The sequence below is a fragment of the Leucoraja erinacea genome, chromosome 1, assembly GCF_028641065.1.
Source record: "Leucoraja erinacea ecotype New England chromosome 1, Leri_hhj_1, whole genome shotgun sequence".
NCBI classification, from domain to species: Eukaryota; Metazoa; Chordata; class Chondrichthyes; order Rajiformes; family Rajidae; genus Leucoraja; species Leucoraja erinaceus.
Window position 1 is genome coordinate 16474897 of NC_073377.1, and position 72089 is coordinate 16546985.

Consider the following 72089-nt stretch of genomic DNA (forward strand, 5'->3'; position numbering starts at 1 on the left):
TTGGCGGAGATGCAGGTGAACCTCTGTCGCACCTGGAACGACTGCTTGGGTCCTTGAATGGAGTCGAGGGGGGAGGTGAAGGGACAAGTGTTGCATCTCTTGCGGTTGCAACGGAAAGTGCCCAGGGAGGGGGTGGTACGGGAGGGAAGGGAAGAATTGACAAGGGAGTTACGGAGGGAGCGGTCTTTGCGGAAGGCAGACATGGGGGGAGATGGGAAGATGTGGCGAGTGGTGGGGTCACGTTGGTGGTGGCGAAACTGATGGAGGATAACTTGTTGTATGTGACGGCCCAATTTTGTTAGCCCTTGCTGTTTCCTCCCCTTCCTCAGCCCTCGGGTTCCTCCTCCTCCTTTTTCCTTTCTTCTCCCCGTCATCAGTCTGAAGAAGGGTTTCAGCCCAAAACGGTGCCTATTTCCTTCGCTCCAGAGATGCTGCTGCACCCGCTGAGTTTCTCCAGCATTTTTGTGTACCTAAAATTCTGAAGGGGTTGGTCAGGCTAGATGCAGGGAAAATGTTCCTGATGTTGGGGGAATTTAGAACCAAGGGTCACAGTTTAAGAATAAGCAGTGGGCCACTTAGGACTGAGATGAGGAAAAACCTTTTCACACAGTTGTGAATCTGTGGAATTCTCTGCCACAGAATGCAATGGAGGCCAATTCACTGGATGTTTTCAAGAGAGAGATTTAGCTCTGAGGGCTAACGAAATCAAGGGATATGGGGAAAAAGCAGGAACGGGGTACTGATTTTGGAAGATCAGCCATGATCGCATTGAATGGTGGTGCTGGGTTGGGGCTGAATGGCCTACTCCTGCACCTATTTTGTGTTTCTCTGTTTCTTTGATGTTCACTTCTGATTAGAATCTGAAGAAGGATCATGACCCGAAACATCACCCATTCTTTTTTTCCAGAGATGTTGACTGACCCACTGAGTTGACTGATCCAGCAATTTGTGTCTACCTTTGGTATATACCAGCAACTGCAGTTCTTTGCTACACATTTTGTTTGCTCCACTGCGAAATCTCCTCAAGGTATGCCTACTTTGAAGAAGTTCTCCTCCTCTCTCCGAGTCTGAAGAAGGGTCCCTAGTCGAAATGTCACCCATCCTTGATGCTGCCTGACCTGCTGAGTTACTCCAGCACATTGTTGGCGCAGCGGTAGAGTTGCTGCGTTACAGCACTTACTGCACCGAAGATCCGGGTTTGATCCCGACTGCGGGTGGTGTCTGTATGTAGTCTGTACGTTCTCCCCGTGACCGGCGTGGGTTTTCGCCAAGATTTACGGTTCCCTCCCACACTCCAAAGACGTACAGGTTTGTAAGTTCGTTGGCTTGGTATAAGTGTAAATCATTCCTAGTATGTGTATGGTAGTGTTAATGTGCGGGGATCACTGGTCAGCGCGACCTCGGTGGGCCGAAGAGCCTGTTTCCGCGCTGTATCTTGAAACTAAACGGAAATAAACTTTGTGTCTATCTTTGAAATTTACTTAGTCGGCTCAGTTGTCATCTACATGCCTAACACCAGAAATGCAGCCTCCACAACTAGACAGTGGAAACAATGTGATAATGTTCACAATGTCTCCTTGAGAAATTATATTATTCTCACTCACTTGTTGAAGCTCCTCAGCAGAATGGAAAAAGAGCATTCCAGATAGTGTTGAGATGTCCAATAGTCGACAGCATACACAGGCTCAGCATAAATGACTAATTGAGTGCATCATCTCCACAAACTGCTCACATGGCTCTCCATTCAAATACCACACGTGACAGAATCTGTCAGTCCTACACTGGGCCCCATCAACCACCTCAAAACACACTGAACTGGCATCAAACTATGTCTCTCTCAGTTCTAAGGGACTACTTCAATGGAACTCAAAAAAGGGAATTAAACTTTTGAGGCATTTAATAGGCAAATCAAAAAAACATGTAATGTCAAGCTTTAAAGTGCAATACAAGGATATTTGTTTACTTTAGTTTCGTTTAGTTTATTGTCAGGTGGACCGAGGTGCAGTGGAAAGCTTTTTGTTGTGTGCTAACCAGTTAGTGGAAAGGCTGGTCGACAAAAATGCTGGAGAAACTCAGCGGGTGTGGCAGCATCTATGGAGGGAAGGAAATAGGCAACATTTCGGGCTGAAACCCTTCTTCAGGCTGATGTGTGGACGAGGGGGCGGGAAGAAGAAAGGAAGAGGAGGAGCCAGAGGGGAGGGGAGGGGAAGGGGAGGAGACAGTAGGGACTACCTGAAATTAGAGAAGTCAATGTTCATACCGCTGGGGTGCAAACTGCCCAAGCAAAATATGAGGTGCTGCTCCTCCAATTTCCGGTGGTGTACATGATTACAATTGGGTCATCCACAGTGTCCAGATACAGGATAAAGGGAACGTAGTCATATAATAAAAAAATAGTATAGCACAAGAACATGTCCTTCGGCCCACAATGTCTGTGCCAAACATGATCCTGGGCCTCCTCCATGGCCAGAGTGAGTCCCACCGCAAATTGGAGGACCAGCACCTCATATTTCGCTTGGGTAGTTTACACCCCCGCGGGATGGACATCGACTTCTACAATTTCAGGTAATCCTTGCTTTCTCCCTCCTTCCCCTCCCCTTCCTAGCTCTCCCATGTCTCCGCCTCTTCCTTTCTTTTTCCCGCCCCCCCCCCCCCCTGACATCAGTCTGAAGAAGAGTCTCGACCCAAAACGTCGCCTATTCCTTCGCTCCATAGATGCTGCCTCACCCGCTGAGTTGCTCCAGCTTTTTTGTCTACCTTCGATTTTTCCAGCATCTGCAGTTTTTTCTTAAACATGATTCCAAGGCTATCACTTACCTATCTGCACATAGCCCATATCCCTTCAATCCCTTCATATCCATACGCCTATCCAAAAGTCTTTCAAATGAATGTATCTGCTTCAACCACCATCTCCAGCAGCACTTTCCAGGCACTCACCACCGATTGTGTATAAAACTTGCCCCACACAAATTCCCTTTAAACTTTGCCTCTCTTAACTTAAAGCTATGCCCTCTAGGATTTGATTTTTCCATCCTGCGAAAACGATTCTGACTGTCTACCCTATCTATAAGGTAATAAGGTGAGTGATGAGAGTAGAATTTGGCCATTCGGCCCATCAAGTCTACTCAGCCATTCAATCATGGCTGATCTATCTCTCCCTCCTAACTCCATTCTCCTGCCTTCTCCCCATAACCCCTGACACCCGTACTAATCAAGAATGCCTCTCATAATTTAACTTGTGGAGTATATTGAGTAGAGATAAGGAACTGCGCATGCTGGTTTTCATAAGAAGACACAAAATGCTGCCTTTGCGGATCAGACAACATTTGTGGAGACCACACATCCCTATCATTTCAGGTCAGGACCCTTCTTCAGATTCGTAAATTTTGTCCAGTTTGCTAATTGCTAACACAATTTAAAAATTTCAGATGCTGGACATTTGAAATAAAAACAAAAGATACTTTGAAGGTTAAGCTGCATCTGTGGAGAGAGAAACACTATTATTATTTTATATTGATAACCTTTCAAATGATGAATGAGGCGGGGAGAAGAATGTTAGGGCGGGAAATCCAGAACATTCAGACCAAGGCTTCATAAAGTCTATTCAGCAATGATGGAATGACTAAAATCAAGAGCGTTCAAGAGCTGTAAGATGGACAAGATGTAGAAACAAAGAATTGCAGATGTTGGTTCACACACATAACGACAAAGTATTGGAGTAACTCAGCAGGACAGGTAGCATTACTGGAGAACATGGATAGGTGATGTTTCAGATCAAGACACTTCTTCAGACTGAAAAAGGGTCTCAACCCGAAACATCAACTCTCCATGTTCTCCAGAGATGCTGTCGGACCTGCTGTGTTATTCCAGCACTATCCTTAGCTGGAGAGCATGCAAATTTGAGCAGGGATCTGAAAAGTTTAGAGATGTAGTATGGAAATTGGCCTTTTGGCCCGTTGCTTCCATGCTGGCCACCGCTCACCAGTTCACGCTAGTTCTATGTTGTTCCACTTTTACATCCACTCCCTACATGTTAGTGGCATTTACTTTTTAACAGAGGCCAATTAACCTACAGGCCTTGCATGTGTTTTGGATGTGGGAGGAGCACCTGAGCACCGGGGTAAACCTACGTGGCCACAGGGAGAGCGAGGTCAGGATTGAACCCGGGTCTCTGGCTGTGAGCAGTGGCGGGGGCAGAGGCGGGGCGGGGGCGGGGCGGGGCGGGGGCAGAGGCGGGGGGGCGGGGCGGGGGTGGGGGGGGCAGAGGCGGGGGTGGGGGGGCGAGAGGCGGCGGTAGCTGGGACAGTGGCAGCGGCGACCAGAACTCGGAGCTGGGGCGGCGGCAGCGGCGGCCTGGCCCGCGCTGTTTTTATACTCGCAGCTCCAGGTAACCCCTCCTCACTCCAACGGCTCCCCGGGCCTCTTAATTTTATTTAAAAAATTTATTCAACAATTTTTTTGCGCCCCTAAAAATTTAGCGCCCGGGGCAACCGCCCCACTGGCCCCCCCCCCCATGCTATGCCACTGGCTGGGAGGCAGCAATTCTAACAGTATATGAACCACTGTACCACCCCAAAACATAAAGATAAGTTGGTTTCAGAGCAAAAATCAATCAGAATATAAACAAGATGGACACAAAATGCTGGAGTAACTCAGTGGGACGAGCAGCATCTCTAGAGAGGAATGGGAGACATTTTGGGTCGATATCCTTCTTCGTCTGCCTGTCCCGCTGAGTAACTCCAGTATTTTGTGTTTATCTTCGGTGTAAACCACCATCTGTAGTTCCTGCCTTCACAGAATATAAACAAGTATGAATTGAAACAGAATGTCAGGCGTGGAGTAAAAATAGCTTTTTGATCCAGAAGCATTTATTTTTGCCTTTTCATCATGGATGAATTCCTCTCCTACTGCCCATAAATAGAAGTCAAAATGCAGTGTGATCCTTTCACACCAGGCAAAAACATGCTTGGACAATCATGTACAAAAGCATGAGAAGAACAGATCGGGTAGATACACAGAGTCTCGTACCCAGAGTAGGGGAATCGAGGACCAGAGGACATAGGTTCAAGGTGAAGGGGGAAAGATGTAATAGGAATCTAAGGGGTAACTTTTTCCACACAAATGGTGGTGGGTGTATGGAACAAGCTGCCAGAGGAGGTAGTTGAGGCTGGGACTATCCCATCGTTTAAGAAACAGTTACAGGTACATGGATAGGACAGGTTTGGAGGGATATGGACCAAGCGCAAGCAAATGGGACTAGTGTAGCTAAGGCATGTAGTGTGAGCAAGTTGGGCCGAAGGACCTGTTTCCACACTGTATCACTCTATGACTAAGCAGCCATGTGTAAGTAACAAAGATCATCTGATTGAGGCATATGAAGCGCTCAGCAGCAAATATACAGTAAAGGACTATACATTTTTGCATGGGAGTGACAATAAAGTCAGGCTCGCCAGATTAAGAGGTGATAATCCTTTTATTTTACAAGAAAGGAGGACAGACAGCATGACACCTCCTAGGTGGAGTCACGTGGAAGTGAGGTGGCTCATCTAACACATTTGAAGAGGTGAAATCGACTAAAGCATGAGAGGGAACAGAGCTTGGTGGATACACAGAGTCTCGTACCCAGAGTAGGGGAATCGAGGACCAGAGGACATAGGTTCAAGGTGAAGGGGGAAAGATGTAATAGGAATCTAAGGGGTAACTTTTTCCACACAAATGGTGGTGGGTGTATGGAACAAGCTGCCAGAGGAGGTAGTTGAGGCTGGGACTATCCCATCGTTTAAGAAACAGTTACAGGTACATGGATAGGACAGGTTTGGAGGGATATGGACCAAGCGCAAGCAAATGGGACTAGTGTAGCTAAGGCATGTAGTGTGAGCAAGTTGGGCCGAAGGACCTGTTTCCACACTGTATCACTCTATGACTAAGCAGCCATGTGTAAGTAACAAAGATCATCTGATTGAGGCATATGAAGCGCTCAGCAGCAAATATACAGTAAAGGACTATACATTTTTGCATGGGAGTGACAATAAAGTCAGGCTCGCCAGATTAAGAGGTGATAATCCTTTTATTTTACAAGAAAGGAGGACAGACAGCATGACACCTCCTAGGTGGAGTCACGTGGAAGTGAGGTGGCTCATCTAACACATTTGAAGAGGTGAAATGCAAGGAGGGACTAATGCAAAACGGGGAAGTATGAGCTTGGTGGTTGTATGTTAACATGGAGAGAGGATTAGTTCAACGATAGAAAACTGCAAAAATAGGATAATTTGGGGGTTGGCAGACAAATGAACAGCCATACAAATTAATGTTTCAGTTCCCCCTATTACTGAATTGGATGATGCGCCCAAATTTAATGTATCTTTTTTCTGACAATGCAAGGGAAATGTGACACAGATGCAAAGAATCAGTAAAGGATAACTCCATGGGCACGGTGAAAGATGGAGTAGAATGTGGGGAAATTCTCAGATCATTCACTTTGGGAAGAAAAATAATAAACCAATAAATGATGAGTAACTGGCATAGATACAACTTCAGGAATTGTGGGTATGGTCTCAACAGGTCAACAGCAGATGCTATCTCACTGGCTCTCCACTCTATCCTGGACCATAAAATGAGCATTTTATTGGGATGCATCATAGCTTGCTTTGGGAACAGCTCCATCCAAGACCGCAGCAATTGCAGATAATTGTGGACACAGCCTGGAAATCACACAAACCAAACTCCCTTCCATTGACTCCATTTATACATTACAGCTGAAGGGCCTGTTTCCGCACTGTATCTCTAAGCTAAACTAAACTAGACTTGGCAAGATTTTATTTGCTTCATCGCTCCTTACCAGTTGATCTTGATTTCTGCTGCCTCTGGTGGTGGCACGGGGCCTATCCTTCTCATTTGAGATTTTACTTCGGAGTCACGTGAGTGACTACGTGAAGACCCCATCCAGCACGCATGCGCGACATAGCGTCTCACGCAGTGCAACAGCGACGAGTACAGGCGCTCCCGCAACAAGTTAAAAAACGGGACCTCCAGGTAAGTAACTTACTCTGAGGTCGTGTTTTTTCGAAACCCTTGTTCAGGTTTATTCACCACAGGATCATGAACAAGGGAAAACAAGCAAGGAAGGTCGTACCCCGTTCGACTCCGATGCAACAGGAGGGTTCCATCAGTCGGGGACGACCTGCGGCACCTGGACCGCACACGCTGCGGTCCACAGTCACCGACAGCAATTCCGAGCCGAGCCCAGCGCCGCTAGCACAGCTCGAACAACAGCAGCGGGCTGGGGGTAAGGCAAAACGGAATTCGGACCGGCCGGTTTACTCAGACGAGTCTGGTGCGGAAGACTCACCGCCCGAGAGCGGCAAAGGTGGTCGTTTGAGCCGAATGGAAAGGCTCATGGAGCAAATGCTCCAGCGAGACTTGCTCCGGGAGATGGGGCAAGCTCACCAAGGGAGCACAGGCATTCCCGCCCCAGTGCACTACCACGCACTGGCCATCGCATCTCCCTCAGCAGAGGGGAGCGTTGGTGACCAGGACTGGGCTGGTCAAGAACAGTGGTCACTGGCTGAAGATACCGGGAGTATGCTTGGGGTACAGAAACAGGAAGAGCTGCTGGGCGTGGTGAACCGCTACGCGGCAACACCGCGAGCGGGACGGCCGTTACAGCCTAAACTGGCGGCCAGCATTGACTACAGGTCCTTTAAACCACTGCAAGAACAGGTAGTCAATGAGGCGTTGGGCCTCTACACGCCTCCTGAAAACTGCATTTCGCTCAATGTACCTGCCGTCAATAGTCAAATCTGGGGGTACATTGGGCAGGGTATCAGAACCCAAGAATTAAAACTGCAGAAAATATTGAAGCTCTTGACGTCGGCTATCACCTCCTATGCTCGTTCCGTGGACGGGGTAGACATGACAACTAACCAACAAGATACCCTGTCTCTACTGTGCAACTGTCTCTACTGCGCAACAGTACGAGATTAACAACCTCTGTAAGGAAGCAATAAGACCTGCCCTCAATCCTAAATTTGCAGGATTGTGTAGATCACCGGCCTCAGAACCACAGATCCTGCTATTTGGCAAGGACTTGCCCAAGCAAGTCAAAGACCTGGACGAGGAATCCAAAGCATTTGGCCTCATGAGGGCAGGACCCGGAACGAGCAGAACCACACAACCCAGACGGCAGTACCCCATCGCATCCACCAGTTGGTGTCAACTTCATGGGACTGGTGAAAGCTCGGGGCCCGCACACCATCCCCAAAGTCTTTTTTAGGACAGGACCCCAGAGCGGGCCCCATGGAAAATGCACCACCCCCCAACAGCACCACCCCGACAGACAAGGAACCAGAAACAGAAGAAATGAATACACCACCAATAACAATGGAGGTAGGTGGGTCTGGTTCCTACCAGTATATAAAAGGTGGGGGGATTGTGCTAACAGGAGGGAGACTACACCTGTTTATGCAAGCATGGAGGACGCCATCCACAACTATGGACTATCTGGGATTCACAATTAACTCAGTCCACATGTCTGTAACGTTGCCAAAAGAGAAATCAGCAGAATTGGCACAAACATGTAACAAATTAATGGTTAACAATCGACCAACCATCCGATTAGTGGCAAGAGTAATTGGGAAATTGGTAGCAGCATTTCCAGTTACCCAGCTTGGACCTTTGCATTATCAAAACTTACAAAGAGCAAAGGTGCAAGCGTTAAAACAACATGCATGTCACTTTGACTGAACCATGAAATTGCCCATTGAAGCAATATCAGAGTTACAATGGTGGATAGAGAACATTTGGCATAGTTCCAGTCCCATCATTATCAATAACCCAATGTTAACAATACAAACAGATGCCAGTACTCAAGGCTGGGGAGCAACAGGTGGTAGGTGGACTAATCTAGAATCAGCACTACTACAGACACTGGGCATAAGCTATTTGGAAATGTTGGGTGTGTTCTATGGTTTAAAAGCATATTGTACAAATATGCACCATTTGCATGTTTGTTTGCAAATTGATAATACCACAGTGGTGGCTTATATTAACCATATGGGCGGGATAAAATCGATATCATGTGATAATTTGGTCAACACAATCTGGCAATGGTGTGTCGACAAACATATTTGGCTATCAGCAACTTACCTACCAGCTAAGCTAAATACAGTGGCAGACACCAGGTCACGCAAGTTTAATGATAACACCGAATGGATGTTAAACCCCAAAGTATTTGCTGAAATTACAAAGCAATATGGCACACAGGATATCGATCTCGTTGCATCCCGACTGAATCACCAGGTACCAATGTATGTCGCTTGGGAACCAGACCCTGATGCAGCGGCGATGGATGCATTAACGCTGGACTGAGGGAACTATCTTTTCTATGCCTATCCCCCCTTCTTCCTCATCAGTCGGGTACTACGCAAAGTACAGATGGACTCTGCTTCAGGCATTTTGGTAGTACCCAGCTGGCCTACACAGCCATGGTTCCCAGTGGTCCTTGACAGGGTCGTTGAAACACCAATGACCATTCCCAGCGGACCAGATCTACTGATTCACCCTGTATCAGGCGAAAGTCACCCATGCCATGACAGAATAAACCTACTGGGTTGCAGATTCTAAAAAAGACCTTTGCTGGACCTGGGATTGTTAAACAGGACCATGGACACGATGACAGCGTCTCACCGACTTTCCACCAAGAAACAATACCTCTCGAGTATAAGAAAATCGGAAACATACTGCTCGAGAACAGGGACAACCTACTCATCAACCACCATAACGCATGTACTGGAGTTCCTGGCCAGCCTTCACCATGATGAAGGTCTGAGCTATAGCGCTATCAATTGTGCTAGAAGTGCACTGTCAGCCTACCTAAGACAGGCACCAGGACAACAGGCCATAGGGTCTCATCCGCTGGTGATCAAATTAATGAGAGGGATCTTCAATTCAAACCCCCCTAGACCTAGGTACACCAAGATCTGGGATGTCAGTGTTGTCCTGACATACCTAAGGGGATGGTCACCAGCCAGATCCCTCACTCTGGAACAGCTAACCCTGAAAACGGCCGTGCTGATGGCGTTAGTCTCAGCACAAAGGGTCCAGTCCTTTTACTTACTCAGACTGGACAATATGGTCATAACACCAGACCAAATAACATTCACCATTCAGGAGCTGGTAAAACAGAGCAGACCAGGAACTTCAGGTTTTATTATGGAATTCCGGGCGTACCCACCTGACCCCCGTTTATGTGTCATGACTCACCTGCTGCTATACATCAACACAACCAAAGATTCCCGAGGGAGAGAAAAAGCACTATGGGTCAGCCACAAAAAACCACATGGTCGGGTGTCGAGTCAAACCATCTCTAGACGGCTCAAACAGGTACTGGGAGCTGCTGGAGTGGATACTGATATTTACACATCTCACTCCACCAGGGCAGCATCCACGTCGGCGGCTAAAAGAATGGACGTGCCATTAGACCACATCCTGGCAACAGCGGGGTGGTCCATGGAAAGAACTTTTCAAACGTTCTACAACAAGCCACTAGCAGAACCTGTTTTATTTGCAGAGAGAATTTTAGACTCTGCAAATATATAATTTAAGTCCAGGGGAGCATTATTTTCTTTGTTATTGTTTTCAAATAAATACCATTATTGTTTTATAAACAGATTCATGTTTGATTACGATAACATACTTCCTCCCTTGGATGACTTCGGCAGCGAGTGAAATTACACGGTTTGAAATCACAGCTTTAAAATCTTCACGTAGTCACTCACGTGACTCCGAAGTAAAATAGTAAGATTAAACGAGAACTTACCAGTTTGAAGTTTGATCTTTATTTTATGAGAAGTTACGATGAGGGATTACGTGCCCTCCGCTCCCACCCTCAATTGTAGAGATCAACTGGTAACTTAGTTCTCCTTATCTTTACTATGTTTATTTCAATTATTGTGTTGTTTCTGTTTCTGATTCCACACCACTGCTTTGAAGTATGTCGCGCATGCGTGCTGGACGGGGTCTTCACGTAATCCCTCATCGTAACTCCTCATAAAATAAAGATCAAACTTCAAACTGGTAAGTTCTCATTTAATCTTACTATTGTCACTCATGTGCAATTGGGCCTGGACTGCAATTCAGCTTCCAAGAGCTGAAAGGCTAGAAAAATATTTATTGCTGGCAAAGGTCTTTTATATTGATTGCACAAATGTGTTGGTTGGAGGCTCAAGAGACTGCAGATGCTGGGATCAGTAGCTAAAGTAAGAAGACCTGCTGGAGGAGCTCAGTGGACCAGGCAGCACCTATAGAGGGAGATGGTTAGTCAATGATTTAGGTAGTGACTCTTCATAGGGACGAGATTAGATGAAGCATCTCGACCCAAAATCATCTTCTTCCACGATGCAGCCGAAACATAGAAACATAGAAACATAGAAAATAGGTACAGGAGTAGGCCATTCGGCCCTTCGAGCCTGCACCGCCATTCAATATGATCATGGCTGATCATCCAACTCAGTATCCTGTACCTGCCTTCTCTCCATACCCCCTCATCCCTTTAGCCACAAGGGCCACATATAACTCCCTCTTAAATATAGCCAATGAACTGGCCTCGACTACCTTCTGTGGCAGAGAATTCCAGAGATTCACCACTCTCTGTGTGAAAAATGTTTTTCTCATCTCAGTCCTAAAAGATTTCCCCCTTATCCTTAAACTGTGACCCCTTGTTCTGGACTTCCCCAACATCGGGAACAATCTTCCTGCATCTAGCCTGTCCAACCCCTTAAGAATTTTGTAAGTTTCTATAAGAACCTACTGAGTTCCCCCAGCTGCTCTCCTTTTTTGTGTTGGTTGCATGCTGATGAGATCTATGTAAACTGGATGATCTGAATGGATTTTGCTTTGCTCAGTGATTAAATCACACTGTGTTAGCGTAGCAAGGATTGGGTTTAATGAAAAGCATGCGCACTCACTAATGATACCTCCCATTAAAATAAAATTTAAACCTTTTAAACCTTGGTGGGTCTTTTCGCTCTGGTCTGGTCATTTTCTGCAGTTTTGAGTGATGCCAATGCAGAAATGAAAGTGGATAAGATTATTAAATGTTGTTTACAGAAAGGACAAGCATAGATTAAGCCATTAATAGGATTTTTTTTCATTGTGAAAATGGGAATTATTCAGCTCTGCCAGTCGCTTCATTGCTGTAATTACAGCCTAAAGTAACTTGGACAATCTGTCAGCTCCAATATGCCGTATCTAAGTGCTGCTAAACTCAGATAAAAATCGTCTTAATTGGAACAACATAAAATTGCTGTCAGCTTCTTGAGGTCAACCCACACAACCCGTGGGATACTTCTTATAAATATGTAGTAATTAACGCCTGAGAATGCAGTCTTAAACAACAAAAAATATGATCAAATGTTAAAATTACAGCATGTCATAAATTTGTGTCAATTACATATTGTCGCAAAGACCAAATTATATTCAAAGCTTCTTATCAGAAAGCTTTTTCCCTCTGTTAAGGGCAAACTATTATTTATTTACTTGAAAAAGATCAGATTTCACATAATTTGCATTCTGAGTAAAATATAAATTCCTCTTAGAATTGCAAGAAGTCTTTTGCGTTGGAAATAAAGGCATGGCCATATTTGTGGTGTCACAAAATAAAGTAAATGAGAGGCACAAATGTCTTCTTTATTTGTTCCTTGCCCCAACAGGAATCTTGCTTCGTGTGTCTCCAAGCTTGCATCCATGCTCTGCGGAGGAAAGTTGATCGAGTTGGTTCCTCACGCACGCGTCTCAACGAATGGACATTTCTGGAGTTGGAATTGTTTCAATGTATCAGAACTGAACAAGGAGGAGGACACAAATGCAGGCTCAGACACAGGGCAGATCAGTCTTCAGAGTTTAATCGGTCCAAGTCGGTACATGGGTAAGCAAAACAGAGGCAACAGTACAATCAAGTATCATACACGACGAACTGGCAATGAGCACTAAAACACAAAGGGCTTAAATACAGACTAGCAGTGGATAACGAGACACAGGTGAAACACATCAGGGCGGGGCCAATAATCACATGAGGGTAAACGACCTGATAGGAAATGGGACCTGAAACAAGAGGAGATGCGAAACACCAAAATAAAACAAGAATGCACACTCTAATACTAAAAAACAATAAGAAACAGAAACTAGATCAAACCCGAGACCTGACACAATGAGGAAGTTGAAATACATTGTTTTGTATCCATGCCAGGCATGAGTGTTTCAAAGCCTTTTCATCACCGGTGCAGGCCTCGTACTTGCTGTGCAGCAACTGGTGCTCTTCATGGCCTTGAATACCTTACATTACGGGTTCGGGATCTCCAACCCCTTGGTATGACCCAGTATATACTGTTCATTTATAACTTAAGTGCACATAGACAAGTGACGGTCTTGGCATCATTCTCGGCACAGATATTTCGTGCCAAAGGGCCTTGTGCTTGACCTGTACGGATCTATGCTCTATGTTCTTAATGCAGAGGTTGATAATTCTTGTAAGTAACCACAGTTATTGTAAATTATAATAGTGAACTGCATTGATAATGCTAAGAGTCAATTGCTAACTTCCTAAAGCTCCAGACGTATATGGCTCTGCTTTCACACTGCCTGGAATCCAGACTTACACTCTGACTCCCTGTATAATCTGGGGTACAGGACATTCTTGTCCTGTTGACACCTTTGAAGCCATAAAATAACTCATTTTGACCTTCCCTTTCTGTATTCCTTCCAAATCTTTCAACTCTCCCATTACCATTTTCAGTCTGTCTGTTGCACCCTGGCTCCACCCCACACCGGGCTGATGTTAGCCATTCCATTGGAGACACAAGAAACTGCAGATGCTGGAATCTTGAGCCAAAAACCAAGTGCTGGAGGAAGTCAGCTGGTCAGGCAGCATCTGTGGAGGGAATGGACAGGTGACATTTCGGATTGGGACCGTTCTTCAGACTCAAGAACTCAAGTCTGAAGACGGGTCCTGACCTGAAACATCACCTGTCCATTCCCTCTACAGATGTTGCCTGACTCATTGAATTCCTCCAGCAATTTGTGTTTCTGTTTTGGGACAGAATGATTCTATTCCTGCTGAAACATGCATCAGAGTGTACTCAGAATTGTGATACTGTCAGAATCATAAAGTCTTGCAGCACAGAATCAAGCCCTTGACTCAACAATTTTAGACTGTCCTACCTTCTCTTTACTTTAGACTTTACTTTAGACTTTAGAGATACAGCGTGGAAAAAGGCCCTTCCGTCCACTGAGTCTGTGCCGACCAACGATCACCTCATACCCTAGCACCAGCCTCCACCGTAGGGTTAATTTTACCAAAGCCAATTAACCTGCAAACCTGTATGTCTTTGTAATGTGTGGGTCAACTGGAGCACGTGGAGAAAACTCATCTGGTCACAGGGAGAACGTACAAAATCTGTACAGACAGCACCAGTCGTCAGGATCAAAGCCGGGTCCTTGGTGCTGTAAGGCAGCAACTCTACCGCTGAACCACAGTGCTGCCCCCAAATCGTCTCCTTGCAAGAACTCGTATTTAACTGCCTGGCTTTTGTTTTGAAACCAAACTTTGTATTCATCATGGACTTGATTGTCACCAAATTCTACCAGATTTATTACCACCTGCATATTGGTCACACCACCATGGAACATAGACCAGAGAACAGTACAGCACACGACAAGGCCCTTTGGCCCACAATATCTGTCTCATACGTGATGCAGAGACCAACACATCTGCCTGCACATGATCCATATCCCCCCCCCCATTCCCTGCATCTTCATGTGCCTATCCAAAGATCTCTTAATTTCCATGATTGTGTCAGTGGTGAGTGCATGGAGTGTGCTGCCTCCATTAAAACCAACGGCAGCTTGTTCCAGGCTCTCACCACCCTCTGTGGAAAAAAAATGCCCTGCACATCTCCTTTAAACTTTGCCTCTCTCATGTTCTCCAGTATACATTGTGTATGCAAGCAAAGAATCTCACTGTGCCTAGTCGCATGTGACAATAAAGTATTCCTTCTTATTTGATATTCTCATCTTGGGAAAAAGGTTCTGACTACCCTATCTATGCCTCTCATGATTGTATTTAATTCTATCACTAATAATAATAATAATAATAATAATAATAATATCTTTTATTGTCATTGCTCATAAGCGCAACAAGATTTGGTATGCAGCTTCCAACCGATGTCATAACATAAATAACTAATAACATTTAGATTTAGATACCCCGAGAACATGGATTGAAAAAAAAACAGTAAAACAGTCAAAACACTTCAACAGACTAAAGTGCAGATGTGTCTGTGCGACGTGACCATCCGAGGGAGACAGTCCAGGATGGTCTGCGTCTGCACTCAACCTTTGTTGTTCCAGAGAAAACAATCTAAGCTTTTCCCTGTACCTCGGTACACGTGACAATAAGCTAAACTGAAACATTCTGTTAAGCCTCCTCCAAAACCCACTCCAAATGCCTGCACATCTTTCCTGCATTGGGGTGACGAGAATTGCAGACAAAACTCTAAATGCAGCTTAACCAAAGTTCCATAAAGTTGCATCATGGCCACTCTTGTGTTGCCAGAAGAAAACAAAGCTTGGCAGCTTGCACTACCAGATTCAGGAATAGCTCCTTCCCCACGGGTATCAGGCTTCTGAACAGCCCTTCCATAAACTAGGGTACTGTCCGATTCACCACTATCCCATTGTGGACATTGTGTAAGGAACTGAGGTGCTACAATGCGTAGAACTATATTCTGCCCTCTGTATCCTCCCCTTTGCTCTATCTATTTTACTTGAGTTTGATTTGATTGCATTTATGTACAGTATTACTGATCAGATTTTTTAGCATGAAAAACAAAGCTTTTCATTGTACCTCGGCACATGTGATAATGATAAACCTGAACTTAAACCTAAACTTAATGTGCTCCTCAAGTCAAGCAATTCACCTAACCTCAGCACCCACCAAGACGGTAGATGTCCACCTAGTAGGGCCATCTGGCAGGAGCAGTTTGCTCAATTCCAAACATACCATAGGCACCAATGCAAGGTTGCAGGCTTGTCTATCAGAAAATATCAGAATTATCAGAAAAATAATTTCACTGTTCAGAAGTCTGATACCCATGGGGAAGAAGCTGTTCCTGAGTCTGGAGAAAATCCAAAACAAAACTGCAGGCTGTCGGGTGGTATCTGTGGAGAGCGACTGATGATTCAATGTTTCTTCTCTGAATCAGATGCAAAATAAATTTTGCAGAAAGATGTATACATTTATGTTATATTTATTTTTTTCAAGCTGCAACATGATCTTAAATGCTCTTCCCACAAAATGGCTAAATTAAATTGCTAAGTATATCTGTTTAAACATTTAAGAACAATTACAAAAGTGATAGACTTTAAGTGTGGACAATTGACAATTCAGTGAACCATACCCATTATTTCTCACTTGGATAAGCTTTCTATCTTCTAACCCTTGTCGGGTAATACAAATAACATGATCCTCAGTGACCATATACAGTATATGTAATGGGAAATTACAAATTGAGCCATCCATTGATCCAGTAAGTATCCATAATGGTTACGAGGGCAATCAAAAGTTGCCACAGCCTGGAGCAATTTAACACTGTGTGAGAATCACTGGTCCAAACAGATGCCCTATCATACAAACGTGCAGTAGGTTTTATCTGAATGGTGGCCGATTATTATCTGAATGGTGGGCGATTAAGAAAAGGGGAGAGGCAACGAGACCTGGGTGTCATGGTACACCAGTCATTGAAAGTAGGCATGCAGGTGCAGCAGGCAGTGAAGAAAGCGAATGGTATGTTAGCATTCATAGCAAAAGGATTTGAGTATAGGAGCAGGGAGGTTCTACTGCAGTTGTACAGGGCCTTGGTGAGACCACACCTGGAGTATTGCGTACAGTTTTGGTCTTCTAATCTGAGGCAAGACATTCTTGCCATAGAGGGAGTACAGAGAAGGTTCACCAGACTGATTCCTGGGATGTCAGGACTTCCATATGAAGTCCAGAACAAGGGGTCACCGTTTATTGATAAAGGGGAAATTGTTTAGGACCGAGAGGAGACAATCATTTTTCACACAGAGGGTGGTGAATATGTGCAATTCTCTGCCACAGAAGGTAGTTGAGGCCAGTTCATTGGCTATATTTAAGAGGGAGTTAGATGTGGCCCTTGTGGCTAAAGGGATCAGGGGGTATGGAGAGAAGGCAGGTACAGGATACTGAGTTGGATGATCAGCCATGATCATTTTGAATGACGGTGCAGGCTCGAAGGGCCGAATGGCCTACTCCTGCACCTATTTTCTATGTTTCTATGTTCTCCCTGTGACAACGTGGGTTTTCGCCGATGCTCCGGTTTCCTCCCACATTACATAGGCGTGCAGGTTTGTAGGATAGAACGAGTGTACGAGATGATCGCTGGTGGGCTGTAGGGCCTGTTTCCACGCTGTATCTCTGAATTAAAAGCAAGGCGTCCATACAGTGCATAGAACAGCAGCTGATAACATTACAGTTACTCACCAAGTAAAAAGGTGCAGTGAAGCCAGAAGCTTAATTCAAAAGCCCAAGGGATGGGCTATTTCTGTCAAGGCCTTTGCATTTTTGTTTATATTAAATGTTGATCAGTTTCTTCAGTTAGTTTAGATACATGATTGGGAAATCCTTTTGTTCAGCTCACAGAATGCGACAAATTAATGTGTTTTTAAAATGCCCGGGGACATTGAGGCAAATTGTCACATTTCCAAAATTATTGTTGTGCCTGATGAATTTTTAAAAAGTCTGTTTATTACAAATAATGATGTCTAATTTAAACACCTCCTGCTGGTTATGAATACTGTTTAATTGGTTACTTCTGTTTACTGCATCTGGGGACTTGAGAAGGAACTACAGTGCTTGATCCAAATTAATCCAAAATAAATCAATATTATTGATGGATATGGACATTTACATCAGAAATGTCAACAGATCTATATATGTGCCTGTATGTGACCCAGGTACCAGTGCCTAACAATGTCGGGTGAAATATTGTGAGAGTCTAACAAGAACATTGAAAAATAGTACTAGGGTGAAAAATCACACTTAAAGCGATTGCCATACATGTGCTATGGATTTTGTTGGCAATCACAGATTTATTGTCCATTCCTAAATAGCTTGAACTTGCTGGCTCGTGGCTCACCTCAAAAGCTATGTAAGAGTTGCCAACACACTGTGTCTTTTTGTCTTTTCATTTCCGGCCTTTGTCCAACCATCTGCCAATTGATAATCCCTCTCAAATATATCCACAAAAAGCTGGAGTAACTCAGCCTGACAGGCAGCATCTCTGGAGAGAAGGAATGGGTGGTGTTTCCTCCCTTCTCTCCAGAGATGCTGCCTGTCCCGCTGAGTTAAGGGCCTGTCCCACTTTCACCACCTAATTCACGACCTTTTTTACTCGTGCACATTTCTCATCATGCATTTTTCAAAAACGCCCCGACCTACTTGATGCCACAAGTACCTATGACTAGCATCACAGCCTGCTACGACCTACCTACGACCTCCTACGACCTCGTGACGACCATGCTGCGAGTATGAGTCAAGGGCAAACTCGGCAGAGGTCGTGAATTAGGTCGTGAAAATGGGACACACCCTTTACTCCAGCCTTTTGTGTCTATCTTCGGTTTAAACCAGCATCTGCAGTCCCTTCCCTACACAAATATACCCACGATTCTTTAAACTGACAAATTTAGAGAAACAGGCCCTTCTGCCCACTGAGTCCACACTGACCAGTGATCGCCTTGTATATTAGCACTATCCTACCCACTAGGGCCAATTTACAATTTTTTACCAAAATCAATTAACCTACAAACTTGTACGTCTTTGGAGTGTGTGAGGAAACTGGATCACACTGACAAAACCCACGCACGTCACAGGGAGAACATACAAACTCCATACAGACAGCCACTGTAGTCAGGACTGAATCTGGGTCTCTGGCGATGCAAGGCAGTAATATCACTCTGCCACTGTGCCGCCCCAAGGCTTTGTCCTTCCCCCACCTCCCTTCCACCTTTCTTCCCCCCCCAACCAAAATCAGTCTGAAGAAGGGAGTTCCAACATAAAACGTCACCTATCCGTGTTCTCCAGAGATGCTGCCTGATCCTCTGAGTTACTCCAGCACTTTATGTCTTTTTGTTACAGTATGACCCAGCCTGTATCGATTCACAATATAAGTGCCACAGAGAGCTGCCCTCCTGCCGCAGAAACATCCCTTTGTATCAACATCGGCCAACAGTGCAATAATTCTTCCTGAAATGTTCCCTCTCTGCACAAGGAAAACTGTTTATACAGAGCAACTGCAGGGAGTAAATTGAAAATCCATTTGTTGAACAAGTACCTTTCAGTTAAAAAAATTGAGGCACAATAATATGACATAGACGCTAATGATGTATTTTACCAAGTGTCATCCATCTTCAAAGAGGTCAGTGAAAAATGGCATTGTACCACCTCAGGTGACGGGGAGAGAAGCGGAAAAAAATGGTCCCTATCCCTGAATGACATGCAGCGTGTGTGACATCACATGAATGCCATAATTGGGAAGCAGTAGATCGAGCGGCTCTTTTGATGTGTCAATAAACAAGTTCAAGGTGACATGTCGGATCAATACTGCACGACAAGAATCAACCGACAAATTTACTGCAAAGTAATTGGGTGCAAAATGACTCAACTCAACCTTCATGCTGCAGAAAATCAAACAAACAGCATCCTGGAGGCGCTGGTTTGTACATGTCGTGCATTCCTTAAGATAGTCGCCACGTTTCTAATAGCAGCCGGTATTATTTTCCCCTCTCACTGACGTTTGGTGGAATACAGTATATATCACAATCTATTCTAGTACAAACAAGCTGACAGTAACACTTTTACTTCGACTGACAATGCCACTTTGACAAAATTGTTCAACGATGAAATGCTGACATTTGGAATAATACATGGGAGCAATTATCACAAAATAATCTGATTGAATTCATTATAACACAATGCTGTTTATTGGCATCGGAACTCTGAGATGAGATTATTTTCAATGCAATTACTTAAATTTAAACTGCAGTAATTCAGAAATAACATTATTTTCTAGAGGTTCAGTGCAGAGTTTACATATAAATTCACAAACTGCCATGACTCGGATATATATTGCTGCTCCTTCATTACTAAAGATGCGTCTAAATCCAGAAATTGCCTATCCAGAAGCATTGCAAGAACACATTTACCCCATGGACTAGGGTGGTTTAGATTTATTAATATCACATTGTACCATGTGAAAAACATTGTGTTGCACGATATCCAATCAGATCAGATAATACTGTACATAAATACAATCATGTCACTCTCACGCAGAGGAGAAAGACTGAAGGGGAAGATACAGATTGCAGAATATAGTTATCAACATTGCAACTTTCAATAGACAAAGGCCCAATGTCTACAATGGGGTAGAGGTGAATCAGACAATTCCTTAGCTAATGGAAGAACTGTTCAGAAGCAGAATAACAGAGGGGAAGAAGCTGTTCCTGAGTCTCCCGGTGGGTTTTCCAAGCTTCCTAACCATTTGCCCAATGGGTGCAGTGAGGAGTAATGATTGGGGTGGGATAAGCCTTGGATTATGTTATAAGTTCATAAGGAATAGGAGTAGAATTAGGCCATTTGGCCCATCAAGTCTATTCTGCCATTCAATCATGGCTGATCTATCTCTCCCTCCTAACCCCATTCTCCTGCCTTCTCCCCATAACCTCTGACACCTGTACTAACCAAGAATCTATCTATCTCTGCCTTAAAAATATCCACTGACTTGGCCTCCACAGTGTTCAGTGGAAAAGAATTCCACAGATTCACCACCATATAACCATATAACCATATAACAATTACAGCACGGCTGTATAACAATTACAGCCTCTGACTAAAGAAATTTCTCCTCGTCTCCTTCCTAAAAGAATGTCCGTTAAATCTGAGGTTACGACCTCTAGTCCTAGACTCTCCCGCTAGTGGAAACATCCTCTCCACATCCACTCTATCCAAGCCTTTCACTATTCTGATTGTTTCAATGAGGTCCCCCCTCATTCTTCTAAACTCCAGCAGGTACGGCCCAGTGCCGACAAATGCTCATCGAAGGTTAACCTACTCATTCCTGGGATCATTCTTGTAAACCTCCTCTGGACCCTCTCCAGAGCCAGCACATCCTTCCTCAGATATGGTGTCCATAATTGCTCACAATATTCCAAATGCGGCCTTACCAGTGCCTTATAGAGCCTCAGCATTACATCCCTGTTTTTGTATACAAGCCCTCTTGAAATAAATGCGAGCATTGAGTTTGCTTTACACCGATTCGACTTGCATATTAACCTTTTGGGAATCCTGCACCAGCACTCCCAAGTCCCTTTGCACCTCCGATTTCTGGATTCTCACTCCATTTAGAAAATAGTCTACCATATAACCATATAACAATTACAGCACGGAAACAGGCCATCTTGGCCCTACAGGTCCGTGCCGAACAACTTTTTTTTTCCCTTAGTCCCACCTGCCTGCACTCATACCATAACCCTCCATTCCCTTCTCATCCATATGCCTATCCAATTTATTTTTAAATGATACCAACGAACCTGCCTCCACCACTTCCACTGGAAGCTCATTCCGCAGCGCTACCACTCTCCGAGTAAAGAAGTTCCCCCTCATGTTACCCCTAAACTTCTGTCCCTTAATTCTGAATTCATGTCCTCTTGTTTGAATCTTCTCTATTCTCAAAGGGAAAAGCTTGTCCACATCAACTCTGTCTATCCCTCTCATCATTTTAAAGACCTCTATCAAGTCCCCCCTTAACCTTCTGCGCTCCAGAGAATAAAGCCCTAACTTGTTCAACCTATCTCTGTAACTTAGTTGTAATCTGTAATCTACGTCTATATTTCCACCACCAAATGCATGACTCCACATTTTGCTACACTATATTCCATCTGCCACTTCGCTGCCCACTCTCCCAACCTGTCCAAGTCCTTCTGCAGAGTCCCTGCTTTCTCTACACTACCTGTTCCTCCACCTATTTTCATATCATCCTCAAACCTGGCCACAAAGCCTTCAATCCCCTCGTCCAAACCATTAATAAACAACGTGATGAGTAGTGGCCCCAGCACCGATCCCTGCAGAACTCCACTAGTCACTGGCAGCCAACCAGAAAAAGCCCCCTTTATTGCCACTCTTTGTCTTCTGCCATCCAGCCAACCTGCTATCCATGCTAGTATCTGCCCTTTTATACTGTGGGCTTTTAACTTCCGAAGCAGCCCAACATGTGGCACCTTTTCAAAGGCTTTCTGAAAATCTAAGTGAACAACATCTACCGACTCTCCTTTGTCTGACCTGCTATTTACTTCTTCAAAGAATTCCAGCAAATTTGTCAAGCAAGACCTCCCCTTCACAAAGCCATGCTGACTTTGGCCTATTTTATTGTGAACTTCTAAGTACTCCGTAACCTCATCCTTTATAATAGATTCTAAAATCTTACCAACCACCGAAGTCAGACGAACCAGCCTACAGTTCCCACTATTCTGCCTTGCTCCCTTTTTGTAATGTTGCCAATTTTCCAATCATCTGGGACCTGACTAGTGATTCCTGAAATATCACTATTAATGCCTCCACAATCTCTAAAGCCACCTCTTTCAGAACCCTAGGGTGTAGTCCATCTTGTCCAGTGTCGTATCCACCTTCAGTCCTTTCAGCTTCCCAAGCACCTTCTCCCTAGTAATAGCCACTCCACTAACTTCCACCCCCTAACTCTCTTGAATTTCAAGCACGTTGCTGGTGTCTTCCACTGTGAAGACTGATGCAAAGACGTTATTCAACTCCTAGAAACATAGAAAATAGGTGCAGGAGTAGGCCATTCGGCCCTTCGAGCCTGCACCACCATTCAATATGATCATGGCTGATCATCCAACTCAGTATCCTGTACCTGCCTTCTCTCCATACCCCCTTTAGCCACAAGGGCCACATCTAACTCCCTCTTAAATATAGCCAATGAACTGGCCTCAACTACCTTCTGTGGCAGAGAGTTCCACAGATTCACCACTCTCTGTGTAAAAAAATGATCTTCTCATCTCGGTCCTGAAAGACTTCCCTCTTATTCTTAAACTGTGACCCCTAGTTCTGGACGTTATTCAACTCCTCTGCCATTTCTTTATTCCCCATTATCACTTCTCATCTACTCTTGCCTCTTTCTTGTTCTTTATATAACTGAAGAAACTCTTGCTATCTTCTTTTATATTATTGGCTAGCTTCCCTTCATGGTTCATCTTTTCTCCCCGTATTGCCTTTTTAGTTATCTTCTGTTGTTCTTTAAAAGCTTCCCAATCCTCTGGCTTCCCACTAATCATTGCTATGTTATACGTCTTCTCTTTAAGTTTTACATTGTCATTGACTGCTTTTCTGAGGCAGCATGAAGTATGGATGGAATCAATGATAGGAAGTCTGGTCTATGTGATGGACTGGGCTACATTTACAACTCTCAGCAATTTCTTGTGGTCTTGGGCAGAGCTCTTCCCAAACCAAGCTGTGATTCAGCACAACAGTATGCTTTCTGTGGTGCATGTGTAGAAGTTTGTAGGAGTCATTGGAGACATGCCAAAGTTCTGCAGTCGCCTGAGGAAGTAGAGGGATTGCTGTGCCTCTTGGCTGTTGATTAAATATGGTCGGTCCACAACATCATTTAATATGGTTGGTCCACACCAAATCAGTGGTATCCCACTTCTGACACCATGTAAAAAGCCTTGATTGCTACACAAAATCTTTTACTAATAGTTTATTATAAGCACTACTTACATACTATGCACTAGGTGTCCGCGGTCATCACTGGAGCTAGAGAGCGAGCTGGAGGTGGGGACACTGCAATTATACAAGAGACAATGGGGAGTGGTTAGTAGTGGTGAGGTCACTATGTTAAAGGAACATGCACTGATCTACAGTAACTAGCTCCTTCATCTTGTGACATTGAGGGAGAGGTTGTTACCCTTACACCCTGTTACTAAGTTCTCTACCTCCTACCTGTACTCTGTCTCATTATGGTTTGCGATCCAGTCCATCAGTGGTGTCATGTGACAATTTGCAAAGGGAATTCGAGCTGAATTTGGCTGCACAGCTGTGAGTGTACAAGGCCCGCGGTAGGGGGCTGAGAACGCATCATTGTAGGGCACTAGTTTGTAGAATTATTGTGGAGGACGTGTTGTCACCTATCGTCGCTGATTATGGTCTGTGGGCAAGAAGGTCGAGGATCCATTGGCATTCACGGGTGCTGATTCCTTGGTCTAGGAGTTTGGGAATAAGTATGAATGGGTTATGGCGTTGAAAGCAAAGCTATGGGCGATAAATAGGAGTCTAATAAGGAGTTCTTTTGTAGGTGTTCCAGAGATGTGTTCAGGGCCAGGGTGATGGTATCTGCTGTAAGCCTGTTGCAACAGTGAGCAACATGTTGCAAGCATGGGTAACATAGAAAAACAGGTGACACTGGCCATATAGATGACACTAATCAGATAGACACCCAATAGATGTGGCAATAGTTGGAGGGCAGGATCAATAATCTGGCGGGAGGGTTTAGAGTCAAACGGTTTGGATGGGACCTCCAGTGAGGAGAAGTGACTGTAGTTAGGGGGTTGCTGGCGTGGGGCATTGCTGTTGGGAAAGGGCCTGGCCAGATCCGTTGCTGGAGAGTAGGACCAGCGTGACGATTACCAGACTGAGACCACCTTTCAGTAATGATAAATCTTCCCACACAAATGCTGTCGCAGAAGGAGAATGGGAAGAGGTCGAGCTGATACAACATGGGAGGGGAAATTGGTGCTTTGCATGGGGACAGGAGGCCAGAGGGACTGTTTACCTGTGGAATTAATCTTAAAACCCAAAGGGCAACACTGTGGTGCAGCAGTAGAGTTGCTGCCTTACAGCACCAAAAACCTGGGTTCGATCCTGACTGGGTGCTGTCTGTATGGTGTTTGTACGTGTGGGTTTTCTCTGAGTACTCCGGTTTCTCCCAAACTCCCAAGACATAGAAGTTTGGAGGTTAATTGGCTTCGGTAAAATTGTAAATTGACCCTAGTGTGACGGCTAGTGCCATTGTACGAGGTGATTGGTGGTCGGCAAGGACATGGTGGGCTGAAGGGCCTGTTTCTGCACTGTATCTCTAAAGTCTAAAATGACTCTGAAAGGAGGATTGGCTAAAACAAATTAGAAAAGATTTCCCAATACTTAAACAATTACAAGTATTTAAAGAAATATTACTAATTTCTTGGGACCAGTGGAGTGCCAGTATATTCTAATATATACTAATCCAATTCACTGTATTGGGCTGGATATCAAATAATGACGAGACGGAGTACAGAAAGGAGATTGAGAACATTGTAACTTGGAGCCAATTGTTTGAGGAAATAACTCACAGGATAGACGAGGGGAAAATAACAGATATTATATATCTGGATTTTCAAGAGATGTTTATTTAAATACCCCCAAAAAAATTCAGACATAAATTGAAGTCCGATGAGGTTAGAAATAAAGTGGAAGCGAGGATGGAAGATTTGGTAGATTCAGATTCAGATTCAAGCTTTATTGTCATTGTGCAGTGTACAATACAGAGACAACAAAATGCAGTTAGCATCTCCCCAGAAGAGCGAACATAGAATAATGAGCAATAAATATATATACGTACAAGCATGTAATGGACAGAAAATTGGGAGAACGAATAACAGGTCACTTTTGTGTTTACAGACTGCTACTAGTAGCATGCCACAGTAATACATCTTGTCTAATCACTTTATTCACTATTACTTAGATTAAGATATAAAGTGTGGGTTCAATGCCTCGATTAATCTGTTGGGCTATAACCGATTAATTTGATTAAAATTGCATGTTCCATGTTTCATGTCATGGACAAAGCTGGAAATGATCGCAGTAATGGCATGCATGAATCATTCCTGATGACGGTGAGCAGTAACATGATATTATAATTCTAACTTTCATAAGGCATATTTTGATGAACACATATTGGTTGCAGGATTGCAATCAGTTCCCTATGTAGCAGGACAACAGTCAGGCAATCTTATATAATTTAACCTTCTCCATTTGGAACTTCAGTGAAGGTTTTTTGGGAAATCTAAATATATACTCTGTACGGATTACTATCAGTCACTATTCTGGTCAGTTCCTCAAAGAACTCAATCAAATTAATGAGGCAGGACCACAGTTTCCTAAAGCCATGCTGGGAATCCCTAATAACTGTTAAAGTCTCTTAAGTGATCATAAATAACATCCAGCAATTTCATGACACAGCTGTCAAACTATTTTAGAAGTCCCAGGTTCCAATTGTGTTTTGTTTTTGTTAATCAATGGAAGAACGTGCACCTCCTTCCAATCCACTCCACACCAAAATGTTGTTGGAAATTTGTGCCACTCATGTTTATTTCCTTCATGACTCTAAAATAAACAGAATTCCAGCATTATAATCATAAGTGATAGGAGCAGAATTAGGCAATGCAGCCCATCAAGTCTACTCCGCCATTCAATCATGGCTGATCTATCTTTCCCACCTAACCCCATTCTCCTTCCTGCCTTCTCCCCATAACGCCATTAATCTATTATGGGAGTTGTTGTCTTAGTTGGAATCATAGAGTCATAGGGGTGAACAGCATCGAGACAGGCCCTTCAGCCGACTTATCCATGCTGGCCAAGATGGCACATCAGGCTGGTTGCATTTGTCTACATTCGGTCCATCCCTCTAAACCCTTTCTATCCATATTTCTGTCCAAATCACTTTTAAAAATTGTAATTGTATCCATTTCTGTAGCTTCCTCTGGTAACTCATTTCAGATATAGATTACTCTGAGTGAAAAGGTTGCCCCTGAAGTCCACCTTAAATATCTTCTTTATCACCTTAAGCCAGTGCCCTTTAGTTTTAGAATCCACTACCTTGTCAAAATCACTGTGAGCATTCACTTTATCCGTGCTCCTCATACTCCTCATGTATACCTCAAGGTGGTTACCGGAGGTTGCAGGTAGTGGAAGGTAAGACCTCCCTGGTGGAATAAAACTGGGTGAAAAAAAGGTCTTACCTTCCACTACCTGCAACCTCGGGCAACCACCTTCAGCTAGCATCGCAACCAGCTTCGACTAATAAAACAGCAACATATTTTTAGTCGCGGCCAGTTTTCAATTTTTTGAAATAATCGCCGGAACATAGAAGAAGCGGAAACCACTTTCGACCATTAGGGAGACGGACAAAAACCTCCGGGAACCGCACGGAAACCTTGGGTGGGGCGCAAAGTTTCCATGGGTTTCCGTTCAGGTTTTCTAAGTGGGACAGGGGCATAACTCTTGCCCCTTCTGCACTGGGACCCTGCCACTGCCAGTCAAATTTAAACCCTTCCTAGTAACACAAGCAAATCTCCCTCCTGCTGCTGATCCTGTACAACCTCCAGTACAGTTCACCTCTGCCCCAGAAGACATCCCAATGATCCAAAACCTGAACCCTTGTCTCTGCACCATTTCCTCAGCCATTCATTCATCTGGCCTATCCTTCTATTTCTGCCTTTAATAGCACAATACACTAAGGGTAATCCAGAGATTGCCATCTTCGAGGTCCTTCTTTATGAGCTCTTTTTTAACTCCCTACATCTACTCCGCAGGACCTCATCCCTTTTCTTTCCTACGGCGTTGGTACTGAGTTGCGCAATGATCTTTAGCTGCTCATTTCCTCCTGGAGAATGTTTGACTTTGAGTTTGAGTTTAGTTTATTGTCACATTCATAAGTGATAGGACATAATTTGGAATTTTGGCCCATCAAGTCTACCCTGCCATTCAGTCATGGCTGATCTATCATTCCCTCTTAACCTCACCCTCCCCATAACCCTGACACCCACGCCATTGTCTTGGCCTCCACAGCGTTCAGTGGCAAAGAATTCCACAGATTCACCACTCTCTGGTTAAATAAATTACTCCTCATCTTCCTAACAGAACATCCTTTTATTCTGAGGACTATGGTCCCAGACTCTCCCACTAGTGGAAACATCCTCTCCACATCCACTCTATCCACATGCAGTGAAAAGCTTTTGTTGTGTGCTAACCAGTCAGTGGAAAGACAACACATGGTCACATGGTTAGCATGCAACAAAAAGCTGTATCTCGGTACACTTGACAGTAAACTAATCTAAACTTAACAAAGTATTGAAAGAATGGACTTTGAGTGCAAGGTAAGGTTTGATTGAGGTGTGATCTTTAAGCTGGAAGGAGCTAATGGGACCCTCATAATATATCCAGGTGCTGGAGGATATTAGCACTCTTGGAATGATGCCACAGTGCACATCAGTGCTTTCAAAATGTAAAGGGCAATTGTATAAAACCTCAATCACTCGCAGCAGAGATGGATGGCTTTAGCCGTTACAGTGTTCTCTTGTTAAGAGTTCTTTTAATGGAGTCATAGAGTGATACAGTGTGAAAACAGGCCCTTCGGCCCAACGCCCACACCGGCCAACTACACTCGTCCCACCTGCCTGCGCTTGGTCCATTTCCTTCCAAACCTGTCCTATCCGTGTACCTGTCTAACTTTTTCTTAAATGTTGGGATAGCCCCAGCCTCAACTACCTCATCTGGCAGCTTGCTCCATACACCCACCACCCTTTGTGTGAAAAAATTACCCCTCAGATTCCTATTAAATCTCATGATCTTATACTATTAGTTTATTTTTAGAGCAAGAACATAGAACATAGGACAAAGAACAGTTCAGCACAAGAACAGCCCCTTTAGCCCACAATATCTGCACCGAACATGATGCCAAGACCATCATTTATCTACCTGCACGTAACCCAATCCCTGCATATCCATGTGCCCATCCAAAAAAAATTAAAATGCCACTAATGCATCTGCTTCAACCACCAGCCTTCGCAGCACGATCCAGGCACTCAAAACCTGCCCCGCATATCAATTTTAAACCTTGTATCCCTCACCTTAATGCCCCTGTCAAACTTATGAAACCTGAACGGAAACCTCTGACGAATCTGTGCCCCACCCAAGGTTTCTGTGCGGTTCCCGGAGGCTTTTGTCAGTCTCCCTACCTGCTTCCACTACCTGAAACGTACGGCAACCACCTCCGGGAACCGCACGTAAACCTTGGATGGGGCGCAAAGTCTCCAGAGGTTTCCGTTCAGGTTTCCTAAGTGGGACAGGGGCATAAAGCTGTGCCCTCTAGTGTTTGATTTTGCAACCCTGGGAAAACTGATAGTCTATCCCATCTTGTCCTGATAGGCTGGTAGTCTATCCTATTTAGTTCTCTCATGGATTTATGCTTCTATCAGGTCTCCCCGCAAACAGCTAGAGTACCAGAGTAAACAATACAAGTCTGTCCAACTAACAACCGATACCCTCCAATACAGGCATCCTTCTGGGTCCTTCACTGCACCCTTTCCAAAGCCACCCCATCCCTCCTGTAATAGGGCCACCAGAACTCCCCAAAATACTCCAAATGCAGCCTAACCAAAGTCTTATAAAGCTGCATCATGACTTCATCAAGATGAATAATCAATCTAGCAATATATCACTTTTCCATCTTCTTTATAAAGGACTGCTGGGAATACAGAGAACACCTCTCCACACCGATGCACTTGGGTGTGAAATTTGACAGAGCGGTGTGCCGTTCAATTTATTGGATGTACCTTACAGGTGTACTGCAGGTAAACATCCCCTCAGCCCATGATGAATGAGCTCCTCTGAAGCCGATGACTTTGATGAACCTCAGTAGCTACACCCAATCATTCTTTTCCAAATGGCTTACCCGGCTAAGTACAACTCCTCTGATATAAATTTGTCTTATTGAAAGGAGACGGGGTTCCGTAATACATTTCATTTTCAACAGCCCTGTTAATAATTTTATGTTATTCTCTGTACCATGAAGCTGCAACTGATGGATTTTTTTTACTGAGCAAATCGCTTCAGGTTTTGATGCATTTGTTTTGTCAAATTAAACTTTTCTACCACACGCTTCTTCACCGTGAAATTTCAATTTGAGCTAATTTTGAATTAAAACATGGGATCAAGGAACTACATTCAAAATAAATTAAAGCCTCTTTCTTCTCCCAGCTTACTAAAGGCAGCTAATACTTCTCTAACTGATCTACTACAGGTGCACCAGTACACAATCCAGTATATCAGTGAAGCATTGATAGAGGTACTGTAGGTAAACTACCAAGTATTACAGACTTTGGGACAGGTTCATAGATAGAATAGGATTAGAGGGATGTAAACCAAATGGTGACAATTGGGACTAACTTCAGAAAGTACCTTTGTTGGTTTGTTAATTGGTTTGTTGATTGGATAAGTTGATATGAAATTTAAATAACCATGACTCTCTGCCCCCTTATAGCTTGTGGTTGCCTGCCACTTAAATTCACCAGAAGGTACACAAAAATGCTGGAGAAACTCAGCGGGTGCAACAGCATCTATGGAGCGAAGGAAATAGGCAACGTTTCGGGCCGAAACGTTGCCTATTTCCTTCGCTCCATAGATGCTGCTGCACCCGCTGAGTTTCTCCAGCATTTTTGTGTACCTTCGATTTTCCAGCATCTGCAGTTCCTTCTTAAACACTTAAATTCACCATCCCACTCTGACTTTTCTGTCTGCAGCTTCCCGCGCTGTTACAACTCGGCATGTTTCGACCATCTGGACTCAATATCAAATTTTCCAACTTTAAGAAGCTCATACTTTGTTTAGTTTAGTTTAGGTTAGAGATACAGCATGGAAACAGGCCCTTCGGCCCATTGAGTCTGTGCTGATCAGCAATCCCCCGTTCTATCCTACACAATGGGGACAATTTACTTTTTACCGAGGCCAATTAACCTACAAACCTCGATGTCTTTGGAATGTGGGAGGAAACCGTAGCACCCGGGGAAAGCCAACGCGGTCACGGGAAGAACGTACAAGTTCTGTACAGATGGCACCCGTGTACAGGATGAAACCCAGACCTCTGGCGCTGTAAGGCAGCACCTCTACCACTGCACCACGGTGTCACCCCTTTACCTGCATCAGAACTGACTATTCCTGCCTATCATCATTTTGGCTCAGTTTTTATTAATCTATTGCGACAGCCTGGCCCGCTGGTCATGTCCCAGAAACTTGCTATTAACAACATATTACCAAGACAAAGAAACATGATGTTTTAGTTAGAGCCTCCACTATCCGAAAGAAGGAGATGTCAAGCAAGCTGATTCAGTGCGATGCTTGCAGTATGTGGGAGGTCAAGGACACCGCTGGTGCCTCTGGCTGCTACAAATGTGAGAAGTGCATCCAGGTACAGCTCCTGAAGGACCGTGTTGGGGAACTGGAGAAGCAAGTGGATGACCTCAGGTTCGTCCGAGAAGCTGAGTCGTTTCTCGACGAGTCCTACAGTACGATTGTTACACCTAAGGCACTAGATGAGGGAAGGTGGGTGACGGTGAGAAAGGGAAGTAAACATGGAATGCAAAGTTTCCCGGGTGTTGTGTCTCTTGAGAACAGTTTCACCCACTTAGAAGCTGTCGGGACAGAAGACGTTATCACACATGAGCGGCGGACTGGCTTGCGAAGCAAAAAGTGCTGTTGAGCCAAAACCAATGAGGCCAACGTCAGGCAACGCCATTGTAGTTGGAGACTCCATTGTGAGAGGTACAGACAGTCGGCTCCATTACAAGCTGCTCTAAATCCATCTCGGAGGCACTCTACAAACTCTCTTTCTTGGTGTCCTAAACCAACCTGATTTTCCCAGTCTACCTGCATATTGAAATTCCCCATCACCACAGTGGCATTACCTTTGTTACATGCCAGTTTTAACTCCTGCTGCAACTTACACCCTACATCCGGGCTACTATTTGAGGGTCTGTAGATAACACCAATTATTGTCTTCATGCCTTTGCAATTCCTCAACTGGATCCACAGTGACTCCACCTCCTCAGTCCCTATGTCTTCCCTCGCAAGGAACTGAATTCCATCCCTCACCAGCAGAGCTACCCCCTCCTCTGCCCACCTGCCTGCCCTTTCTATAGGATGTATAACCCTGAATATTAAGTTCCCAGGCCTGATCCTCCTGCAGCCACGTCTCAGTAATCCCCACAATGTCATATCTAACACCTCTAACTGAGCCTCAAGCTCATCTACTTTACTTCTTATACTTCGCGCATTCAAATACAATACTTTTAATTCCTAACGCATCTCACCTTTCACATCAATCCCTATTACACTTGGCCATACTCTACTATCCCTTTGTGAGCTATCTTTCACCTTAACTCTGGGGTCATTCTGTGGGTCCCTTGAAGGCAGACACGGGTGAAATTATTATGGGGAGCGAGGAAAGAAACAAGAGTTGAACAGGTACTTCGGATCTCTCTTCACTAAGGAAGACACAAACAATCTTCTAGAAGTACTGGAGGGCAGAGGATCTAAGAGGGTATAGGAACTGAAATAAATTTTCATTAGGCGAGAAATAGTATGGGACTGAAGGATGATCAATCCCCTGGGCCTGATGGTCTGCATCCCTCAAAGAGGTGGCTCTAGAAATAGTGGACGCGGGGGATGAGGGATGAGGGGGGATCTTATGGAACCATATAAAATTATAAAAGGACTGGACAAGCTAGATGCAGGAAAAATGATCCCAATGTTGGGGAATCCAGAACCAGGGGGCACAGTCTTAGAATAAAGGGGAGATCATTTAGGACTGAGGTGAGAAAAAATGTTTTCACCCAGAGAGTTGTGAAATTTTTGAATTCCCTGCCACAGAGGGCAGTGGAGGCCAAATCACTGGATGGATTTAAGAGAGAGTTGGATAGAGCTCTTGGGGCTAGTGGAGTCAATGAATGAGGGTGCTGGCTTGAAGGGCCGAATGGCCTCCTCCTGCACTTATTTTCTATGTATCTACCCCTTTGGGACTCACCCTATTGGAAATACTCCCTTTGTTCTGTGAACATTTTTTTTTAAAGCTGATTCTAGAAATCTAACATAACGGATATGCTGGAAATACTGAGAAAGATGCGCCACATCTGCAGCAAGAGAAACAGTGTCAACGTTTCAGGTTGAAGACTCTTTATCCGAACTGGGACGGTGAGAATAAAAGCTTGTTAAATGGCAGAAAGGGTGGGGAAGGAGGGATGTCTCTGACAGGGTAAAGCCAGGATGACCTCGCTGGCTAAGAAGGAAACAATGCCATCAGGCCAATGAGTTAATGGAAGCAGTTTGACAGTGAGAATAGATACAAAACTCTGCAGGAGTTGTGAAATGCAGAGCTGGAAGACATGGCTGGCTGATCAGGCTGGACGTGTCCTCCACCTCCAGAGGGGGGGGAAATAGAAGAGAAAATTGAGGCAATATCACAGATATTGCTGAATCACCTGATACTGAGCGATAAATAGCAGCTTGAACGCGCGTACCGCTAAACTCAGGAGCAGCTTCTTTCCCTCCATTATCAGGCTTCTGTATGTTCCTTGTATAAGTCAGGGTGCTTTCCGATTCATTCCCACCCCTTTGAGGACGTCAGACTTTGGAACGTATGGGCCAGAACACGCTGTAATACTGAGAACTATATTCTGCGCTCAAAATAAAGAAGCAATGATCTGCAGATCCTTTATTTGCAAAATAAAGTCACAGATTTGGAGTAACTCAGCAGGTTAGGCAGCATCCCTATCCATGTTCTATGTTCTCCAGTATATTCCCCTTTGCTCTATCTATTGGACGACTTTGAGCTGATTCTTACACTTGTCTGAATCAAACTGCATTTATGTCTCCACCCAAATTTCCAATTGATCCATATTGCGTTGTAGCTTTTAACAACCTACCTCATTATCCACAACTCCACTATCCACAACTTTGTTAGAATGAAGTTTTTAAGCAGTCACAATAGAAAACATGTTCTTCTATTTTTATTGCTTAGTACTGAAATCTCCTGGTTGCAAAATAAATTATTTCTCTCTCTTATCAACTATAAGAAAGTAGTCCCAGTCCTTCAGAATAACATTTCCAGTTTCTGCACTAAGCATCTTTGCTGTCATTTTAAGTGAGATCGGCATTTTAGTGCAGTTTAATGCTGTATTGCAGAGTACTTTGTGTCATGGATCTGTGCCAAATGGAAATGATATCGAGAATGGTCCAAGTTTATGTCATCATAGGCTCTTATGTACATCGGAGAGGTAAAACCTTCAACTCTCCTCCGCTCAGGCATTCAGTTTGTGACCACATCTGGATGAGTACAATTGGGTCTGAAGCTGAATGGCTCTGACACAAAGTGAAGTGAGTGTTGGTCAGGAAATAATTGATGAATTGGTGTTGTTTGATGGCACTATTGATGAAACCTTCCATCACTTTACTGATGATTGAAGGGAAGCTGTTAAGCAGTAACTGACTGGATTTAATCCATCCTGTTTTTAGCAGATGGGCTTAAGTAGAATGATCTTTGTTATGTGTTTGCAAGAGTTATAGTTGTACTGGAACTATATGGCGAGAGAAATGCTCAACTCTGGTTCACAGGAGTTTTGATTTATAAATGGCATATGATCAGTAGCTTCAGCTGCATCTAATATGTTTAGCTACTTCTTAATGTAATATTGGGTTACATGCTGGAGTTTGTGATGGTGAGGGGGTCATAGAGCAGGGCACGAATAAGGGAGGCGTGTTAATCCAAATAGCTCAAGCCTCCATTGAAACTCACAAGGTAAGTAACAGGGCATTCGCACCAGTTTTGTATTCCCATGGGAAACTTCCAATCCCACTCCACTAGGCAAGGGATCAGCAATAATCTTTGCATTTGACATGAAAGAAATCCAAAAATATTCACGGTCACGAGAGTCATTACTAACAAATCTGCCCTGTTGATGAAAAGTTATATGTTTCCACAGTGCAGATGTGGGGTGTAGATCCAGTGATAATGAAGGGGCGATGATATATATCCAAATTTGTCCTAAGTGTGTCTTAGAGAAAAGCTTGAGAGTGGTGTTTCTACACCCTTCTCCTTCTTGGTGGAAGGAGTTGTACATTTGTGATGGATGTTGGGGTAATCTAGATATGTGCTTATTGCAGATGACACATACTGCAGTCAGTAAGGGAATTCATGACGTTTCAGGGTGGTTGATGGGGAGCCAGCCAAGTAAGCTGCTTTACCGTGGGTGATACTGAGCCAATGAGTGTATGTTGGAACTGTACAGTCAATAGGAAAACATCTATATTACTAAAACTCTGTTCTTGACCGGTTTCGGCTTTCTATGCTGCGGTTTCCGAGAGTACGCCGCCACCTACGGCCGTCATTTTTGGCCACCTCGCTCAGAGCCCCCCTCCGCCACGTGTGTGCCGAGGATTTTTCCCGTCGATGAAAATTGACAGAGATATTAATGTTTTTACAACATTCCCCATTCTCTCTGCTGCCCCTGCTGGAGGGAGGGGGAGCGACTATAAAACCAGGAAGTGGTGTGCCTCAATCAGTCTCTGCAGGTGGTGTGCATCAATCAGTCTCTGCAAGTGGTGTGCCTCAATCAGAGCTTTGAATGACACTGACAAATGTCTACAGCACTGTGAGTACCCTTAATTTGGTTTGAAAATGAAAATATGGTTAGAGGTAAAAAAGCACTGCCTGCAAATAGTTGTTTGGGTTGAAGTAAAAAGGCACTCTCTCTCTCTCCCCCCCTCCCCCCTCTCTCCCCCCCCCCCCTCTCCCTCCCCCCCCTCTCCTCCCCCCCACCTCCCTCTCCTATCCTCTCCCCCTCTCTCTCTCTCTCCCCTCCCTCTCCTCCCTCTCTCTCCGCTTCCCCCTTCTCCTGAATACCAGGGCAAATGTTGCCATGCTTGCTTCCTCTCCAGAAGCTCCCCTTACATACATTATTATCTGTATTATCTCCTCTCGTCCCCTCTCCTCTCCTCTCCTCTCCTCTCCTCTCCTCTCCTCTCCCTCTCCTTCTCCCCCCCCCTCTCTCTCCTCCCCCCCCCTCTCTCCTCCCCCCCCCCTCTCTCCTCCCCCCTCTCTCCTCCCCCCCCTCTCTCTCTGTCCCCCCTCCTCCCCCTCCATTAGCGTGAGTGCGGGAGGGGGGGGGGTTGTTTGTGTGTGACGCTGCATGCCGCCTCCCCCCCACAACCACACGTTGGGGGAACAGACCCAACGGTTCTGCACTTGGTCTAGTTAATGATATGTGTAGATTGGTTATTGCATGTGAACCAATCATAATAGAATATCATCACTAACCCCACCTTACTGTATGATTCATACTAACACCCACTTCCTACACTGGTCAGTCTTGGAAGCGGTAACGATGAACTAACAACTAACTACCTGCTGTACCGCTATAATATGGGCACTGATTAAAGATGATCTTGAACTCCAGATTGTACAGTTTGCTTATTTATAATATTGGAAAGATGTTGTTAAGTTATAAAAGAGCGCAGAGAAGATTTATGAAGATGTTGCCAGGACTTGAGGGCCTGAGCTATCGGGAGAGGTTGGGCAGGCTAGGACTTTATTCCTTGGAAATGTATAAGATCATGATGGAAGTAGATAGAGTAAATGCAGTGCCTTTTACCTAGAGTGGGGGAATCAAGAACCAGAGGACATAGGTTTAAGGTGAGAGGGGAAAGATTTAATAGGAATCTGAGGAGCAACCTTTTAACATGGATAGTAGGTCTATGGAATGAGCTGGCAAAAGAGGTAGTTGAGGCAGGTACTATAACAACATGTGTAATACATTGAGACATGTACATGGACAGGAAAGGTTTAGAGGCCAAACACGGGCAGATGTGGATGGGGCACCTTGGTCATGTCTGAAGATCCCAACACGAAACGTCACCCATCCATTTTCTCCAGAGATGCTGCCTGACTCACTGAGTTTCTCCAGCACATTGTTTCTATCTTTGGGCATCTTGATCGGCATGGACATGTCCTTAATCGGCAATGGAGAGTCTATTTAAAGTCATAAAGTCCACACCTAACGTGGCTTGTAAATGGTGGAAATAAGTTGGGGAATCAGAAGAGCCATACACTACTAGCAATCTGCTTATTGAATGATGAACGGTGCAGCACAGGAACTGGCCCTTCGGCCCACAATGTCTGTGCTGAACATGATGCCATGTTAAACTTATCTGCTCCGTTTGCACATGATCTACACCCCTCCATTCACTCTTAAAGCCTCTTAAATTCCACTATCGTACCTGCCTCCACCATTACCCCAGCAGTAAGTTACAGGCAACCAGAACTCTTGGTGTAAAAAAAACTTGCCCCATGTATCCCCTTTAAATCTTGCCCCTCTGATCTTAAAGCAATGCCCTCTAGTCATTGACATTTAAAGCCTGGGAAAAAACGTTGTGACTGTCGACCGTGTCGATGCCTGTCATGAGTTTATATACTTGTGGCAGGTCTTGCCATAGTATACATGTGGTTGAGTTCTGCTCAATGGTGGGATATATGGGATGTTGATGTGGGATATTTGGTGTTGATAATTCCATTGAATATCAGGTGTAGGTGATTAGACTCTTTTTGTTGGAGGAGTTTATTGCTTGTGGCACACATATTACTTGCCATTTATCAGCCCATGGCATGGCTGCAGCATCTGAACATGACTGAGCTGTCATTCCCAACTCAACCCTGGAATTCATCTCTTGTCAGTGTCTGAACCAGGACTATGAGAAGATCGAAACCCAAGTGGTCTGGCATTGACTCCACTTATACCTCAAGGGCCTGTCCCACTTTCACGACCTAATTCACGACCTCTGCCGAGTTTGCCCTTGACTCATACTCGCAGCATGGTCGTCACGAGGTCGTAGGAGGTTTAGGTAGGTCGTAGCGGGCCATGATGCTAGTCGTTGGTACTCGTGGCATCAAGTACGTCGGGGCGTTTTCCTAGCACGATGAAAAATGTCCACGAGTAAAAAAGGTCGTGAATTAGGTTGTGAAAGTGGGACAGGCCCTTCACGCTGCCTCAGCAAGGCCAGCAGCATAATCAAGGAAGAGTCGCACGCCAACAGCTCCCTCTTCTCCCCTCACCCAAGTCAAGTCAAGTCAAGAGAGTTTATTGTCATGTGTCCCAGATAGGACAATGAAATTCTTGCTTGCTGCAGCACAATAGAATATTGTAGGCATAAATACAGAACAGATCAGTGTGTCCATATACCATAGAATATATATATACACACATAAATAAACAGATAAAGTGCAATAGGCTGTTATAGTTCAGAGTTTGTTTGAAGTTGTGTTTAATAGTCTGATGGCTGTGGGAAAGAAGCTGTTCCTGAATCTGGATGTTGCAGATTTTAGGCTCCTGTACCTTCTACCTGAAGGCAGCGGGGAGATGTGTGTGTGGCCAGGATGGTGTGAGTACTTGATGATGCTGGCAGCCTTTTTGAGGCAGCGTCTGCGATAGATCCCCTCGATGGTAGGGAGGTCAGAGCCGATGATGGACGGGACAGTGTTTACAACTTTTTGCAGCCTTTTCCGCTCCTGGATGCTCAAGTTGCCGAACCAAGCCACGATGCAACCGGTCAATATGCTCTCCACTGTGCACCTGTAGAAGTTCGAAAGAGTCCTCCTTGACATACCGACTCTCCGTAATCTTCCCATTGGGCAAAAGGTAATGAAGTGTGATAACGCACACATTTAGATTCTGGGACAGTTTCATCCCAGCTGCTATCAGGCAACTGAATCATCCTACCACAGCTAAAGAGCAGTCCTGAACTACTATCCACCTCTTTAATTGGACTTTACTGGTTTTATCTTGCACTAAACGTTATTCCCTTATCATGTATCTGTACAGTGTGAATGGCTCAATTTTAATCATGTATTGTCTTTCCGCTAACTGGTTAGCACGCAACAAAATCTTTTCACTGTACCTCGGTACACGTGACAATAAACTAAACTGAAAAACTCAAACTCAGTAACAGTTTACTGGAGAGTAAAGGCAGACAAAAATGTTGGAGAAACTCAGCAGGTGAGGCAGCATCTATGGAGCAAAGGAATAGGTGACTTTTCGGGTTGAGGCCCTTCTTCAGACTGATGTGGGGTTGGGGAGCGGGAAGAAGAAAGGAAGAGGCGGTGACAGCGAGCTTTGGGAGAGCTGGGAAGGGGAGGAGAAAGAGGGAGAAAGCAAGGACTATCTGAAATTGAAGAAGTCAATGTTCATACCGCTGGGGTGTAAACTATCCAAGCAAAATACGAGGTGCTGCTCCTCCAATTTGCAGTGGGACTCACTTTGAACATGGAGGAGGCCCAGGACAGAAAGGTTGAATTCTGAATGTGAAGGGGAGTTGAAGTGCTGAGCCACCGGGAGATCAGGTTGGTTAATGCGAACTGAGCGGAGGAAATGTAATTTAATAAACAGTTGATGTCACCCTCCATCGATAGTTTGGCATTTCCTCACCGTACTGGTGGAAATTGACTCCAAACGTGATATATAATGGAATTACCATATAGCATCACATAGAACTGGAAAGAATGATGCAAGAAACCTTCCCTCCCAGCTGGAATATCAACCATTCTAGTGTTCATCCCCCCTCCCCCTACAATCAGTCTGAAGAAGGGTCCCGACTCAGGGCATCACCTTAGAACCATGTTCTCCAGGGATTCCGTCTTACCTGCTGAGTTACTCCAGCACTTTGTGCATTTTTATTTTTTGCAATAACGACGGCTATTTTTCAGAGACACTGGGTTAGGTTTGGACCAGCCAAAGGCAAACAGTGCCCTCGAGCAGGTGCTCTGCTGAGTTGTGGCTCAGGTGATGTTAGTTTGCTTGCTGTTTGAGTTTAGTGTGGCGGTCCCTGGGGGGTAGGCCACGCCTTGGATCAGCCCCCTCGCCGATTGAGGGACAGGGGCATTGGTCTGCCACGGGGTTTGCAGACTACCCTGGGTTTAGCGCTCTCGAGGTGTGTGTGTGTGTGGTGTACTCTCGCTGTAGGGATTAAAAGACTACTGTTAGTCTAGTTTAGTGATACAGAGCGTAAACAGACCCCTCAGCCTACCGAGCTGGCACCGACCAACAATCCACGCACATTAACACTATCCTACACACACCAGTGACAATTTTGCAATCATACCAAGCCAATTAACGCACAAACTTGTCAATCTTTGGAATGTGGGAGGAAACCGGAGATCTCGGCGAAAACCCACGTAAGTCACGGGGAGAATGTACAAACTCCGTACAGCCAAACACCTGTGGACAGGATCGAACCCAGGTCTCTAGCGTGTAAGGCAGCAACATTACCACTGCACAACCAAGCTGTCATTAATCAGGGTGCAATGCAGTCCTCACTTAGAACTGCTTCAAACTGATCCCGAAAACTGGGAAGTATAACTGACCTATTGAAGTTTCTGGTTCTCTGTTGTCGAGAATAATGGGTATTAGCAGATATTAAAATGCACAGCGTGACGCTGGGCACAAATCTTCCACTTTTGAATAAAAGTATTGAAAAGCTTGGGAGGAATGGATCATTACTCTTCATTCCACATTAACCTTAGCCCTCACCAAATCTTACTCTTTGTCTCTGTGAAATAACTGGGATTAGTGTTTGATAAAACCGGACTTAATAATAATTATATGATGTGGGACTAAACTGCATCTTCACTGAGAAAATCCCACAACATAGCCCAAATGCGTTACGCAAATGAAAGGGAGGAGAGAATATTATTTAAGTGTTCTTGTAAGCCATCTTAGATATTAATACTGCAAAGCTACTTATTAATATTTAAGGAGGAAAAAATTGAGCTATACTTTGTTTCAAATAGCCACAAAGACCTGTTACTTATCCGTATTCTGCAAAAAGGGGTCTTAAAGCTGTTTCTATGCTTTACATCTGGGCTTAAGCACTTTATATCACTCTAACTTCCCTGACTCTAATTAACCTCTCTGCATGCTAAACAAGGACTGTGCATTTCTCAATATGATAAATCATTTATGGTCTGATAAATATCAAAGCAATGATAAAAGTGGCATAGAATGGTGTATCCAATGGGTTCTGAGGAGATCTTTTCAATAGCGCCAGAATCAGTGAGCAATATGGACTAATGTACAACATTAAATTTCATTCCTAAAACCTACAGGGTATTATGCATTAAAATATTTTCTGTGAATAAATTCATCATTAATTATTTTATGAATGTCAGAAAATGAGTACAGAGAATTGTCAATTTGTCATCAAATTAAATTAAAACGCAAACTTAATCCTACCTCAGCAATGGAACTCTATAGACCAACTTTTGCATTAAGGGCCTGTCCCACGAGCATGCGACTCCATGTTGCAAGCGCGACCTAAAGGGCCGGTCCCACCATCATGGGCCTGCATGCGGTAAGCGCGACCAAACCAGAAGCGGGGGCCGCACGGAGGTCAAGTGAGTGACATGAAGTTCGAGCGAAGCCGGCGGGAAGTTCGCGCGCGACTTACGGCCTCAATGCGGCTGCGGGCCGGAAGGCTGTTGCCGCGCTGAATTTTTGAACACGGTCAGTTTTTCGGAGCCCCGCACAACTCCATACGGCTCCGGCGATTGAAGTGGGACTGGCCCCGCGAGGCCGTACGGCTCAAGCGACCACGTTAGGTCGCGCTTGCCGCATGCAAGCGCATGCTGGTGGGATCGGCCCTTTAGGTCGCGCTTGCCGCATGGAGTCGCATGCTCGTGGGACAGGCCCTTTACTATGGACTTGTTTACTATGGACTATTTGCATTTTGCACAAATATCTTGTGCATGGCAGTCCTTTTCTGGTCACTGTCTTGTAGAATTGATGTGCCTGTGACGCTGTTGCAAGCAAGACTTTCATTGCAACTGTGCCTCACTGTAATTGTGGATATGGCAATAAATTCAAATTGATTTGATTTGACACAACACCATGTCTTTGCTGCAAACATTCTTCCTACATGAAGGTTAGTGGAAGTTTCTGCGAAAGACAGACCGAAGGTGGCAAAACAGCAGTACAAAGAGGCAAAGCAAAAACAGGGAACTCACTCAGCCGATGGAGTTATGGAACAGCCGATTCTCACCGATGGTTGATACTGGTCAAGGTTCAGAAAAGGTCTCTCTTTCTTCAGGCATATTTTCTGACACAATCTTCTCATGCATATTAACAGGAAGGAAAAAGATGAAAACGCAGGGCTCCAGATTCAGGGACAGTTTCTTCCCAGCTGTTATCAGGGAACTGAATCATTCTATCTGTAACTAGAGAATGGTCCTGAGCTACTGTCTACCTCATTGGAGACACTCAGACAATCGGATTTCGGAACATCTTCTTCCCCACTGTTGTCAGACTGCCATCAATCCTAATCTCCCAATCTACCTCATTTGCGAATATTGTACATTTTTTAAACTGCATTTTCTCTCTAACTGTAAAGCTATAATGCTTTAACAGGTATTGGATCAGCCTTCCTGAGGGCGAACCCACGGAAAGCAACTGGCCCAGATGGAGTTCCTGGCCGTGTCCTTAAGAACTGTGCAGTCCAACTAGCGGGAATGTTCATGGACATCTTTAATCTCTCCCTATTCCATTCTGAGGTAGCCACCTGCTTCATGAAGGCCGCTATCATCCTGGTGCCAAAGAAAAGCATGATCTCTTGCCTTAATGACTACCGCCAAGAGAACTTGACATCAACCATCATGAAGCGCTTTGAGAGGTTGGTTATGGTACGCATTAAACCCAGCCTACCAGGCAGCCTACCACCACACAGGTCCATGGCTGATGCCATCTCCCTGGTCCTACACTCATCCTAGGGACACCTCAATAAAAGTACATCTATGTCAGACTTCTATTTATAGACCACAGCTCTGCTTTCAATACCATCATCGCAGCCAAGCTCATCTCCAAACTCGTGGAATTTGGAGTTGGCACTCCTGACCAACAGACCACAATCGGTGAGGATAGGTGGCAAATCAACCTCCACGATAATCCTTGACCTGCAAGGATGCGTTCTCAGCCCCCTACTACACCCCTGTACACTCATGACTGTGCAGTCAAATACCAATCCAACAGTTCACTAAGGACATTATTGCCATAGAGGGAGTGCAGAGAAGGTTCACCAGACTGATTCCTGGGATGTCAGGACTGTCTTATGAAGAAAGACTGGATAGACTTGGTTTATACTCTCTAGAATTTAGAAGATTGAGAGGGGATCTTATAGAAACTTACAAAATTCTTAAGGGGTTGGACAGGCTAGATGCAGGAAGATTGTTCCCGATGTGGGGAAGTCCAGGACAAGGGGTCACGGCTTAAGGATAAAGGGGAAATCCTTTAAACGATGAGAAGAACTTTTTTCACGCAGAGAGTGGTGAATCTCTGGAACTCTGCCACAGAGGGTAGTTGAGGCCAGTTCATTGGCTATATTTAAGAGGGAGTTAGATGTGGCCCTTGTGGCTAAGGGGATCAGAGGGTATGGAGAGAAGGCAGGTACAATACTGAGTTGGATGATCAGCCATGATCATATTGAATGGCGGTGCAGGCTCGAAGGGCCGAATGGCCTACTCCTGCACCTAATTTCTAATTTCTATGTTTCTATGTTTCACATCATTGTAGTGGGCTGGATATCAAATAATGATGAGACGATGTATAGGAAGGAGATTGAGAACCTCATAACCTGGTGCTAAGATTCCAACCTCTCTCTCAATGTTAGCAAAACAAAGGAGATTGTGATTGATTTCAGGAAGCCAAGTTGTATAGTCACCCATATTGCAGCACCCTACATTGTTGGCACCGAGAACTAGATAGGGCTCTTAAAGATAGCGGAGTCAGGTGATATGGGGAGAAGGCAGGAATGGGGTACTGAGTGTGGATGATCCGCCATGATTACATTAAATGGCGGTGCTGGCTCGAAGGGCCGAATGGCCTCCTCCTGCACATATTGTCCATTATCTATCGTCTATTGTCTATTGCAGCCAAGATGGTCGAAGGTTTCCATTTCTTAGGAGTAAATATTGCCAGCAATTTGTCCTGGACCAACCACATCAAAGCTAGGACCAAGAAAGCATGCCAATGTCTCGACTTCTTTAAAAGGCTTCGGACATTTGACATGTCCCCAACAACCCTCACCAACTTTTATCGGGATGTATCACAGCCTGCTTTGGGAACAGCTTCATCAAAGATCACTGAGAGATGTGGATGTAGCCCAGACCCTTATTCAAACCAACCTCCCATCCACTGACTCCATCTACACATCATGCTGCCTCGGCAAGACTACCAGCATAATCAAAGTTCATTCCCACCCCGGGCATTCCCTCTTCTCTCTTATCCCATCAGGCAAGAGGTGCCGAAGTTTGAAAACGCATACCTCGAGATTCAGGGACAGTTTCTTCCTGTTATCAAATGACTTTAGGGCAGCATGGTGGCGCAGCGGTAGAGTTGCTGCCTCACAGTGCTTGCAGTGCTGGAGACCCGGGTCCAATCCCGACTACGGGTGCTGTCGTAACGGAGTTTTACACGTTCTCCCTGTGACCACGTGGGTTTTCTCCAAGATCTTCGCTTTCCTCCCACACGCCAAAGACGTACAGGTTAATTGGCTTGGTGTATGTGTAAATTGTCCCGAGTGTGTGTAGGATAGTGTTAATGTGCGCGGATTGCTGGTCGGCGCGGACTTGGTGTGCCCGAAGAGCCTGTTTCCGCACTGTATCTCTAAACAAAGCTAAACTAAACTGAACTGTCTTCTCACCAGCTAGTTTGTGGTCCTGACCTTGCAACTATCTCATGGAGACCTTTGAGCTCTCTTTAATCAGACTTTATCGGACTTTATCTTGCACTAAATGTTGTCCCCTTTATCCTTTATCTGTACACTTGATTAGATGGCGGATGTGCAGGAGTGGGCGCCGTCTGTGTATGGCGGCCTGCCCGCAGTCCGTCTCTACACCTTTTTTTAATTTTATTTTATTTTGTCCTGTTAAAAAATGTTAGTGGAGGTCTTCTATGTGGGGGGTGGGGGTGGGGAAGGGGGAAACTTTATTTCTTAGTCCCCTACCTGGTCGGAGAGGCAGCATCCCTCCAAGCTGCTTCTTCGCCCCGTCCTCGCGGCCTACCATCGAAAATGGAGCGGCGTTTCCTGTCGGGACCGGCTGGGACTACAGCTTCGGCGGCGGTGGCGCAGCGCTGGGATACCAACACGGAGCGGGCGATGCCTACCGGGTCGCCGTGCGGTAAGCTCCGGAGCGCTGTGGCCGTCGATCCCAACATCGCGGAGCTGTGGCTGCGGGCGTCCGGCCGCGGGCGGCGCTGGATTTGGAGCGCCGCAGAGCCTGGGATCGAGTTCGCTGGGGTCGGAGCTCCAGCCGGCGCGGCCTGAGGACTACGAGTGCCCCGGTCTCCGGGGAGGAGGCAGCCGCTCCAGACTTTTCCAAGCCGCTGAGGAATGTTTCACCCGATGATGAAGTTCCATCTTCACGGCAAGAGGGCCCTGAAAATCATCGGACTGGCTGCACGGCCACAAATGGGCCCCGACCTCGGGTGTTTCACAGAGGAAGAGGACTTAACTTTCTGGTGCCTTTCCCAACAGTGGAAATTTTTGATTCTGCTGTGGGGGGACGTTTGTGTTGAACTCTATAATGTGTCCATTTTATTCATTTTTTTAGCCTTTTTCTATGGTTTGTATGGAAACTTATTATTTAACATGCAAAGCACTTTGGTGTCAATTGGAGTTGACTTAAAACGTGCTATATAAATAAAACTTACTTACTAACTTACTTATTTGATTGTAATCATGTATAGTCTTTTTTCTTGACTGGATAGCACGCAACAAAAGCTTTTCACTGTACCTCGGTACACGCGACAATAAACTAAACCAAATGTATCACAGTACACATGACAATAATAAAGTAATACCAATCAGACTTCACTTGCTTTAACTTGCACTGGGGTCAAGGAAAGAGCATTTATGTTGTGGCCCTGTTTCCACCATCACGCACAAGAAGCACAAGAAGCACAAGACAGACACCATTGTATGCAGATGCCGAGAAGCGTGTTCAGCTCTGGCTGAACAACTTGTAATCTTGTGTTTAAGAGGGAACTGCAGATGCTGGAAAATCGAAGGTACACAAAAATGCTGGAGAAACTCAGCGGGTGCAGCAGCATCTATGGATCCAAGGAAATATTCCCCACCCGCTGAGTTTCTCCAGCATTTTTGTGTACCTTCTAATCTTGTGTGTGGACTCGATAAGAGGTAGAAGATCTTGCACTAAACGTTATTCCCTTATCATGCATCTATACACTGTGAATGGCTCGATTGTAATCACGTATTGTCTTTCCGCTGACTGGTTAGCACACAACAAAAGCTTTTCACGGTGCCTCGGTACATATGACAAAAAAAAACTGAACTGCCAATTTCAAAGTTATGTCCCTGGTCCTGTCCAAATAAGTAATTTATTATAAACAGGTCCCAGAATTTGAAAAATCATGATTATCATCCAATTTCCTCTTGCCTTTGGAATTTCTCTGTTCTTCTTTTATAACTAAATTGAGACTGTCATTAAACAGTTGTTCATTCTGGTAAATGTCACGAAAGCTTAAAACAGAGTGTTAATCCCATTTAGATGCTGTGATTTGTGAATTTGTCAACTGTTTTCAAACACTAATGGTACTCTAATTCATGCATGGAACTGAGAGTTTATCACTTGTACACACTTGTAAGTTAATGCTTTTAATGACAGTTATAAACACTGTAGAGTGCAATGTACTTTACAGAAGCACTTCCTTTTATTAACTGAGTAAACAGTCTCAAATCCTTCGAGGGTTCAAGGCTCCACTCATTTGGCAATAGATTCCTTTTCAAGTCTCTGGCAGGCCTGTGAGCAGTGCGAGCCTTTTTTCATGCTTTCACTCTATCATTGTAATAAGGGAGGTTAACATTTTTTTAAAGATGTTACTCACTGCCAGTTTTGTCATCTGTTGGTCCAGCAGTTGGCCTCACGCCTTGAGATGAGGACTCCTAGCTATTGGCATTTAGTGCATTAAAAATGCCGACTGCTGAGATTTCTGCTATATCTTAGAGGTTATTTTCTTCATGTTTCCTATACCCCTTAATAACAATGTTAAACACGACTTATTGCAAGCATATGGTGCCACATAACCTTTGAAATTAACTGTTTCAGAACCGGGTGAGGTGGGTAAAGATACGAATCAGGCATTTCCCTTTCAATCTCTTTTTTTGGGGTTTTTTTTCCTTCTCTTCTTTTTTCTTCTCTATTCTTTTCTTTGCTTACTTCATCTCACCTTCTTGCTTTCTTGTTTCCTCTTTCGGGCTACACAGCTCTATGGGTTATTTCTTTTTTCACTATTTCACAAATTAACAATATCACTATATGATATTCTCTCTCTCTCTCTATTTCTGGCTTTTCCCTCTTTCTTTTTTACTATTAAATTTGAAAATAAGAAGTTGTACATGAAATGTAATATGTTATTCATGTATTGTATTATTGTACTTTACTTCCAATAAAAAAATGTAATCAGAGCAATGGTGAACATTATGCATGTGCTTCAGTCTGAGGAGGATATATGTCTGAGGAGGATATGTGTAGTTACAAATTTATAGAATGACTAATTCCCTGATTTGGAAGACCATCTGCCAATTATGTTGCACGAGGTTAGGTTATTTGGTTTATTTTGTCCAACCTCATTCATGCACAACCTCCCAAATACTATTAGTATGCAACCACAGGGAAAGTAACATTTGTTTTTTTTTAGAGATGCAGCATGGAAACAGGCCCAACATGGAAACAGCCATTCCCCGCCGACCAACCCGTATGGTAGCACTGTCCTACACACTAGGGACAATTTACAATTTTTACCAAAGCAAATTAACCTACAAACCCATTCGTCTTTAGAATGTGGGAGGAAACCGGAGCACCCGGAGAAATCCCACAGGGAGAAGGTACAAACAACACCTGTAGTCGTGATCGAGCCCGGGTCTCAGGTGATTTCAGGCAGCAACTCTACCACTGAGCCACTGTGCTGCTCCCATATCTGAAATGAGACAGTAACTTGGTCTATGCGATCTCCCAGTTGCCAAATACTTTAACTCATCTTCCTGTTCCCACACTGATCTTTCTGTCCTGGGCCTCCTCCACTGACAGAGTGAGGCTACACACAAATTGGAGGAACAGGACCTCATATTTCGCTAGGGCAGCTTATAACCCAGCGGTATGAATATTGATTTCCTAGTTTCAAGTAGCCCTTGCATTCCCTTTCTCTCCTTCCCTTTCCCACCCTAGTCATCTTGTTAGATTCACTGTTCGTATCCCTTCATTATCACTTCTTCCACAGCCAACAATGGATCATTGTGGGCTCCACCTTTCCTGCGTCATTGGTGCCGGCTCTGATTTATTCTGTACCTTTTCATACCTATAGTTTCCCATTCTCCTGACTCTCAGTCTGAAGAAGGGTCTCGCCCTGAAATGTCACCTATTCCTTTTCTCTAGAGATGCTGCCTGACCCGTTGAGTTTCTCCAGTTCTCCCATCGACCGATCAATCCATCCATCCAATGGCTGGGACAGATTTCATTTCAATATGACTGGCTGCTCTACTGGGTACTCTGCTCCCCTCTGGTGGAGGGTTGGGGACATGCCTGTGGACTGAATGGAAGTTCTCCCTTCAATTTGCAAGCATGAGCCCAAATTTCCATTCTCACGCCACTTTAATTTCCTGCTTCACTCTCACTGTGGTCTTCGCGTTATCAGCCTCACACGCCATTCCAACAAAGCTCCGTGTACCATTCAGCTTCCATCTTAGCTAGATTAAATGGCACAATGCTAAGAGTGTCCAGGAAAAGAGATGTCTCCTTGAAAGAAGCAGAGCATATTGAGAGAGCAATTAGTAAAACAAATGGAATCTTGGGATTTGTAAACTGATTATCCCTTGTTCATTCTGTGGTTTTGGTTTCCCTTCCTTTCTACATTCATTTATTGACCAAAACTCGCTTAGTTTTTTTCTGCTTGTCCTGGAATCAATCTACACTGGTTGTCCATTGAATCCATTCCACATACTTGTAGCAACTTGCAATCATGCAGCACAGAACAGGCCCCTTTAACCCGTTTAGTCCATGCTGACCATAATGCCACGTAGTATTAACTCGCATTCTTTCCCAATTGATGTTGCCTGCTTTAATGGGCATTTTTCATAGCTCTGATATGCAACCTTGTTTTGGCTCTCTCTAAATGTCCTAATTCATCTATCAACTAGATGGCTTCTTCAACAGCTTATCACCATGGCAATCATGGCCCCAACCTCTCAGAAGTATTCCCTTTTTCCAATGCGTTCCCCCGTTTACCTACAAAATACATTCACCTTCGAGGGCAGATGTATTAAAATTAATTATAATGCATAGATTCTCGCTAAATTACACTAAACCATACAGCAAAATTGTACCAGACTGGTTGAAATTAAACCTACTTGATAGTGAAACGCGCACATCACCATTTGGCATTATATTCCATTTTAATGCAATTGTTATTTGCTGATATTGAACACTGAGGCAATGGCACAGATACCCGTAGATTGTGGGAAGACTTGCACGCTATAATGGGCTACCATATAACCATATAACAATTACAGCACGGAAACAGGCCATCTCGACCCTTCTAGTCCGTGCCGAACACATAATCTCCCCTAGTCCCATATACCTGCGCTCGGACCATAACCCTCCATTCCCTTCCCATCCATATAACTATCCAATTTATTTTTAAATGATAAAAACGAACCTGCCTCCACCACCTTCACTGGAAGCTCATTCCACACCGCTACCACTCTCTGAGTAAAGAAGTTCCCCCTCATGTTACCCCTAAACTTCAGTCCCTTAATTCTCATGTCATGTCCCCTTGTTTGAATCTTCCCTACTCTCAGTGGGAAAAGCTTTTCCACGTCAACTCTGTCTATCCCTCTCATCATTTTAAAAACCTCTATCAAGTCCCCCCTTAACCTTCTGCGCTCCAAAGAATAAAGCCCTAACTTGTTCAACCTTTCTCTGTAACTTAGTTGCTGAAACCCAGGCAACATTCTATTAAATCTCCTCTGTACTCTCTCTATTTTGTTGACATCCTTCCTATAATTAGGCGACCAAAACTGTACACCATACTCCAGAATTGGCCTCACCAATGCCTTGTACAATTTTAACATTACATCCCAACTTCTATACTCAATGCTCTGATTTATAAAGCCCAGCACACAAAAGCTTTCTTTACCACCCTATCTACATGAGATTCCACTTTCAGGGAACTGTGCACAGTTATTCCCAGATCCCTCTGTTCACCTGCATTCTTCAATTCCCTACCATTTACCATGTACGTCCTATTTTGATTTGTCCTGCCAAGATGTAGCACCTCATACTTATCAGCATTAAACTCCATCTGCCATCTTTCAGCCCACTCTTCCAACTGGCATAAATCTCTCTGTAGACTTTGAAACTCTACTTCATTACCCGCAACCCCACCTATCTTAGTATCATCTGCATACTTACTAATCCAATTTACCACACCATCATCCAGACCATTGATGTACATGACAACAGTGACCCAACACAGATCCCTGTGGCACCCCACTAGTCACTGGCCTCCAACCTGACAAACAACCATCCACCATTACTCTCTGGCATCTCCCATTCAGCCACTGTTGAATCCATCTTGCTACTCCACCATCAATACCCAACCATTTAACCTTCTTAACCAACCTTCCATGAGGCTACAAAGCAAAGGCGGGCAATATCACCAGCAACAATGGGTCCCTCGCTGATGCATCTCAGCATTCTTGGTAAAGGGAACATTTGAGTACCTCCGCAAGAAGACTCGGTACGCCACCATCACATTCTCCTTCTGCGCGCGCCGGATCTTATTCCTCTGTTCCTTGTCTGGGATAGGCCAGGACTTATGGATTTTGCAGAGTTCTTCCAGGCCAACAATGCATTCTCCACCTGCTTTAAACAGTAGGGCATTGGAGGAACATCACCTGCCTTGCTGGTGTCAGGAGCACCTATACCAACAGTTACTGAAGTAAGTTCATCCTTCCTGACAGTGAATCTGCGGAAGGCAAATGGTCTGAATGTAGTCCCTGGCCATTGACCTGCTTCAAGAAGAACACTACAACATGGTGCCAAAGAAAAGTATTGGGGAGTGCCTACATGATTCAGTTCAATGACTCTGTCATCCACCATAACAAAGTACTTTGAGAGACTGATGATGGTGTACATTAACTCCAGCCCCAAATGAATTTTCGGGGACCCTTATGTTACACTCCTATTTATTGATTATTATAGCTCCACCTTCAACTGAGCTTTTATCTCTCCACTGACACTGCCTGCTCTACTGGGCAATTCCAACAACTCTGACCTGCATTTCACAGCCTTTACTTGTGTTATTGGGTTCTCTATTTCTGACAGCTCTCATTGATCGATCAACCAAATAGTCTCATCAATAAAGACTTGTTTCTTATCTCTCTTTTCCAGTTCTGATGGACGGTGTTTGACCTTCAGCATCAATTCAGTTTCTTTTTCCACTGATACTGCCTGATCAGCTGAGTGTTTCCAGCAATTTCCATCTTTATTTTGGATTTACAACAGCTGTGGTTTTATGATTTTAATTTACTGCTGAATTTACTGCCTTCTTTGGCCTGGATCGAGTGGATGTAGAGGGGCTGGTTCCACTAGTGGGAGAGTCTAGGACCAGAGGCCATAGCCTCAGAATAAAAGGACGTGCTTTTAGAAAGGAGATGAGGAGGAATTAAATGTGTTAGAGAGTGGTGAATCTGTGGAATTCATTGCCACAGACGGCTGTGGAGTTCAAGTCAATGGATATTTTTAAGGCTGAGATTGATCGATTCACGATTAGTAATGCCCCTGTCACACTTAGGAAACCTGAGCGGAAACCTCTGGAGACTTTGCGCCCCACCCAAGGTTTCCGTGCAGTTCCCGGAGGTTTTTGTCAGTCTCTCTACCTGCTTCCACTACCTGAAACCTCCGGCAACCACCTGAAACCTCCGGGAACCGCACGGAAACCTTGGGTGGGGCGCAAAGTCTCCAGAGGTTTCTGTTCAGGTTTCCTAAGTGGGACAGGGGCATTAGGGTGTCAAGGGTTATGGGGAGAAGGCAGCAGAATGGGGTTGAGAGGGAATGATGGATCAGCCCTGATTTACAGAGTAGACATGATGGGCCGAATGGTCTAATTCTGCTCCCATAACCTATGAACCTATGGTCTTCATTCTCTCAAAAAATGTCTTATTTCAAGAAGCTCTTCTCTCTCTGATGGTAACTGACATTGCCTGCTCTACTGAGCATTTCCTGACCTGAATTTAATGCTTATCCATGTGCATTTAGTTCTCTCTAACTGTCCTCATTAACCCATCAACCCGATGGCTTCATCAACAGCTCGTCATCACTAATGCAGGTTAGATGGTCATTTACCACTTGCAGACTCTCCTGCCCGCAAACGGACTGTCGCATTTCTTCCATGTAACAGCAATTAAAAGAAAAACTTTATTGGCTGTACGGTGTCTTGATGTTGCAAAAGGTGCTACGTAAATGAATAACGTTCATTCCGTGCAGTGTCTTTTATTGTGACAAGAGTGCTTTAGATTAAAACTTGGTGCTCAGTTGTACAATAAATTAGATCTTTCTCCATCCTTCCGATGGCTTCCTTTGAGATCAGCCCCCAGCACTGCTGTACACTGAATCCTTCGAGGATTCATGCCAATGCACCATTCCAATCAATTCTCCTCAATTACAAACAGATCTGAATGTGATCTATCTACTTAGGTATTGTTTCAATACCACACAAACCCTATCAATAAAAGCCTGAAGACAATCATTTCAGGCCCGTCAATAGATGCTATGAAGCGAAAAAAGGGCAACCGCTCAGATATTTTGACTTTTCGTGCACTTAATTAAGTCAACAAGAAGCTGTCAGGGATAATTTTCAAAGTATACACCGTAGCCGTTGACATTTAATAATATTACATTCAATGCTGATTGAAATTGATTTTAGAATCTGAAAAGGGGGAGTCGGGGTCCTAACAGCTCTATTTCAATACAATCAAGGACACCAGGCTTCTGTTAAGGTAGTTCATGACAAGCCTGGAGATTTCTAACAGTGGAAACAGTGCAAATATTTATTAAAGAGAAGTCATCACCCAAGGTGTCATCTTGTTTTTCAGATTTTCATTGCCATGTTTCTTTAATTTGATTCCTCTCCCGAAGGCACAGCGTCTTATTGGAATGCAGTTTCCCTGATGCTTTCTAGGTGGATGACAGGCTATTTCACCGAGCAGACCTCACGCTGTGTCCGGCATTAGTATCCGCCGTTGTCACATGGGTGAAATCTTTAACCATGTGACATTATTTTAAACATGTCCGTTCAAAAAATAAAAGGTCAAATGCACTCTTTGTCATTTAACAAAGAAAAATATTATTATTCTGTTAAGCTCAGTCTCTAAATGAATGAGAATCGGGGGCCAACAGGGAAACAGGGTGGAAGAAGAGTGGAGATTGCAGAAGGCTGATGAGCTACAGGGGCTACAGAGATAGTAAGGGTGGGGTTAGGATTGACAATGGTATAGAGGCATAGAGTCTTACAGTGTGGAAACAGGCACAACTTGCCCAACATGGTCCCATCTACACTAGTCCCACCTACCTGTGTTTGGCTCATATCCTTCTGAACCTGTCCTATCCATGTACTTGTTTAATGTTTCTTAAATGTTCCGATAGCACCTGCCTTATTGATAGTACCTGCCTCATTGATAGCACCTGCCTCATTGATAGTACCTGCCTCATTGATAGCACCTGCCTCATTGATAGTACCTGCCTCATTGATAGCACCTGCCTCATTGATAGCACCTGCCTCATTGATAGTCCCTGCCTTCATTGATAGTACCTGCCTTATTGGTTGGTGGTCACTTTGTCCACAATCCAGTCTAAGAAGCAGCAGATACATCGCCAGATAAACATCTTTTAGATGGGAGGACGTTACCCATGTAACTACAGGTAACCTGAAGCCTTGTTTGCAATGTCCAAGCTGTGCTTTGATGCTGCCTTATTGGTTGGTGGTCACTTTGTCCACAATCCAGTCTAAGAAGCAGCAGATACATCGCCAGATAAACATCTTTTAGATGGGAGGACGTTACCCATGTAACTACAGGTAAGCTGAAGCCTTGTTGGCAATGTCCAAGCTGTGCTTTGATGCTGTCAGAGAGGTTTCAGGGGGTGGAGGGGGGCAGGGGGATTGTGGGGGGGGGATGGAGGAGAGCCCGGTTATGATCATCACCCACCAATGTCACTGGAGGCCCTGGTGCCCCTGGACTATCCCAGACAGCAGGATTGGCCATATTGGTCCTCTTGGGATAAACAGAGAATGAGAGCAGTTTAGTTTAGAGATACAGTGCGGAAACAGGCCCTTCGGCCCACTGGGTCCGTACAGACCAGCAATCCCCGCACACTAACACTATCCTACACACACTAGGGACAATTTTTACATTTACCAAGCCAATTAACCTACAAACCTGTACGTCTTTGGAGTGTGGGAGGAAACGGAAGATCTCGGAGAAAATTCATGCAGGTCACGGGGAGAACGCACAAACTCCGTACAAACAGCAGCCACAGTCAGGATCGAACCCGGATCTCCGGCGCTGCCTTCGTTGTAAGGCAGCAACTCTACTGCTGCGCCACCATGCCAGTGAAAGGTGTAGTCTGCTCAGGAAAATTCTGGCTACAATTTTCAATGTTCAGCAGAATACCAGGATAAAAAGGAATTGGTGACGTTTCGGGTCAACCCGAAATGTCACCAATTTCTTTTCTCCACAGGTGCTGTCTGATCCGCTGAGTTGCTCCAGCTTTTTGAGCCTATCTTCAGTTTAAAGAAGAATTGCAGTTCCTTCCTACACAGAATGGTTGAATACCTTGAATGCCATAGTGTGTTCTATGTGCCCGTCTGAGAGGGTAGATAAAATAGCTATTGGGTTCTGTATAGTTATTAACAGAATTTACTGTTAAAAGACCATGGGGATCATGCAGTGAAGAAGGCGAATGGTATGTTAGCATTCACAGCAAAAGGATTTGAGTAGAGGAGCAGGGAGGTTCTACTGCAGCTGTACAGGGTCTTGGTGAGACCACACCTGGAGTTTTGCGTACAGTTTTGGTCTCCTAATCTGAGGAAAGACATTCTTGCCATAGAGGGAGTACAGAGAAGGTTCACCAGACTGATTCCTGGGATATCAGGACTCTTCACATATGAAGAAAGACTGGATAGACTCGGCTTGTACTCACTAGAATTTAGAAGATTGAGGAGGGATCTTATAGAAACCTACAACATTCTTAAGGGGTTGGACAGGCTAGATGCAGGAAGATTGTTCCCAATGTTGGGGAAGTCCAAAACAAGGGGTCACAGTTTAAGGATAAGGGGGAAGTCTTTTAGGACCGAGATGAGAAGAACATTTTTCACACAGAGAGTGGTGAATCTCTGGAATTCTCTGCCACAGAAGGTAGTTGAGGCCAGTTCATTGGCTATATTTAAGAGGGAATTAGATGTGGCCCTTGTGGCTAAAGGGATCAGGGGGTATGGAGAGAAGGCAGGTACAGGATACTGAGTTGGATGATCAGCCATGATCATATTGAATGGCGGTGCAGGCTCGAAGGGCCGAATGGCCTACTCCTGCACCTATTTTCTATGTTTCTATGTTTCTATGACAGAAGCTTCCTCGTGGTGATCCCCGGAAACGACGACACGATTCACTCTATGACGCGTCGGGCGACCAATTCTGTCAGCATGTTGGACGTTGACGGAAGCCAACAGCGAGCTTTGCGTCGTCTGACACACGAGCAAACAAATGATCAAGACCATAAAATGAAAGGATTCGCCATCTTATTCAAACCTCCAACAAGGATTTTCCTTTCACTCAAACATTATTTTGAAAAAATTGTCCCATAATAGAGTAATTGAGTTGTCTAGAACAGAAACAAATTCTGAATTGATTTGAAACAGTTGAAGATGTAGGTATTTTAAAATTAGGCAATAACTTTGTGAAATGGGGAGGAAGCATCATTCCGAAAAAATGCTGTATGCAGACATGGACGGAGGTTTGATGGTTGTCTATTGTCAAATATACTTTGCACAGTGAAAGTCTTCTTGCATAGATCACACATGCACGAGTCGCCTTATTTTGGCGCCATTCCCATCGTCCTCGACCGGCTCGGCTCAGCTTGCAAACCAACTTCCCTCTACTCACCCGACCACCTCTGTGTCCCGGGGGCACATCCTGCGGTCGTACTTAAAGGCTCTGGACGCAATACCCTTGTCCCTCTCCTAATGGTGCACTCCACGCATCTGTTGTCACCAGTATCTCCCACCCACCTCCTTGATTCTCTGGTCTTCCGGACCAAGCTCAGTGCCTTCCTGAGCAGAGAACAATCAGTAGGCCCAAGCTGGTTGAGCTGGGATGCATGTTTCTTGGCAGGTTGAAGGATAGGGAACCAGCAAGACTTCAAAACTCTGATAGTTATAGTAGGATAAGACTTTCTAATTTAAGTAGGTTTCGGTTTAAGTTTAAATTGTCATGTGTATTGAGGTACACTGAGATGCTTTGTTTTGCATGCTATCCAATCAGATCTGATAATAATATACATAAATATAATGGTCAAACTCAAGTGCATCTGCGACCTGGCCTCGGAGATGGGGCAGTGTTCCGGCGGCAGCGGCCACCCGACCCGACCGCGGGCCCAGTGTCGGGAGCTCGCAGGTCACAGGTTGCGGACCTGTTCTCAGGAGCTCCCGCAACAACAACTGCGTCCGCTGGACTGGGGGGCCGCAGCTTCAGCAGCTTCGACCGCCCCGGGCCGCGGAGCTGAACCGGCCCGTTTGCGGAGCTCGGATTCAGCCGCGGGACTGACATTACTTACCATCGCCCGGCGGGGTCACAACATCCGAAGCCTGGATCGCCTCGGCGCAGAGCGAGAATAAGAAGGGATGAGACAAAGACTTAAGACTTTTGCCTTCCATCACAGTGAGGAGGTGCCTGGTGAACTCACTGTGGTGGATGTTAATTTGTGTTTATTGTGTGTTTTTGTCATTTTGTACTATATGTAGGACTGCAAGGCAACAACATTTCGTTCAGACCGCAAGGTCTGAATGACAATAAAGGCTACTTTGACTTTGACTTTGAACAGGTGGGAAAATACAAAGTGCAGAACATAGTTGTCAACATTTAGTTTGCAGATACAGTATAGAAATAGGCCCTTCATCCCACAGAGTCCTCACCGACCCCTTCACACTAGCTCTATGTTCCCCTACTTTCTCATCCATCCTCTAAACAATAGGGACAAATAAATTTTATAGACATCAATACAAATTGCAAATTTGCACGTCTTTGGAATGTGGAAGGAAATCGGAGAACCCAGTGGGAACCTGCGAGGTCACAGGGAGAACATACAAATGCCACATAGATAGCACCCATGGTCAAGATTGAATCCAGGTCTCTGGTCCTGTGAACAAGCGGCTCTGCCAGCTGTGCCACTTAGCGAAACAGTTCCAATTGTCCGCAATGGAGAAGAGGTGAATGCAGGTGGGAGGAAAGGGAATTGGAAGAATAAGACAGAGCAGTTGAAAATAGAAGAGGCTCTGATGCAAATGACAAGAGTGTGAAATCTAAGAGTGATTTGAGACTGCAAAAGCCATTAGATTTTGTTGTGAGATCACAACATTTAAAAAGGATGGTTTTAATAGTTTTTCTGTCGACGTTGGTAAGAATCATTGGAAACATGCCGAACTTCCTTGGACTTCTGAGGAAATAGACGTGTTCTGTTCAGTTTCTTTTTAGTTTAGTTTATTGTCACGTGTACAGTGAAAAGCTTTTGTCATGTGCTATCCAGTCAGCAGAAAGACAATACATGTTTACAATCGAACCATTTACAGTGTGTAGATACATGATAAGGGAGTAACGTTTAATGCAAAGTAAAGCCAGCAACGTCTGATTAAGGAGAGCCTGAGGGACACCAAAGAGTTAGATATTAGTTCACAACTGCTCTCTGGTTGTGGTAGGATGATTCAGTTGCCTGATAACAGCTGGGAAGAAACTGCCCTTGAATCTGGAATCTTTTCACACTTCTATACTTTTTGCCTGATGGGAGAAGGGTGAAGAGGGAGTGGCCAGGGTGAGACTCGTCCTTGATTATGCTGCTGGCCTTAATGAGGCAGCGCGAGGTATAAATGGAGTCAATAGAAGGGAGTCTCATCGCTCCATAGATGCTGCTGCACCCGCTGAGTTTCTCCAGCAATTTTGTGTACCTTCGATCTTCCAGCATCTGCAGTTCCTTCTTGAACTCCATAGAAGGGAGGTTAGTTTGTGTGATGGTCTGGGGTGCGTCCACAATTCGCTACAATTTCTTGCAGTCTTGGATGGAGCTGTTCCCAAACCAGGCTGTGATGCATCCTGATAAAATGCGTTCTATGGTGCATCTGTAGAAGTTGCTTTGCCTTCTTGGTCTTCCTTGTGTGCTTTCTTGATTGTTGCTTTAGTATGTATGGTCTAGGAGAAGTTGTTGGTGATATTGACTCTGAGAAATCTCTATTTCGGCGCTGTCAATGCAAACTGCGGTATGTGAAGTCGATCACTCTCTCCTTTGTCTTGCTGACGTTGAGAGAAAGGTTGTTGTCTCAACACCAGGACACGGGGTTCTCGATCACCTTCCTGTACTTCGTCTCATCATTATTTGGTATCCAGCCCATAATGGTGGTGTCGTCTGTGAATTTGAAAATTGAATTAGATTTCTACATGGCTGTGCAGTCGTGGGTGTACAAAGAGTAAAGAAGGAGGCTGAGAAAGCTCCTTGACCATAGCTTCAATGTGGTTGGTCCAGAACAAATTGTCGGTGATATTTATGCCAAGGAAATTGAAGCTCTCGACCATCTCCAATTAGGCATTATTTATGCTGATCGGGGCTTGTAACAATGAGCGTCTTCATCGTGTTGAAATCGAAGGAGGGGTTGTTATCATGTCTTTAGGGTGGCACAATGGCGCAGCAGTAGAGTTACTGCCTTACAGCTCCAGAGACATGGGGTTGGACATGACTATGCGTGCTGTCTGTACAGCGTTTGTGCAGGTTTGTAGGTTAATTGACTTCTGTAAATTGCCCCTGGTGTGTAAGATGCAAAACTGGGATAACATAGAACTAGTGTATGGTTGATCGTTGGTTGGCAAGGACTCGGTGCATCAAGAGGCCCTTTCCCACACTGTGTCTCTAAAGTCACCATGTTACCAGCCTCTACGTCTCCTACCTGTATTCCATTTCATTATTGTTTTAGATCCTGCCCACTACTGTGGTGTCATCTGTAAACTTGGAGTTAGAGCAGAATTTATCCACATAGTTGTGAGTGAGTGTTCATGCACAACAAACTCACCAAATAAAATTTAGTTAATGACCAGATGATTTAGAGTCAGAACATCATAGAACTATATAGCAAGGAAGCTGGATCTTCGGACCAACTTGTCCATGCCGACAAAGTTGCCTTAGTAACCAAGCTAGTCTCAGTTGCCTGGTCCTGGCCCATATCCTTCCAAGCCTATCTTGTCCATGCCTATGTGTCTTTTAAATGTGTTTATTTGTTTAAGTAACGTGGATTGAGGTCATAAGGTCGTAAATGATAGGAGCAGAATTAGGCCATTCAGCCCATCAAGTCTACTCCGCCATTCAATCATGGCTGATCTATCTCTCCCTCCTAACCCCATTCTCCAGCTATCTCCCCAGAACCCCTGACACCCCTTACTAATCAATAATCTGTCTATCTCTGCCTTAAAAATATCAATTGACTTGGCCTCCACATCCTTCTGTGGCAAAGAATTCCACAGAATCACAGGATTGGGGAATAAATTAACCTTACCACCATGGAGAGCTCCCCTGCTGTGTCTGAAGTATTGCTGTGGGGACCTCTGTGCCAATAAAGATGAGAAAGAGTTTCCATTAAAGGTTTACTTATTGATCAATGAGAGACGACAGGAATTAATAACAGTTGCAGGTAAGAAGACAAATGTATGTTCTATCTTAGAACAAAACATCGTGGATGTTCAGAACCTCATATTCACGACTGCCAAAATAACACAATGTTAATTCCAATCATGCGGCATTTAATCCATCAATTGACAAACATTTGCGTCTAGATTATGCAAATAAATATGTCAATCTCTTCACTGTACATGGGTTAATATCTAAAATGATGCACCAAATACTTTGAAATTTAAGGTAGACACAAAAAGCTGGAGTAACTCAGCGGGACAGGCAGCACCTCTGGAAAGGAATGGGTGACGTTTCGGGTCGAGACCCTTCCTCAGATTGGTTAAAGATAAGGGAAAGGAGAGATATAGACGGATGTGGAGAGATACAGAACAATGAATGAAAGATATGCGAAAAGGTAACGACAATAAAGGAAACAGGCCATTGTTAGTTATTTGAATTTAAATTTAAAATCTAAATGTTAGCTTTTAAATTTACTTCAATTTTTCTTGAGCACATCCTGGTCTGTCATTGAATTTGGTTCTGCAGTCAAAGGGGCTTCAATGCTCACCTGATACCAATACATGCCACTACCAAAGGAGTTAATGGACTTTTTTGGAATGTGCTGAGTTACTCCAGCATTTTGCGTCTATCTTTGGCTTTTAACCTGTGTAGACTTCCTGGTTTTTCTGCTTCTTTTGAATGCCTCTAGGATACAACGGGGAAGATTGAGTAAAATGAATTAATGGACCGTTTTGGAAACTTTTACTGAATCTTCTTCATCGCATCCCAGAAGCATGCAAAAGAAGCAGAAAAACCAAGAAGTCTACACAGGTTAACATCCAAAGAAAGCCACATACTCCAATCTGCGTATTGCCTCACTTTAGTGAACTACTCTAGCTTATGGAAGGACGGTTCAGAAGCCTGAGAACGACTGACTGCATGACTCTAGGCAATTGCACAAGGAGTTGAAAGCATTGCTAAAGTTACGCAGTCCTTTGAAGGGAAGGCAGAATGTAAACAGAAGAAAAGCAATGTTCCGCTCAGTTCCTGTTACAATAGTATGACCCTGGTTACAAAGTCAGGAAGACAGACGTCTGTAGCATCTTATTGATTTTTCTATATTTTTTGAGGGGGGGTGCCTGTCATCGAAGTGTTCACATTGATAAATTCCAATGTCAAAAAAAATCAATATCGCTTTACTGATGTCCATTTCCAGCATTTTCTGCCAGGATAGTTTGTTTTTTTTGGTAATATGAACAACTGCACAATGGTATAATCAAGGACAATGCTCTCTATTGCTTTTCATGACTTACGAGCAGTTTTTAACAGTGATTGTTTCATACACAGTCCCAAAATTGCCACAACTTTTGCATACTTTTAATGGAGACATTGAAACATTGAAGAGAAATTGAACAAAAGAAAGCACTATGGCAGAACTATTTTTTTAATGTTAGATGGTGAGGTAATATTGGCTATTGGTTTGGTAAATTCTACAAAAATCATTTTTGTCGGAACTTGTTCGGATGAGGGATAGCAGTTCTGGGACTGGAATGCTATCAACTATTTGCCTGCCATCAACTTTGAGCATTCATTTGGTATAAACAGCTCAACGTAGACACAAGGAACAGCAGATGCTAGTTTACAAAGAAAGACACAAAGTGCTGGAATAACTCAGCAGGTCAGGCAGCTTCTTTGGAGAACATAGACAGGCAAGAGAGCCACAAATCTCTCGCAAGTGATACATGTGAGGGTGGGGGGTGGCTGATGACAAAGGCCAAAGAGGAAAAGACAAAATATGTGAGAAAGGATGGACAGGGCATTTAAGCCAGAGGATCTAGGAAGGAAAATAGGTGGAAGGCCAGGGTAGTGGCTCTTTTGTATATCTTTATTGTCATTTCCTGAGTATTCACATACCCAGAGGAAACAAAAAAACGTTGCTCAACCAGTGTCCATTCAGTGTGCATTAAAAATAAATAGAAATAAAAATACATATATCATGAACAAATTTAACACTCTGCTAAACATCAACAGGCGTTCCGATCGGCAGCAGCACGACAGTGGCTCTGCTGCAGTGTGTCCAGGTTGGTGGTTGGTGCACGATACTTTGGCAGGGGGCAAAGTCCATTTATCAGTCTTATAGCCTGCGGGAAGAAGCTGAGGAGCATCCTGCTGGTTTTGCAACTAATGCTCCTGTACCTCTTCCCAGATGGCAGGATGAAGAATATGTGATGCGATGGGTGGTATGGGGTCTTTGATGATGGAGATGGCTCTGCTGATACATCTCTTCCTGTATATGTCCAGCAGGAAAGGGAGTGGAGCACCAATAATCCTGCTGGCGGTCTTCACAATCCTGTCTAGTTGGTGCCATTCGTACGCCTTGCAGCTCCCGAACCAGGAAGTGATGCCGTAGGTCAATGTGCTCGATTGTCCCCCTATAACAAGTCCGTAGGTGTGTAGTGGGGAGACCTGCTTTACGTAGTCTTCGGAGAGGGTGTAGTCGCTGCTGGGCTCTCTTGACCAGTGCTGTGGTGTTGGCCGTGGACGTCAGGTCATCAGACAGGTGTAGTCCTAGGAACTTCACGCTGCTGACCCTTTCCACATCAGCTCCATCGATGTGCAGAGGTGTATGGTGTTGTTTTCCCGCCCTCCTGAAGTCAACCACCATCTCCTTAGTTTTTATGATGCTAGCTACATTTGAAGGCAGTGCCACCTATAGATGCCTCTAATGGTAGGGAGATCCGTATTCATGAGGGACAATGTGGCTTCCACCACTTTTTGTAATCTCCTTCGTCCCTGGGCATTCGCGTTGCCGAACTAGGCCGAGACGTAACCAGCCGGTATGTTCTCTGCCATAACACCTGTTGAAGTTCAAGAGTGTATTCAACAACATTCTGGATCTCCTCAATCTTTCAAGGGAAGCAAAGACAAATCAAAGCTTTCCCGGATCATCAATCAGGCAAGCAAAATAACTGGCAAAACTCAAAATCAATTATCAAAATCAATTATCAGTACCCAGGCAGTTAAAAGGAAATCCAATCTCATCAAATCCAGGACAAACAGACTCAGGAATAGTTGCTTTCCGAGAATTATATCTACTATAAATTCAAATTCACACATGCACTGACTACACCGCCCAACACGGACTTCCATCTGTATATATGTATATATGTATGTAGCGCCGCAGAATTTGTGCACCTATTCCACCCCCCATCTCCCTTCTGTTTTTTGTTTTTTCTGTTTCTTGTTTTTTGTGCTAAATTGTATGTATGCACTGAGTACGAGCAGCTTTCAGTTTCACTGTACATGTATAGTGACAATAAATGGCATATCTATCTATTACACAGGATCCCACCCACCCCCTGCACAAGTCTTTCCAACTTCTGCCATCAGGCCGCCGATATAAAGTCCCCCTATCAAAGAAAAACATCCACAAAAACTCATTCATACCCATTGCCATAAACAGCTTAAATAAAAAATGAACAATGGGCAAATTAACCCTGACACATTGTCACTTTACACGTATCCACAATTTTTATCTTGTCTATTTTTAGTTTTTAATCTTTATATTTGCTTTTAAGATCGATACACACTGTGTGTGCTCGCAGAAATCTGTGTTGTATGACTGCTTATGAGTACATTGTCCTGTCTGTATGTTGAGCCACGTCAAAGAAGATTTTCTGTTACGACAGACAATAAAGTTTTCTGAATCTGAATCTGAATCTCATCAATGTGCTGGATGCAGGACTGATCTTCATAGAAATGCACACTACGGAATTTGTAGTTGTTAGCTCTCGGCACTGCCAACCCACTGATGAAGACAGGTTTGTGGATCCTCAGCTTCCCTCTTCTTAAATCAACAATCAGTTCTTTAATGTTAGATCGGTAAAAAGAGAAATGTAGAAAAATATCACAATACTGAAACAAGAAGTAAATTGTAACTACAGTACTTAACATGAATGAAGGAACTGCAGATGCTGGTTTAAACCGAAGATAGATACAAAATAAGAGAGAAGGAATGGGTGATGTTTCGGTTCGAGACATCTGAAGAATGGTGTCGACCCAAAATGTCACCCATTCCTTCTTTGCTACGGTATTTAATATTTAGCAACCATACTGAAGCAGGGTGAGCCCACACAAGAACAATTAGTGGACGGCATGTGGCGCAGCGGTAGAGTTGCTGCCTTACTGCGCTTGCAGCTCCACAGACTCGGGTTCCATCCTGACTATGGGTGCTGTGTTTACGGAGTTTGTACGTTCTCCCCATGACCTGCGTGGGTTTTGTAGTTGTAGTTGTAGTTAGATGTGGCCCTTGTGGCTAAAGGGATCAGGGGGTATGGAGAGAAGGCAGGTACAGGATACTGAGTTGGATGATCAGCCATGATCATATTGAATGGTGGTGCAGGCTCGAAGGGCCGAATGGCCTACTCCTGCACCTAATTTCTATGTTTCTATGTTTTCTCCGAGATCTTTGGTTTCCTCCCAAAATCCAAAGATGTACAGGCTTGTAGGTAAATTGGCTTGGTATAAATATATAAATTGTCCCTAGCGTGTGTAGGACAGCGTTAATGTGCGGGAATCGCTGGTCGGCGCGGTCTCTGTGGGCCGAAGGGCCTGTTTCCATGCTGTATCTCTAAACTAAACTGAACAACATCTGGTGGGGCTGTAAGAAACAGCTGTTTCTGAACACTGCTGCATAACTCAACTCTCTTTATTGCCAATTAAAAGCCATCTGTTTTATTCACTGATTGCTGCTAACTTGCTGGCATTTTCAACATATTGTCCTTTCTTTCCTGCTAATTATTGGAAAGTATTCAGACGGAATGCAAACAAGCCGTTGTCATACTCAACAATCCTTTCTGTACTTATTCACAGGTAAAGAATCATTCCATTAGCTTAATGGAACCATATGCCATTGCAATGCGTTTTATAAGGTTTCTTTCACCTGAAACCAACCCTGTTTCATTTTCCACGGAGGCTGCCTGATCTATTCAATATTTCTCTGATTTTCGGTTTTGACTTCAAACTTCGATCATCCACAGTTCTTGTTTAAGTTTCACGTATATTACGGATCTCCTCTGCTATAATCGAGTATATGTTGAATGTTTATGATCAGTCTCTGTGCATTATATTCTTTCTCCTCCAATGCGATTGATCTTTTGTGTAAGAAGAAACTGTAGATGCTGGTTTACACTAAAGATGGAGACAAAATGATGGAGTAACTCTGCGGATCAGGCAGCATCTCAGGAGAAAAGAAATAGGTGATGTTTTGACTCAAGAACCTTCTTCAGACAGTCAGAGGAGAGGGAAACTAAAGGTGTGCATTTTCACCTGACATGCTGCCTAACCCGCTGAGTTACTCCAGCATCTTGTGTCTATTTATTGTTCTTTTGTTCTCCTGAAGTATTTTCTTCTATGAGAACTCTCTGATCTACTGACATAGCCATCTCTTTGATTCTGATTAGATTTGGGGTTCTTAATTTCATGTGCACCGAGGTACAGTGAAAATCTTTTTTGCATGCTATCTAATCTGATCAGATAATATTATACATAGATACAATGAAGTCAGACTCAAGTACAATAGGTAGAGCAAAGGGGAAGATACAGTGCAGAACATGGCATGACACTTCCATCAGCAAAGTCCAATGTCCGCAATGGGGAAGAGGTGATTGGGCAGTAGCTTTGCTTATGGAATGATAATTCAAAAGCCTGACAGCGGAAGGGAAGAAGCTGTTCCTTACTTTGATGGAACTCAAGCTTCTGTACCTTTAGTCCGATGGGAGCAGGGAGAAGAAGGAATGACCAGGGTGGGACAAGTCTTTGATTACGTTGGCTGCTTTTCTGAGGCAATGTGAAATGTGGAGGGAGTCACTGGTGGGAAGTGTGGTCTGTGTGATGGACTGGATGGGCTCCATCTACAACTCTCTGCAATTTCTTGTTGTCTTGGGCAGTGCTGTTCCCAAAAAAACATTGATGCTACCCTTTGCCAATATGCTTTCTATGGTGCATCTATACGGTTCATCTTCCATGAATCTATACTGCTAAGATTTTGGTCAAAGACAAGTCCAAATCTAACCCGATATTCTATTCTTCAGCATCTTCAGCAGGACTTATAGAAACTTACAAAATTCTTAAGGGGTTGGAGAGGCTAGATGCAGGAAGATTGTTCCCGATGTTGGGGAAGTACAGAACAAGGGGTCACAGTTTAAGGATAAGGGGGGAAATCTTTTAGGACTGAGATGAGAAAAAAGAAATTTCACACAGAGAGTGGTGAATCTGTGGAATTCTCTGCTACAGAAGGTAGTTGAGGCCAGTTCATTGGCTATATTTAAGAGGGAGTTAGATGTGGCCCTTGTGGCTAAAGGGATCAGGGGGTATGGAGAGAAGGCAGGTACAGGATACTGAGTTGGATGATCAGCCATGATCATATTGAATGGCGGTGCAGGCTCGAAGGACCGAATGGCCTACTCCTGCACCTATTTTCTATGTTTCTATGTTTTTACCCTCTGCCCCTTCAAATCAACAATGTTCACATATAATTGCATTTTCCAGCCACCTGCACCTTTGCCCCTCTAATCACTACAGTATTCCTCTTAATTTTCACACCTATTTTAGCTTCACCCCCTGGGTTATATATCATCTAGACACCTATTTTTATTTCTTGTTGTTTGATCACTGTCTTGTTTTCAATCTCAAATGACCAACTCAACACAGTTAGACCACTCTTTCCTACTAGAACCACTTGCTATCCAAAGGTTCGTAGGATCATTGAAGTTCACCACAAAGCAAAAAGGACAATCAGTCCATACAGAAATGTTCAGGTTCATGCCACCTGCCGGCACTCAATCGATAGCCATTTAGGCAGCGTCTCTGGAGAAAGGGAATAGGTGACGTTTCGGGTCGATACCATTCATGTCACTGTTCATTATGTTAAAACAGCAGCACGTGTCACTCTACTGCTGTTTATAAAACAGCAAGATCTTTAATAGCAAAAATGAACAGAACAGGATAAACAGAATTAACAGAAATTAACAGAATTGGGTCCGCAACAGACACAAAGTGCTGGTGTAACTGCGAAACATAATGCCGCGATGATACTACATGTTCGTGTTTGTTGTTGAAGTAAAGCCCATCGGGTGAGTTCATCTTACTGTGTGTGCCGGTGTGTTCATTATTGATCTGGTGTCAGGACTGATGTCAGTGTGTGTACATCCTGAAAGACAGATTTTTGTCCGATTTTTAAAGTGTAAAGCAATTATCATTTTTTTCCTGGGTTCAAGGACTTTGGGTGGGAAAGAGAGATAGGAGATGAGGCGGTAAAGAGATATCAGGATACTTTTTTCAGAGGATGGTGATGGAAATTTGCAAAGGAATAATGGAATTCTTGAGAGAAGGCAGCTATCTCTGACATTGAGTAGAATGAAAGTTTGGAAAGAAAGTGATATCTTGGTATTGGTAATGTTTATTATTGTAATATGTACTGAAATACAGTGGGAACACCTTGATTTGCATGCATATTGTATCAAACATTAATACTTTAAAAAATAACAAAATCAGGAAGTAACACCAGTTTTGGTCTCCTAGTCTGAGGAAAGACATTGTTGCCATAGAGGGAATACAGAGAAGGTTCACCAGGCTGATTCCTGGGATGTCAGGACTTTCATATGAAGAAAGACTGGATAGACTCGGTTTGTACTCACTAGAATATAGAAGATTAAGGGGGGATCTTATAGAAACTTACAAAATTCATAAGGGGTTGGACAGGCTAGATGCAGGAAGATTGTTCCCGATGTTGGGGAAGTCCAGAACAAGGGGCCACACACACAGATTAAGGATAAGGGGGAAGTCGAGATGAGAAAAACAACATTTTTCACACAGAGAGCGGTGAATCTGTGGAATTCTCTGCCACAGAAGGTAGTTGAGGCCAGTTAATTGTCTATATTTAAGAGGGAGTTAGATGTGGCCCTTGTGGCTAAAGGGATCAGGGGGTATGGAGAGAAGGCAGGTACAGGATACTGAGTTGGATGATCAGCCATGATCATATTGAATGGCTCGAATGGCCGAATGGCCTACTCCTGCACCTATTTTCTATGTTTCTATGTGAGGAAATTCATTTGGATACCTCAGTCCAGATGAACACAAGCACCAGCGTATGCCCTTCTACCTCCGAGCCATGGTACACTGCTCAATAAAACAATAGGCACTTCGCAACTCTGTTATTTCCTTGCTTTTGCTGCTCTCCTCTGTCCTGTCTGAAAAACACTCCCTATCTGCCTGTTGCTGGGAGGAATTACAATTGCACAGCCTTCAGCTCAAATATGTCAGCATTTTCATTCTTAGTCTGAGCCTCTGCTCCTGTCATTCCTTTCAGAGGTGCCTCCCTTTTTGATTGCAAGCATGTTCTTAGAGTATGGTTATCCCACCATTGTCCACCAGTACTGAACCCACAGGAGTTTGCAGAGTCAACTGAATACATATAGATTGCAAGCAGCAGTGGTTGCACTTGCAGGCTGCACTGTGGTGTGGGTCAGATACCTTCCACCTTTGGGGAACAGGTACCCAGGCTTTGCCATAACTCCAAGCATGTGGCTCCTTGTCCTTCTGTGAATGTCGTCTACTTAAATTAGTTATTCTTAAATCCCAAGGGTGATTTTAATATCTAAAAGATACAGTAGATTGTTCCTGCCACCTTTCCTTTTTTAATACCATGAGGCCCAAGGCATTTTGGGACTGGGGCCCCATCTGTTTGCCCCCACCAAACCCCTTACACAGATTGAGACACAAAGTGCTGGAGTAACTCAGCGGGTCAGGCAGCTGAGAACATGGATGGGCGACGTTTCAGGTCAGGACCCTTCTTCAGACTGATGGTAGGTGTGTGTAGGGGGGGTGGGGGGGGGAATTGGAAGATAACATTGGGTGGCACAGTGGTGCAGCAGTAGAGTTGTTGCCTTACATAGAAACATAGAAACATAGAAATTAGGTGCAGGAGTAGGCCATTCGGCCCTTCGAGCCTGCACCGCCATTCAATTCTTATCATGGCTGATCATCCAACTCAGTATCCCGTACCTGCCTTCTCTCCATACCCCCTGATCCCCTTAGCCACAAGGGCCACATCTAACTCCCTCTTAAATATAGCCATGAACTGGGCCTCAACTACCCTCTGTGGCAGAGAGTTCCAGAGATTCACCACTCTCTGTGTGAAAAAAGTTCTTCTCATCTCGGTTTTAAAGGATTTTCCCTTTATCCTTAAGCTGTGACCCCTTGTCCTGGACTTCCATAACATCGGGAACAATCTTTCCTGCATCTAGCCTGTCCAACCCCTTAAGAATCCAACCCCTTACAGCATCAGAGACCCGGGTTCGATCTTGACTACTGATGTTTTTGTCTGTACGGTATTTGTAAGTTCTCCCTGTGAGTTTTCTCCAGGTGCTGTGGTTTCCTCCCACACTACAAAGACGTACAGGTTCATAGGGTAATTGGCTTCTGTAAATTGCCCTATTGTGTAAGAGAACTAGCGTATGGGTGATCGTTAGTCGGCGCGGACACAGTGGGCCGAAGGGCCTGTTTCCGCGCTGTATCTCTAAACTAAACTAAACCAAACTTGGCAAGTAATAGGTTTGTACAGGTGAGTGGGGTTTTTGATTGGCATTTGGTTGGACAAATGCCAGAGATAAAATGAAAGAAGATGTGAGACAGAAACATAGTTGTGAATTGTGAAGCTAGAGGAAGGAATGTAGGTGAAAGAGGAGGGAGAGGGAAGAAATAGGTACAAGTCCAGGTGGACTTCAGGGGTGAGTACGGTTTGTACTGGTGAATGGTGAGGGATTGGGGGGGGAGTTCTTTGGGGGGGGGGGGGGGGTCGGGGGAGAGAGGGGCGGGTGAAGAAGGGAGATGGGGGGGGGGGGGGTGGTTTGTAGTTACATTGGAGAATTCAATGTTCAAATCATTGGTTTATAAGATACTCAAGTGGAAGACGGTTCACCACCTTTTCTCCGACACCTCGCCCCCGCTTCCTCCGAGAAATCACCTTCCGTAATCTAAAATCTATTGATCCCCTCCATCTCTCTCACCTCCTCTCCACCACTCTCCCCCTGGACTCAGCCCCCATCTCACATGATGATCTCACAAATCATCTCAACTCCACCTTGTCTACCTCCCTTAACACTATGGCCCCCCTCAAAATAAGAACCGTAACTTTCAACACATCTTCACCCTGGTACACACCTGCACTTCGGTAAACTGAAACAGACTGGTCGCCGACTTGAACAACTCACAAAGAAATCATCTCTCACAGTCCACCTTGAAGCTTACAAACTCCACCTCACTGACTACAAAGATGCCCTCATTGCTGCAAAATCTGCCTACCTCTCCTCCATATTCACTGATCCCTGCCTAAACCACAGAACCCTCTTCTCCACAGTGGGCAACCTCCTCAAGCCTCGAGCCAACACTCTCCCTACCTCTACTCCGGATCTCTGCAACTCATTCCTCCACTTTTTCGCTGATAAAATCAGCACCATCTATCAATCTTTATCCCCTGTACCCGACTCCCCAGCATCTACTCCACCACCTACCAAGGCCCCTCCTTTCAACATCTCCACTGACCTCCTTACCCCTCCTCCACACTGCTTCCTCTCCCAGTTTGACCTGGTCACCCCTATTGAAATCTCCAAACTCATCAGCTCTTCCAAATCCACTACCTGCTCCCTCGACCCACTCCCCTGCTGAAGTCCTGCCTCCCCGTTCTCTGCCCCTACCTCACTAATCTCTTCAACTCCTCATTGTCCCAAGGAAATGTCCCCTCCACTTTCAAAACTGCTGCTGTTACACCAATCTTAAAGAAACCTGGTCTTGATCCCTCCTCTCTCATTAACTACCGCCCAATCTCAAACCTCCCCTTTCTTTCAAAAACCCTGGAGCGTATCGTTGCATCGCAACTTCATTCCCACCTCTTTGCGTATAACCTACTTGAACCCCTCCAATCTGGCTTTCGCCCCCTCCATAGCACAGAAACTGCTCTCCTCAAAGTCCTCAATGACCTCCTCACCTCTGCTGACACTGGTTCCCTCAAAATCCTCATCCTCCTCGACCTGAGCGCAGCCTTCGATACAGTGAATCATAACATCCTGCTCACCAGTCTCAAAGACCTCGGCATTGAAGGCTCTGCACTCAGCTGGCTCCGTTCCTGCCTTTCCAACAGATCCCACTTCATCTCTCTCCACAACCACACCTCTGCTACAGCCACAGTCACTCAAGGCGTTCCCCAAGGCTCCGTACTCGGCCCCCTCCTCTTCATCATCTACATCCTCCCCCTTGGTCAGATACTCCGCCACTTCAACCTGGACTTCCACTGTTACGCTGATGACACCCAGCACCAAATTCCCCCACAACCCCCCCTCTCCCATATCAACTCCTGTTTGTCAGCTATAAAAACCTGGATGCAACATAACTTCCTCAAACTCAACAGCGATAAGACAGAATTCCTCCTCATAGGCTCCAAAGCCACATTCAGCAAAATCAATAACCCCACTCTCACCATCGACGGTACCACTGTCTCCCCATCTCCCAAGGCCCGCAACCTTGGCATGATCTTTGATTCCACCCTCTCCCTTGAGCCTCACATCCGCCATGTCATTAAAACCTCCTTCTTTCATCTCCACAACATCGCCAAACTCAGACTGTCTCTCACACCGCCCGCTGCTGAAAGACTCATCCATGCCTTCATCTCCTTTCGACTGGACTATTGCAACTCGCTTCTCCTTGGCATCAGCTCCACCTACATCAACCGACTCCAACTGGTCCAGAACGCAGCCGCCCGACTCATCACCCACACCAAATCCTGGCATCACATCACTCCAGTCCTCAAACAACTTCACTGGCTTCCCATCTCCCACCGGATCACCTACAAAATCCTGATCCTCACCTACAAAGCCCTCCACCATCTGGCCCCCCCATATCTCACTGACCTCCTCTCCCCCTACCAACCCTCACGGTCCCTCAGATCCACATCAGCCGGTCTCCTCTCCATCCACAAGTCCAACCTCCACAGTTTTGGGGACAGAGCCTTGTCCAGGGCAGCTCCCAGGCTCTGGAACTCCCTCCCCCAACTGATCCACA